General features: G+C 36.8%; 3 protein-coding genes across 5 annotated transcripts; all 3 read left to right on the top strand.

Annotated features, from left to right (window-relative positions):
- The first annotated feature begins 3,425 nt into the window (after positions 1-3,425).
- Positions 3,426-9,751, top strand: LOC102805920 (mpv17-like protein). The gene is made up of 4 exons (XM_006824629.3): positions 3,426-3,857; positions 8,306-8,406; positions 8,633-8,731; positions 9,321-9,751. Exons 1-4 carry the CDS (start codon positions 3,566-3,568, stop codon positions 9,345-9,347), a joined length of 519 nt encoding a protein of 172 aa, XP_006824692.1. The 5' UTR covers positions 3,426-3,565; the 3' UTR covers positions 9,348-9,751.
- A 4,671-nt stretch (positions 9,752-14,422) lies between these two features.
- LOC102805712 (mpv17-like protein) lies at positions 14,423-27,812 on the top strand. Of its 3 annotated transcripts, none has more exons than XM_006824627.3 (5): positions 14,423-14,773; positions 22,723-23,105; positions 23,447-23,547; positions 24,827-24,925; positions 25,239-27,812. In XM_006824627.3, the coding sequence occupies exons 2-5, from the start codon at positions 22,817-22,819 to the stop codon at positions 25,365-25,367; spliced, it is 618 nt and encodes a 205-aa protein (XP_006824690.1). In that variant the 5' UTR covers positions 14,423-14,773; positions 22,723-22,816; the 3' UTR covers positions 25,368-27,812. The 3 variants fall into 3 exon arrangements, with proteins under 3 accessions (XP_006824690.1, XP_085358339.1, XP_085358338.1); XM_085502213.1 differs by lacking the exon at positions 14,423-14,773 and adding an exon at positions 18,018-18,100; XM_085502212.1 differs by lacking the exon at positions 14,423-14,773 and adding an exon at positions 18,025-18,119.
- A 31,133-nt stretch (positions 27,813-58,945) lies between these two features.
- LOC102810161 (mpv17-like protein) lies at positions 58,946-61,581 on the top strand. The gene is made up of 5 exons (XM_085502698.1): positions 58,946-58,974; positions 59,149-59,429; positions 60,132-60,232; positions 60,890-60,988; positions 61,282-61,581. Exons 1-5 carry the CDS (start codon positions 58,946-58,948, stop codon positions 61,321-61,323), a joined length of 552 nt encoding a protein of 183 aa, XP_085358824.1. The 3' UTR covers positions 61,324-61,581.
- Positions 61,582-63,927: the final 2,346 nt, after the last annotated feature.

Genomic DNA, 63,927 nt, shown 5'->3' with positions numbered 1-63,927 from the left:
TGTAGTGTAAACACATGTGATAGCGCCCTCACTCCAACTGGACAGTCGCGACTAATTGTTTTATGATACTTACAGTTTACTAATATTCAGGACACCTCCACATTACACTATTGCAGAAATTCAAAATTAAACCATTACCAGATGCGAATCAAGTTTTTTGGCTTCATGATCATTATCTAATAATAGAATTTTAAGTTTTTTTTTTATTTATTTGTAGTATTTAAAACATCTGGAAACGTCACGGTGATAACTATTTCATGTTAGTAATCAATAGGAAGGAGAATCAACCTCACAAATGGGAGAGATTTAAGTCATCTTTTAAATGAAGTGGAATATTTTAAATCCAAATAAATAACACGATTATGATTTTGACTGGATGATGATGATGGGTATTGGGATGCCATAGGTAATGTTCACCAATGCTACACTGTATGTCCATGTGTATTGAAATTAAAAGAAATATATTTTTAAATATTTTATAATTAGACATACAACGTGAGGTAAAACATATAAAGTGATTATAATTGTGTCCCCAAATAAAAACAAAACAAACAAAAACAAATAGAAAATGTATACGATGAAATTACTTTGTGTCAGTATTTTGATAACAACGTTTTGTGAGTGTTATTGTATATAACACGGCAATTATCTCAATTAATCCTAATCACCTGATTCTATATAAAAATGAGTCGTCGTCACGTAGTGGAGCTATTATCACGAATATCGTCCCGGTCATATCCGGTTCCTTGGAAAATAAAAACGATAGATTAACATTTAACCGAACATAAAACGTCAAACAAAACAAATCTATGATGCCCGTAACTCGAAGTTTGGTTATATATTAATTAAAGTTCGAGTTACTAAATGTGGACGTTCAACAAAACAAAAATGTATGTTGCCGTAACGGAAGAGACGTTGTACAGATTTGTAATTGTTAAATGTAATTTAAAATAAAATGAAAAATGTACATTGATGTCGCCTGGAATACATGTAATACATGTAATAGAGACCAGTGTCAGTAATAAAGGTTTGACGATTGATGGCGGTAAAGGCTAACTAAATTATGTACATGCATGAACTGAACACTTTCATTCACATGACAAAAAATAAATTACATACAAAATCCATGAGGCGATTTATTGTGATATACTTCCGGTCAACAGAATTGTACAATTGGTTTGTAAAGTCCTTCCTTTCTTTCGCGGGCGCGTTTAGTAACGCAATAAAAGGAAAAGGTTTGAGCTTACTACTGAAAATATGAAAAGTTATTCATTTGAAACAAACATGGTCGGTATAATGATGTTGAATTACCGGTAGTAAAAGGGACCACCAGCATATCTTTCGAGGAAATTATGGTTATATTTTGGTGAAAGGCAGGTTATATATAAGTAGCGTTCACGCACAGCTTCTTAGCACAGGCAAAGAGATCGAATATCTTAACCCGTGCTAAGAACGCGTGCATGAACGCTTAGCACGGTACGGATTAAATCTAGCCCGTTTTAAAGACCAGGTTTTGCTCCTTAGAACAGGGTAACGAAGTGTAAGTGCTCAAAATGTATTTAATGTTCATTTGGACGTTTTAGTATTACAATGTAATTATTCATTTCGGCATGCTATTTCCGACATGACAATCAACGGCAGCACAACCAGGGACAATCTAAGTTGTTTAAATAGACGATTAGGATATGTGCTACTTCCTGTTATTCTGCAGTCTGCAGTTTCTGAATTTGCTTTGGTGTTGTTTTAGAACCGAGGAACTAACTTGTATACCTTACTGGTGACTGTACTGAATATTCCTTGTTAAAATGACTGAAAATTGTTGAATATTCTTACAAAGTTTGGGCGTTCCTTAGCCAATACTAACCACTGTTTCCCGCGTGCGTGAACGGGTCTATCCGTTTATCTTCATTAACTGTCATTTTCCACAAATTACAAAATTTGTTGGTAATGCTTAGCATTTTTCGGGCGTTCCTTAGCCCGTGCAAACTATTAACCCTAACTACTATCCGATATGCAAACATATGAGATTAGCTTATATTTAAGCCCGTATATATATATATATATATATATATATATATATATACATAATTTATCAGTCTTTGGCTGCCATCTGACTGATTTGACACTGCCCCATCACGATGACGGTTGTTTGGGTGATTGTGGGGCGTAGGAAAACGATCTGATTCATTCATTATTCCAATGATAGTTAATTTCACACCCAGAGCAATGTCAGGATTTAATGAGTTTCTAAATGGTTCTCATGCGTCTTAATTGTTTTACGCGTATATTGGTCGTACTATTCCTTGGAACACTCGTTAGGTTAGAACGCCACGTAAATAAAATTACACTAAACTAACATAAATGGGACGTAGCACATCAGAAATGGGCTCAGTAAGATGAGATCCAATAATAGTAAACGCGCGCTAACCTTCAAACAGCGCCATCAGTATTTCAAATTGAAATCCGTTATTTAATTACAACATGACTATGCGATGGTCAGTATGTTTGTCTCAATATTGGATTATTTATTTATCGCGTATTGACAAAACCCTATTTGCTCTTGTTAAGTAGGAATTGTCCGTTCTCAAGGAAACCACTGATAATTCCCATTATATGGTCGATAACGAAGCGACAAAGCTGTGAAGTGTTTTTGTGTTTTAACACAAATGCAGATTGCGATCAGTCTGTCACCAAAACAATATTTACACCGCGTTGTACATTTCTAGTGATGCCCACGTACCAGTCGCACGATTTGTCCTTCACTCTTCTTGACCTTTAGGGCAGGAACAGACATTCAACCAATCCCTGACGAAGGATCACGTCCGACCTTGCGCTGATTGTGCCTACCAGGTTCGTTATGGCAGCAAGCCACGCATGGAATCAGCCAGGGTCCCGCTCTTCCTGACAGCATTACACATACGGCACATGTCCTACAAAATCATAGTATGCGCCATATTAAACCGCGTACATTTATCAAATATTATGAATATATATCTGTAATATCAATTCACGGCTTTACACTTTCTTTCACAAATAAGTCATCATCCATTTATTTTATTTAAGCTTTGTTAGCATTCATTTTTCATTTCACCATTATTTCCCAGAGATTCGGAAAAATTATAATTTGTATCAAACTGAAGAGTTGGAATATTCAAATCAACGCAGAACTGAAGTAACAAATGTACATTATAGATGTTGACACCCCCGCGAAAAAATGGTTCGTTCCCAATGTATATTCGCATCTGTCTGTTTCGACTAGAAAATCAATGAATCTACATTCACGCAATACCTATAAATAAACTCAGCTCATATTTTCGTCAACACGAGTGGGAACTACACATGAAATATATTAGAAAGGGAACAAGATATTCGTTGTGTGTTTATTATGTTAATGCTGGTCGCGTCGATAATTACGTCACAGACATACACAAAGGCCGGAAGTTAAGGGTGTTGTATGTTTAGGTTGCGCAGCTGATTTATTCAATGATCTGTGCGGGGATTGTTTACGAAGACGAATTTTAATTTCAGTCCATTCTTTTCTGCCGTGTTCAAGTTCACAACTACCATGTCATTACTGCGTAGAATAGTGAGAAGCAGCGCGACGAAAAACATCGGCGTTCTTGTTGGAATGTACTCAGCAGCTGAGCTGACGCAGCAGACGACAACACAACGATACGATATAAGCAAAATTTCACGCGTTGGAACAACATGTGTGCTATGGAACGGACCAATCAACCATATGTGGTACAAATTTCTGGACGGTGCATTTAAAGGTGTTACAACACGGATTGTGTTAACTAAAACAGCTCTGGATATTCTCGTGTTCACGCCTGTTAGTATTGCTGGATTTTATTTAGGTGAGTACATGAAATTAGGGGGGTGTCATTTGAATATTTTGATGGCTGCATTTTTAGTAACAAAAACGTATACCATAGCAAAGAGCAGTGTAACACTATGAAGGGATGAGAAGAAATAAATTGTTTTTTATACAAATGTGAAAACGAAATGTAGACATCCAATTTCCACTCCCAGTTTTCAAATGGGAAACCCTAACAGCCTGAGACAGTCAGATACATGTATGACTGGGGGCTTTTTGCTGCATTCAACTTTAAACCCTACGAATACCCGGTGCGCACTTTTAAGTGACCTGAACCATGGAGGTATAAACCTCCATGCCTGAACCGAGTTTCATTGTGGTGAATATTAGGTAATAATATGTATATCAGATTGTTGTGTGATGCAGGTCATGACAAGTGCGTGAATCATGAAGCTGTTTGTGCAAAATGTTCTGTTTATGACGACGTAGTGTCCAAGTATTACTCAGTGTGTTTTATCACATCTATAGTTAAACGTTTCCCCTCAGAGCTTAGTGTCCCCGCAATTCGTTCAATATAAACTGTCGTTGCAAAATCGCAACGCGGGGAGTCACTTAAATATAATACAATAGCCTAAAGGATTTATTTTTTTAAATTATTCATTTAAAAATATGTCTACGGCTCAGATACACGGATTTTGTTTCAGAACCGATGTTTGAAACTTATGGTTACCTGATATCGAAAAAATGTATAATTGATAATTTACAGACTTAAGAAATGTGATAATTCCAATTTTAATATGAAATTAATCTTATAATAACCAATTATAGAGCGGTAGTATAATATTTCAAAAATAACATTAACAAATTATATCGATCCGTGTGTAAACCTTGAACCTGTTCAGCCCGACACACTTGCTTGTACAAGTTCCTCCATTACTCTAACCTGATTATATTTTTTTATTTTTTTTCAACTTTATTTTATATGATTTACTATTTTATTTGTTAGTTGTTTTTCAGTTAAGATAATAGGCAAGATTACAAAACAAAAATAAAAATTACAGTACATTCGATTTTATAAAGATTGGTAGATGTGGCAATGACCGGTCACAGGTAGCATAGTAGTTGTTGCATCAGACACATGATCGGTAGATCGTCCCTACCCTGGATGAGTGTGTCACAATGGAAGACCAATTTCATTGGCCGAGATTCAATCTCTAATGATTGCGACTTTGGCGAACCTTGGTTAAGGTCCGCAGTTGCTTGTGTTCGACCGGACTTGGATAATGCCTGGATATCGCATTTAGTTGCACAACCCTGTCATGTTGTCCCAAACCTGAATATGGCTTCTCAAAAATGCACGCTGTGTCAGCACAACAATGGCATTCAATGTCTGGAACTGTCGACTGGCACAAACAACATTTAAAAAAAGAACTCAATTCAAGTTGTTTTTAAAAATACATCGAGACAAGAAGATCTAGCAGGTTTATAAATATTGTGCATTATTGCCATACCAACAATAATATATCATGTACTATTGCGTAAACAAACATTGTGGTGATTAGTGTATTTTTGCATAAACTGTCACAACCTATTAACAGTTCCCAGTAAGTTTATATGGTATTTTTTGTTGTAGTGCGTTTTAGTCACCCAGGCAAAACATGCAGTGAATCATGCATTCGCTGCGTATACCGGTATACTATAGGTTACGAAGCTTGTCAGTGACTGCACTCACCACGGGCTCATTGTTCATAACATTCAGCTGAGCTGATTCATGCGGGGTGGCGGGGCACAGGGTCTTGTAACGTTTCTAACTTGAAAACGTTACAAGACCCTGTGGGGTGTGGTTGGTGCTTCAATTGAAAACATTCACAAGGGTGTGCCGCTTAGTTTTCGACTATTCATACTTCAATATTGGCGAGAATCTAGGTTTCAGCAACCGAAAATAACCATTGAAAATCAAGAAAAAGCTTTCTTTTTTAAGAATAATCAATTGTTATTTTTTAGCTCGAAAACGTCTTAATACTACATAAAATAATGCATGGAAACTGGAAATATGACCAGCTTATCGAGTTGAAAAATGTGACGCCAAACGCCATTTATATAAAAAAAAATTATTAATCTCCTTCAGAATCATATTTTTAAGAAATAGCACTACTTATTTCAAAGAATTTCCAAAAATGTACCAAAGTACTTAGTTTCATGTTCTTTTACGTTCTGAATGTTTGTGACAATATTCAAACCACTTTATAGAAGAAATGTCTATGTAATCCGAGCTATCCCAGTCCCACTGTAGTTCGCTCTAAATGGGTTTTGAGAGATCACGGTATATTATATATTATTACATGTCCAGTCTCATGTCAGGTAGGCGCATGCTCATAAGAAGGTCTGTCTGCACATTGACGATTCGAAGCACATGTGCAACCGACACAACCTAACAAATGGGTGTCTTGAATACTACGCGATCACTATGAATATGAGGTCAACTTTTTCTTTTCGACCTCGCCAGGCGACACTCAATTCAATCGAATTTCCGGTGTACAGCCAACCATGGAGGTAAAAAGAGATATCCTTTTTTACCTCCATGAGCCAACACACCAACCGTGAATTTGTAATCACTGTGCTCATAAAATTTGCATAAAGAAATTGTGGAAGGTGGACCCTTTTCGCAAGATCTGCATAATGGTCAATTTATGAATATTCATGATCCAAGTCCAAAATATAACGCCCAAAAGCCAATAACCGATATTATGTTCCAGCTTAATAGCAGCGTGTTCGTCATGTTTGACTTATGGGATCAAACCCAGACTGTGGTTTCCTCTTAACTCAGTGTTTCATCTTTGTGGATGATAGATCTATATAAAAGTTCGAGAACAATTTATGAGGAAAATTATGTTTAAAAGCCTAGTGCGACTGGATTTATGGGAACAAAGAAATTTGACTTAGGGAAACTCTGAAAAAGGACATTTAGTTTATATAAAGTTCTGCAATGAAGCAGTTTGATTGACTAAAAAGGATTAGGCGGGTTTTATTTATATATGCCACGTCGTATTAGAACCTAACACGAATGAGCTCAGTCGGAACCCTGTGTGTAACAAACTCGCCCACAAATGATATTAATTCGTTGAACATAGTGATACACACTGAATCTGAGATAACAATTTACGATAAAGGAGTAGACAATTATTACCAAAATACCCATGTGAATATAAATTCTAGGATTGGCGTGAAACGAGTAGTGATCTCAAAGTGTGTCATAAAATTTTACTAAGTGCCGATCCTTCAGATTACCCAGAAATAATTACTAGTAAAGGGTCGAGATGAGTGTTGGAATTTCTTGTAAACAGACATAGGTCTGTACCCCTAGACCTTTTCCATTCTTTTCAAAATGTAGTTCCGGATACATAGTTTTATTATCCCAAATTTTGTTCTAAAGATTTGTACTCCATAAGGCGCGTCGTCGATGTTTGTCTCAAAAGTTTGATCCGTGACCCCATTTTATTTTTTCACGTATGACCTTGTATAGCAATGAGCAATCTGTTCGATATACATGTATAATCCAAAGACTTTCATGAAACTGCACTGAACATTCTTAAGAATATTGGCACACAAAATAATTGAGATGTTGATCTCATCTCATAAAGATTAACACATGCACGAATGTTAGTCGTCTGAATCTTTCGAGTCGTTCCATCCCGAGAGCTCAAGGGGTGTGTTGTTGATTCTCTTCGACCACATCTATTTAATCATTATGGGCACGTATGCACCCCACAGTGGCTCAAAGAATCAGACTCTGTACACGTGCTGAGAATAAAAATATTCCAACCATTTTTGTGTGTTTTGATTAGAGTTAATGCGGCGGAAAGGAAGCCGATTTGTTAAAGTTCAACTATTATGGCAACGCAGTTATTATATATGCATGATTCGCTCTAGCCGTAGATTTAGTTGGAATGTAGCTTGACCAAAAGGTACAGCGGTTTTATGGAGGTTAGCTAAGTATCGATGTGGCTTTTCAGTTCTTGAGCTCCTAATCGAATGACCATTTCAAGTTAAAGGGAGGTGGTCGCCGAGCCGCGTCGTGTTTGATATCGGACACATAGCGAAGTATACAATAGGTGTAAGATACATTGTTTACATGAAATTCGAATACACGCTGCGACCACCGCCCTTTAAGTTACTTCAATATCACGTGACAACTTTGTCTCTGCAAGTCATCAAATCTATAGCTAGTTGTCACGTGATATAATCCCAAGGATAGTTATTCAAATATATGTTACACCCCAAATTGGCAGGTCGATTTGAAGTACCTTGAAAAATAAAGACATAAAGATTGTACAACGTGTACACCCTCCGTAACTGTAAATGACCCAACCCTGAGTTTGTCAAAAGGACCCATTCCCGGGACCCATTACGACCTCAGTACATCCATGCAACAAATGAACCAGCGTTTGAAGATTGTTTCTAGTAGTGTCTTTTCGTGTTTTGTTTAAGGAATGAGTATAGTGGAACGACAGAAGAATATCTTTTCCGAAGTTCGACTCAAATTCTGGCCAACTTATTCCATTGGGTTCGCTTTCTGGGCGACGGCGCAGGTAAGTTGCCGCCGTATGATGGCGCTCTACACCAACATTCGCTCAATGTCGGTTCAGTGATCCGCGTCCCATGTGTGTCTGACAATTGAATAAAGCAATAGATGCGTTCAGATCACCGGAGTAATTTAAAATATGCAGTGAAAGTGAAATACCAATGTGCTTCATAATAGTATATGATTGACATCGCAGATGTTACTGGGACAATATACTTTTCATGTTTGCACAGGCTGTAAATTTTCACGTGGTACCACCCAAGTACAGAGTCGTTTATGTCAGCATAGTTGCATTCGTCTGGGCCAATATTATTTGCCACATGAAGCAAAAGGTGAGTCTGATTTACTTCCCAATTATTATTCCCGAATTATTTAATTTAGTACAAATGTTCTGACTAAGTATATCAGGCCATACTTTGTACAATAATGCCATACACTAACAGTAAGATCGCTGTTTTCGTGGATATTTGACCCATTTCACCATGACCCCATCTTTGTGTATCCAAGATTTGCGAGCAGCATTATAAAAAAATAAAAAAGGCGCAGTAAACGTCGCTGAAATCCTGTTTTATGGCAGTCAATTACACACCATCGCTGCCATCTACGAAAATACCTCGGTTTTCGGTCTGAAGTGTTTTAATGGATCGACAGTGTACTAATAATATTGACAACAATGTGTACCATTCAGTGACCTATATGTATAGCCCAACCCCGTATTAGTCATTTCCCACCTACTACAAACACACCCATGGTAACAGTCAGGATGTTGATAATTATCACACCCATGCGAAATAGATGAGACATTATGATATGGAATTATATGGACCATAAATGTGACAAAGTGCTTGTCGTGTTTCACAATAAATCAATGATGCAATTTTGTGTAATATAACTTGATAATATACGCATTTAATTTTATAGAACGAGCCTCTGCCATCTACCACGTGACCTGACTATATTGAGTGTACAACCTGAGAGACGTGCGTTGTTTTGCAATGAACCTAGTGGATACATAGAAGAAAGCACGGTTTGAATAAACATACATTGCAACCACCCCAACACGTTGCCATGCGCCTGTTACGTATTTTGATTCCAACACCGTCGTCCGGCGTCAGTTTCAGCCGATCTATATATATAAATGGGCTATCATTTCATGTGTTTATGTAATAATATTTACAAACAAAGTGATGTTATGTCCGGTATCTATTTATAAATACAGATTTTTCATATGTAAATGTTTCTGTTAGGCTCATATGGAAAAGACATTTTATAGGTCCTTTGTAAGAAGAATATGGACAAAAGTTTTATTATATCAAATAAAACTTACATCCTGATAACGCACAGCTTATAAACAGGTATTTTTTATGCCACATGACACCTTTTATGTTGGTTGACTGAAGCCATTGATCCAATGTACTGACAGAAACTCACTCTAGTTAACAGTTTCAATGGTCGCAATGGGATAAACCGAAAAGTTTGCCAACTCGCTTGACAATGTATGTGTCTAATATTAAAGACATTGTATATCGCTATTCAGGAGTATTCCTGGGGGCATCTGCCCACCCCATGGACGTGATCCCCATGAAGGGACTCCCGCAACCTAATCCCGCGATTCTAGGAGTCCCCATACGGTTCAGACCATTACAACTCACAAGCAAACCATAGAATACTTGAGTAGTTATACATCGAAGTTAATTATTAACAAAATTGCCTGCGTTATACAAACTACGTTTCCTTGTTGCATAGAACACAAATTTCGAAAGATGTAAAATCAGAGATGCAATATTTGTGCTCATGAGTGAATTTGTCTCTTGTTGATGGTGAGGTCATAGCTCGGGTATATGTATATATTGACATCCTAACTCTCTATCCAATGAACATATCAGATAGAAATAACATTCATCTGTACTTGTACCTGTACAGAATATTCGAATCAGTATCAGTTCTGTTATTGGATTGTCTGTTTTAAAGGGCGGCAGTCGTCGTGCCGCGCCCTGTTCGATATGGGACTCATAGCGACGTATACAACGCGTGTAATACATTGTTTATGTACATGAAATTCGAACACGCGCTGCGCGACGACCACCGCGCTTTAATTCTCAAATTTCATGGACAAATTGTTAACTTCTGTAAGGTACTTCTTATGTTCATATAAGTTTCCCATATGTTGAGAACTTTGGGATGGTTGGCAAAATATTTTTTTTTATTTTTTATTTTCAATTATCGATCATCAGCTTTCATTCAAATTCAAATATTTAATAATGATTGGCTCCAGAGCTCCACATTGTCTACGCCTATAATTCTACAGGTCATTTTTATTGAAAACATTCCCTACTTTATGCCTTTCACATAATTTAAAAATTGAGTGACAAAATGTGATTTGCACGGGTTCAATTTTGGCCCTACTATGGAATTCCCATACGTCACTTCCATATATCAAGACTGGCAAATATAGTTATTGTTCAACACGCGTATATCTCTCCGGCTGGCTGCCCAACATCGCCTGTTTACCCGAACAAGAGAAAACTATTCCGATAATTATAACTGAGGATCTCAAATTTAGTAACATGCTAGTGAACTTCACTTTTTGTAACTCTAAGTCCGCAACTCGAACAATTCAGCATCTCGACATCTTGTTATACACGTATATTGTCTAGCATTGCTGTTGGAATTCTGCCTCGGGTGCGCGCCAAGCGCACCTAACCTAGAACAGTACGATACGCACTACTTATCACACACGTAGACCAAGGGCACTAGGCAACAACTGTCAGAAATTCAAAACGATTGCCACAAATAAAATTTGCGTACAACTTAAAGGGTAACTGACTGTAACAATAAAAAGCTAACTTTTCTCTCAATTTTACATGAATATTACATTGACAGTAATTAATGAATTGTACGGTCTATTGTTTACATGAATATTACATTGACAGTAATTAATGAATTGTACGGTCTATTGTTCACATGAATATTACATTGACAGTAATTAATGAATTGTACGGTCTATTGTTTATATTGTCCTGTTGGGTGTGCTAAAATTACAATAACCATAAATTTACGGCTCTAAATGTATTTATTCATTCAGTGATATATTAAGTCCCAGAAAGTTGTTGCCTTCTGATATTATTGCAGTATTATAGGGAACCTAAAAGCAGCTAATGTATTACATCCATCATTTTACTACAATAAAATGACCTCCCACAAAAATACAATTGTTCATATTTACGTTTTCATAGAAAAGTAAGCCAGACAATAATTTATAGTTCAGCTGTCACATACATACAAAACCTGTCAAGAAATAAAGTAAAGGAAATAAAAAAATAAGTAAAAAGAAAATGGGAAATATAAGCAACATAAAATAAAATGAATAAAATAAAATACAAATATAATCAAATAAGAAAACACAATGAGAAACCTTGCAAAAACGGAAACTAAAAAAAACGGTGAACATCGTTTGCGAAAAAAAGAGGACAAAAAGAACCTGTTACATACACAGTTTGAATATATTTTTTCCTGGACTATTGGAAATGGATAAAGAGTGGGATTCAAACCACAGCATCAAGCACAACAGGTAGAGTAGACTGACTTTTAGTCACTTTCCAATGCATTTTTCCACATTACAAGATGGGTGGCACTTTACAATGTATTTCCCCACATCACAAGATTGGTGATACTTTCCGATGTATTTCCCCATATTATAAGTTGGATGACACTTTACAATGTATTTCTCCACATTACAAGATGGGTGACACTTTCCAATGCATTTTTCCCACATTGCAAGATTGGTGACACTTTACAATGTATTTCTCCACATTACAAGATGGGTGACACTTTTCAATATATTTCCCCACATTACAAGATGGATGACACTTTACAATATATTTCCCCACATTACAAGATGGATGACACTTTACAATGTATTTCTCCACATTACAAGATGGATGACAATTTACAATATATTTCCCCACATTACAAGATGGGTGATACTTTCCGATGTATTTCCCCATATTATAAGTTGGATGACACTTTACAGTGTATTTCTCCACATTACAAGATGGGTGACACTTTACAATGTATTTTTCCACATTACAAGATTGGTGACACTTTCCAATGTATTTTTCCACATTACAAGATGGGTGACACTTTACAATGTATTTCTCCACATTACAAGATGGATGACACTTTACAATGTATTTCTCCACATTACATGATTGGTGACACTTTTCAATGTATTTCTCCACATTACAAGATGGGTGACACTTTACAATGTATTTTTCCACATTACAAGATGGGTAACACTTTACAATATATTTCCCCACATTACAAGATGGGTGACACTTTTCAATGTATTTTTCCACATTACAAGATGGGTGACACTTTTCAATGTATTTTTCCACATTACAAGATGGGTAACACTTTACAATGTATTTCTCCACATTACAAGATGGGTGACACTTTTCAATGTATTTCTCCACATTACAAGATGGGTGACACTTTACAATGTATTTTTCCACATTACAAGATGGGTGACACTTTTCAATGTATTTTTCCACATTACAAGATGGGTGACACTTTACAATATATTTCCCCACATTACAAGATGGGCGACACTTTTCAATATATTTTTCCACATTACAAGATGGGTGACACTTTCCAATATATTTCTCCACATTAAAAGATGGGCGACACTTTTCAATATATTTTTCCACATTACAAGATTGGTGACACTTTACAATATATTTCCCCACATTACAAGATGGGTGACACTTTACAATGTATTTCTCGACATTACAAGATGGGTGACACTTTCCAATGTATTTTTCCACATTACAAGATGGGTGACACTTTTCAACGTATTTTTCCACATTACAAGATGGGTGACACTTTTCAATATATTTTTCCACATTACAAGATGGGTGACACTTTTCAATGTATTTTTCCACATTACAAGATGGGTGACACTTTACAATATATTTTCCCACATTACAAGATGGGTGACACTTTCCAATGTATTTCTCCACATTACAAGATGGGTGACACTTTCCAATGTATTTCTCCACATTACAAGATGGGTGACACTTTCCAATGTTTTTCTCCACATTACAAGATGGGTGACACTTTCCAATGTATTTCTCCACGTTACAAGATGGATGTCATTTTCCTTCAATCCCGAAAGTTTGCGTTTTGGTTAACAGTTTCACTTTTGTACACTGTCTAATTCTTCTTCGGGATAGTACAAAAGTTATCGACGTTGACTGGCCGTAATAAAGATTGATCGCTTCTCAAGTGGCTGTTAATTGACCTCGGCTTCGGCCAATAGCATTTAAAATTATTGATAATGGTTATCGGCACCAGGTGAGGTCGATAACTGTATATTATTTCACAAACATTTTTTCTTTAACGTAAAAGAAATATTAATTTTGAATCATTTTTATTGAAATTGCATATACACGTTTTAAATTAATAATATTCATACCGAAACGTGTATTACACGTTATTACAATTATTACAATTCCTCGGGAAAGCATTGATCATTAGTTTCCTAAAAACTTTTTGTTTATATTTGCGAATAGATTGTGAAAAATAGGGACACGGACCTTATTTTTGAGATAAACACGATAGTACCTGATGCAGATTATGAGACTCTATTGGGATGATACATGACACATTCGATTAGAAAAATAATCTTTGCGATTTTTAAAAAATTTGTCTGTAACTACATTTAGAAAAACACACAGTAATGTCAATATATGGGCGATAGAACGCGTTCGCACGTGAAAACTTTTGCGCGTCCACTTCGAACCCACCCTGACCCACATCCGGGTAACTAGTGATCAATCTTAAAGAACTTGTCATTTCGATATGTTACATTTTCCTGGAACTTAATCGAGAGAGTTTTATATATAGTTCCGGTGTGAAATGCGCTGCCTGATAGGTTTACGGCAGATAACAGAAATTCTAAAACTAAACGGCAATAAATCACAGCCACCCAACACTCGCTCTCTTGTGTCAGTGATCGGAACAAAAATTTGCATATGACTTGCCTCTTACCAAAAGTCGTGGACTATTCATGCACTGGTGCAACCACTTTTCATAACAGCAACAAACATACACACAATTCGTGCATGATCGGCCCTCATCGCTCTCTCGTGGCGCGTGCACTCATGTGGATGACACACATTGAACATGCTGAAACCGTCCTCGTGTGTTATTCGATCATTCCATTTGAGCTCTCTGCTGCGCTCTGTTGAAATGTTCGCATATATTTGAGGGAGTTCCATTCTGGGTTCAACTTACAAAGACGTTGTGTTGTCAACGTGTCTACTACGTACATACCGATAATCACGCACAGTTTTAAGCGAGTATTTCATATGGTGAGTAATAAGGTCATTTTAAATTAACATCCACTGTCTATATATATAGTAATAGCAATCGCCAGTGTAAAATCAACGTGCCGCAGCTGTCGAACTGCTGTGAAACTGAAACGTGGAATGGCCGTCGTGTTGTTGTTGTTCAATTCTGACCCGTATTATGGTCTACGTGTATTCACTTGTACGATTATGAATACCCCGTTTTTGTCTCTATCGTGAGTAAGAGTTCATTTAGGGTAAGCAAGGTTGCGATGTATTGAGAACTCGTTGAGAGGCCATTTATATATATAGTTAACAGCCGTGTATATGTCAGCGAGGAATCCACGTTACTTAGCCACGCGTGTCACGTGGTCGCGCCGTCTTACTCTGCTGTATACGCCTCTGTTTCGACGTGTAATTGGATGCAAGAACAATAGATGTGACCTTACATACCCTCTCCATTGCCGCCATTTTATACTATCCCTTTTAGACTGGCTCGGCCACGAAACACCATAGAGATAGAATAACAGATACATGATTCTGATTCGTGGCGTTGAGCGGGATCGGCGTTGTTCACTCTATGAAGCTAAGCTATGAAGCGATGTACATTTTCAGGCGTGGCAGCTGAGCAACAATCTGGGGTACTTCGCCAGCCAACTTGAAGCAATTGGCGGACTTGTTATATTAATAATAATATAATATGCAATTTTGAATCTACTGTCACAAATCGTAACAAACAAGTATTAAGGAAATTCACTTTTCTGTAAAAAGGGGCCCGGGATTTTGAATAATAATAAACACAAAAACAATCATATTAAAAGTCACATTTTGTCAAATTTTCTTTAAAATGTGTCACCAAAATCAGATAAGACCACGAGAAAATCGGTCCACATAAGTTATTGATAGTCGTGATTTATCCCTCTGGTGGAATACTTTAGGATCTAAAACCAAACATCGACAGAGTGTATTTGTCACGATTGATACGTCACAATTCAATCTGCACACAGACAGGGTGCAAATTAAACATGGAAAGTTTGCCAAAATTTGACGATTCCACAGACAATATAATTGCAAGTTTTTACTCAAACGTTTGACGTTACCAATTATTCGGAATGCAAGAAAACAAAGGCATATCGGTTCAAGTTTTTTTCTGCATTAGGCAAAAAAACAAAACAATTTATGTTGTCCTCAAGTCGGAAAATTGAAAAATTGGGTCGGTCGGTCGGATTTTTTTGTTAAACTCGTGAAAACTAAGGGTTTCGTAAATAGCCGAGGTATATGGGAAAAAACGCGACCCGTTAATTCATATTTTTCGGTTGGTCGCTGAGGGCAACAAAACAATTTTTGGTTTTGGCCTTATAGAGTGTTATCGAGTTCGTCGAATCGGAAAATTTGATATGAAACAAGTTTCCTTACGATTTGCATGATGAACAACCGCCGCTTGTGTTTTTCCGTGCTATTCATGATTCTAACTTTAACTCATAACATCCGTTGCTACTGCGATCAAACGAACGGCGAACATCAGGGCTATGCTACTTGTGTTTCGCGGGTTCAATTTTCCCGACAGCCCTTGCAAACGTATGACGTACAACCACAGTCCTGTTGTACAACAGAGTGATTTGATTAAAATAGTTTATGGGATATATTATGTTTGTAGTCACTGAAGTAGTACGTGACACGTACCAAGCATTTATGTAGACTGAGACTGGTGCGCGGGAACTACTGTGTAAATCTTACTGCAAGTATTACTGTGGTGTGACAGAATCGCCAAACGTAACACACAATGACAACAGCCGAAATAAAGTAACATCACCGATCTTGTGGGTGTTTTTTTTCCCCAAATCCTCAATAGGAAAGATAAAAGTGTTCATCCACCATAATGCCAGGGTAGAACTTGAGAAGAGAACGTACACGCCTGTAACGAGCATGTACCCACCCTCAAAAAAGACAAGTTAGTGTGGTCAATGTAATACTGTAGAAAATTTTATTTTCGCTTGGAATTAATTTTCGCTGAAGGAATGTTTCAGTGAAAATAAAATCCAGCGAATATACCTTTTTTTTTTCATATATATTTTACATTCAACTCATTAAAATTCAGAGTGAAAACATATTCCATACAAAATACCTGAAAAGTGTTTTTAGCGAAAATTAATTCCAGTGAAATAAAGTATTTTACAGTATTTAATATTATACAATAATATCAAATGTTTTTTGTTTCATCTTGATAATAGTTGACTATTAAAGATTAAAGTAATACTTTCCACGCATAAACACCTTCAAATAACCCTCAGGCTGGTTAATACCCCCCCCAAATAACTAAATAATACGTAAATAGAAGTGAATAACGTTTTGTCGCTCGCAGATCGTTTACACCACTTTACACTTCCCAGTAACGGAGAACGTAATAATGTAGAAAAAAACGAGGTCATAGACTACTTTGCTTGTTAGTTTAACCATGGAACTATAAGTTTATAGTTCCATGGTTTAACCTAGTTCCGTGTGACGATGTCCGTTGTATACCACAATTTAATCACTGGATGTTGGTTTGAAAAAAATCCATGCCTATTCATTTTGTCGAGGTAACAGTTTGACAAACTGATGAATAAGGTACAAGCTTAGTACAGGCGGAGACTCTGTATCTTCACTATGTAGAATACTAGAGCTGATAGAATTGCGTACCATGGGATTTCCTCGCAAAATCATCATGAGCTTGCCACATACATTTCTAGATATTAGCTGTGACAGGCAGTATGGAGAATATCCCAGAGTGACCAAGTTAATCCATTCAGAAAAGTTTCATTTTCTAATTGGTTAGTCACTCCAATTAAACTCTATCAAACACAAACAGCGCTATCCATGTCTAATACCAAACTATACCTTTCCGCTGGGGGCAAAATATACACTGACACAGTTCAAGGTAAGTGACCGCAAAATGACCCTGTACTAACAACATGCACGTGGTATGCACATTTCAGTTCATAAGTATTAATAAATAGCAACCCGAATTTCGCGAGGGACAAAAGTCGTTTGTTTTTTAGCCAATTTTATCGCATTATTTTTTTTCTCAAAAAAAACAACAACGTAAGTGATTTTATACTGGATTCGGATGATTTAATATATATGACATTCCATAGTGTTCATGCTTTTTTCAACGAATTGTAAATTATTAACTTTATTAGTCTGCCAGGTCCTGCGTGTTTACAAAAAAACATAGACCGTTTATTGTGTACACTTAAAGTAGTTTTATTGCCGTATTCACGATATCACCTGGGCAGTGGGGATATTTTAAATAAATCATAAACCGCGGTTACTTATACCAGTATGGTTTAACAAGAACCACGGTTTGTCAAGGTATGTGAATAAGATTCAGGTGAGTTTGTCTTTTATTTAAAATAATTATAACCACGCCAAGCTGAAATATGCACAATACAACAGGATCCTACATATATACTAAAAATATAGTGCGTCTGAGAGTAATGTTTTTTGTTGTTATCATTTCATAGTGTATTTAGCTCAGTTTTGCCACAGCGGCCTTCACGGTAATATATAACCAATGGTCATATCTAAGGATCCGCCTTTGGATCCGAATTATCAAGTTTGCAAATTGTGAATGCACACACGTTGAACTACTACCTAGAGGCGTTCAACCAAGGAAGACTGACATGTTTAAAAATGAAGACGTTTGGCGTATGCTATGAACAAATTGTAGTGACCAGACAATTTGGGAGTCCGAACACACAAGGCTTGGAGTTGTATAACTGTCGTTCAGATTATTTGTTTACGCCTTATTTGTCAGCTTTGAAAAAAAAACCACTGAATGAATTCATCTTAAACTATATATAAGGGAAATGAAGTGGGGCAACGTGTGTAGGTATGTGTGTCTCAATCTCTGTTGACGTTTTCGCCGACGTCCATATCATGATGGAGCCATTTTTTTTGGGGGGGGGGGCAAATTTTTTGTCATACAGAGATATACAAAAAAAACACAGAAAACTGTCAGAAAATAATAATAATAATCACACTAGTTAAAACAAAAAGAAAAGAAGACAATAAATGAAGTAAAAAAATGTTAATGAGCAATGAATGCAATAGAGAAGAAGTATTATAGCAAATGAATCGAAACTAAAAAGTCATGCACACACATAAAGAAAGACGCGTGCGCATCGTACATAGCATGTTTTGATTTTAAAAGAGATCGCGGTACCAGTCGGGATATCAGGCTTTATACGCGTCTTGGGAGAAATATTTTCACGGCAGAGTAGTTAGTGTCTACTAACATAGTTCCGAGGTGTGTGCCCCACCCAGTTTCCCGATTCTTATCGTGATTTCAAAACAGTTTATTGAACTTGTTTTTTGTTTGTATTCAAAAGATGTCTTTGTTTGTTGTTCTTTGGTTAGATTTATTTATCAGGGCTCTAAATACTTACTACCATGCAAAATATAGCACTTTGTTTAGCTCTGCTGTCGACTTTGTCGAGCGGAGCTTATCATATGAGTGATTGTCCGTCGTCGTCCGTGTCAATGTTTTACTTTTTTGACTTCTTCTTGAAAACTACAAGCCTGAATGCTTTGATACTTGGTGTATATGTACCTTGGGTAGACCTCTCTTAGGTTTGTTCATTTCGTGATGATATCTTCAATTCTCTAATTTTGGTAAATATTTTTGTCATTTTTGGTAAAAAGTGATATTTTCGACTTCTAGTTAAAAACCGCAAGTCCGATTGCTTTGATATTACATATATAGGTACTACATGTGGACCTCTCTCAGATTTGTTCATTTTGTGATGATATCTTCAATTCTCTAATTTTACCTTGGGTAGACCTCTTTTAGGTTTGTTCATTTCATGTTGATATCTTCAATTCTCTAATTTTGGTGAATATTTTTGTCATTTTTGGTAAAAAGTGATATTTTCGACTTCTTGTTAAAAACCGCAAGTGCAATTGCTTTGATATTACATATATAGGTACTACATGTGGACCTTTCTCAGATTTGTTCATTTTGTAATGATATCTTTAATTCTCTAATTTTGGTGAATATTTTTGTCATTTTTGGTAAAAAGTGATATTTTCGACTTCTTGTTAAAAACCGCAAGTGCAATTGCTTTGATATTACATATATAGGTACTACATGTGGACCTTTCTCAGATTTGTTCATTTTGTAATGATATCTTTAATTCTCTAATTTTGGTGAATATTTTTGTCATTTTTGGTAAAAAGTGATATTTTCGACTTCTTGTTAAAAACCGCAAGTGCAATTGCTTTGATATTACATATATAGGTACTACATGTGGACCTCTCTCAGATTTGTTCATTTTGTGATGATATCTTCAATTCTCTAATTTTGGTGAATATTTTTGTCATTTTTGGTAAAAAGTGATATTTTCGACTTGTTAAAAACCAATAGTTCAATTGCTTTGATATTACATATATATATATACTACATGTAGACAATTCTCAGATTTGTTCATTTCGTGATGATATCTTCAATTCTCTAATTTTAGTGAATATTTTTGTCATTTTTGGTAGAAAGTGATATTTTCGACTTTTTGTTAAAAACTGTAAGTCCGATTGCTTTGATACTATACATATTGTTCATTTTCTAATGATGTCTTCAGTTCTTTAATTGAAATGTGCATTGCTAACATCGGAGCTATCTCAGCCGATTGGCTGCTTGTATGAAAATAATGATACTGTAATGAACTCATATATAGTCACCTGCATAAGCGGCCTTCCTGAAAATACTTTTGAGCACACGGGCATTGCTTGCAGCAAGGAACTACAAGAGGTTAGTTCCGGTGCTGTAAATTGTATGATAACTTAAAGGGATGCAGTCGTCTCGCTGCGCATGTGCGACATTTGTGTTGATAAAGATTGATTTACCCACAATCCAACGCGCTCTTTCAATGGAAATCACAAGTATGAGGTTTGACATCCCAAGTATGAGGTTTGACACTTAACTAAAACGTATCAAATCGTATTAAATCTGAGGATAAAAGGGCTTCACTTAACTTTGAACTGAGACTGAGACTGAAGATTCTCTGCCAACTGCTTACTCACCAAAACCTAGCTTTTTACTTTCTCTGTATTCTTTCTTGCACGAGACTTAAGTTTGCAGATTTGCTAGCCAACTATAAACTCCTAGCTTCATATAATGGCTAGTGAAGACGTCTGAGTCTGCCAAAAAATCCATTGGCGGATTTAGATGGGGGCCGCGGCCTCCCTATTTTTGACAACCAACAGGGCTTCTCCACAGAGCATGGCGGCCAGGCTGCTATCTCACTAGGTCAAATGTTCGAACATGGTTGTTTTTAACGGTTCATAAAGAGGCTGATGCGCAACCTATGGGCCCTTTAGAAGGCCACTTAGTTGCTGTTTCGAATTAAATTTGAACGATGCTATCTGTGGAATGGTCTCTAGGTCTATACGGGCGCATGCATGGAATCCTCTAGTTGTTGTAGGTGAAAGGTCTTTTATATGAAACAAATAATTGAAAAATATCTACTTGAGGGACACATGGCTTCAAAGGACCAGTCTGTCGATCATCAAACTGCTCACGAATGCGCCGCACTCTTTATTCATAAAAGCAGAGCATGGTGTCATGCTGGAATGCAGTTATAGTGTCAGACACTCGGCTAAACATGTGTTAGAGAAAGCCTCTATGTATGTAATTGAAACAGAATCAGACTGGAGAGTGTTCTCCGTGATCTTGCATCAGTAGAGACGGGTCGTTCGATAAGCGTACTGGCTTTGCTATGGGGACTGACAGGAGTAGTGTAAATCATGGTTTGTTGGCCAATTCGAAATAATCACTGCCATAGTTGAAATTCGGTGTTGCCAGTACTTTCCCTAGTACAAGATGAATCATTAGAATTGGTGGGGATGCTTAAACATCTATGACGTTGACTATACAGTTTCTGACCCCAGCAAAGTGATGGGCTTCTGACTCTTCTCTTCTCGTCACATTAGAGCACCGTCTACTCCACCAGCTGGCTTAGCACAGTAGAGTCGTCACATTGGACAAGAATTTTCTTGTTCTGATTCTTGTTTATGTGACGTCTCGCTTTCTGTAGCCCCCAGACCTTCAGGTTTGTACTACAAATACAGAGCATTTTGTGCAGAGGCGATCATGATCGTCACACCAACTCCCGCACCCCAATTACAGTTGCTTACACATCAACTAGATGCATGTTATATGTTATCCACCAATAGCTGCAAGCAATTGACGGGTGACGTAGTGACTCTAGTGCTTGCTGTTCATCGTGGGAAAGCAACATGTACGTGATTCTTTATCAATATGGTGAAACTCACACCGTGAGAATCTGTCAGTGAGGGCGCTCACCACGACCGTGTTCTGAGTTTTGAAGTACATGTACTTGGACGTGCCTACAACTGAATAAACTAACCCGACTGACTACATGCTGTGAATGTGTTAGTGCCAAGTGAACAGTGCTATGAGCTAAATGACATACATTTAAAACGTGTACTTAAACGTAAATGATCAACATAGGTGTCGTGAGGCACTTGTCTAGCTTTGGTGTAGGAGGGTTTCCAGAAGTCTAATATTAATGAAGATTTTACCATCGTTTATTTGGGAAATTTATACAATGATAATTACATAAGGCAAATAATAAATTGAATAATCTAAGAATGACATTTAGTGGAATAGTGTTACAATAGATTCTGTCTGTTTTATCCCCTCATAAAACGTTTTACACTTCAATTTCAACATTGCCCACATTTTCATAAACAAGACAATGTATTTGTTCACCTTGCTTCAGCGCCCGTAAGTATTAGAGAATTAGAGAAATCACATTGTACATTTTGTACCTATGTCCACTTCTCATCTTTCATTGTTATTCATTTCTTCTTGTTTTGTAGTTTCTAGTGACTTTACTGCTTTGCTTATCAAAATCAGTGTTGTCTCAATAAATAAATAAATATAAATATGATAATTATATATTTTCTACCCGTAGGTACGCACTGACTGGTTTTCTTCGCAATCGTGAAATGGGGAGGCGCTGTCATCGTGTGACGTAGAATTAAACGGACACAGTTGAATCGCTTGTTATGAATGTGTTCATACGCAGCCCTCTGATAAGAAATGCTGTTTTTGCCGGCACAATCTACGGGGCATCCGAATTCACTCAACAGACGCTACGCGGAGATGACAAGTATGACTATGGACACATTGGTCGTGTTGCATTGACGGGGCTGTTGTTCTATGGGCCACTCTGTCATTACTTTTATCGCGCGTTGGACAATGCATGGAAGGGAACCACAACGCGTGTGATAATGAAGAAATTGGTGCTAGATCAGACCATAGCTGGACCAGTCAGTGTTGGTGGTTTTTATATAGGTAATACATCACACGACTTTATATTGACATGACGGACACAATGAAATATGTATATTTCCGGCCTCGTAACTAGCATACATTATTCCGTGGTAATATTGGTCACGGAGTGGTTCTAACAACGAAATGATTGGCTGGTCACGAGGCTGGTACATGTAATGTGATTATACTGATATAGCGTGTTCAAATCCCAGGTGTCAGACGTGCCTTTGAAACAAACGCATCTGCATTCATTTCACATGTCTGCATACCACCTGATAATTATTAAAAGAAAACGTCTCATCCCGCCATGTCATGTGCTGTGTACCAGTTGTATTGCATTATTCTCCCCTTTATATTAACAGTGCTAGACGTTCTTGAAGGAAAGAAAGATATTTTTGCTGAAGCGAAGGTTAAAACACTACCAAGCTGGGGAGCTTGTTTACTGTTCTGGCCTCCGGTTCAGGTAATGATAATTTTTTTTTTCAACTCAGGTTATATTATTTAAGAGTTTTATAATTATTGAAATAACCACACTGTGTCCGCCACACTATTGTAATGATAAATGTTACACTCTTTGCTTACGTAATTCTATTATGACGTGCAAAAAAAGCTCAACCAATTTATTTCGGCAGATATATATAAACTTGACATCTCTGACCTTAACTAAGATTTGAAGAGGATGTAATTTGGGTTTCAGCCTATGATAGGACAGAGGTAGTTTGTCTATTAAAACTTATTCTGCAAAACCAGTTGTTCACACGATAATATTAAATATGAGTATAAATTAATGTTTTCGATAATTGACGATGGACAGATTTTTTATACGTTCAGAAAAACAAATTTGAAAGCTAAATTGTCTATCATGTACAGTCTTTACGATGGTGTGATTAAATTATGACGACGTACACAAGTCGTACACTGATGCCTGGATGTTACATCTGTCAGATATGCTGCGACAATTAATTTAAACGGGAAGTGAGAAAATGATCTGATCAACTATACTGCGTTTAGTACCACGTTGCATGAAAATGCTCATCTTCGGCAGCCAAGGCCATCGCTCGACACTACCATTACCTTGGCAAAGTGTTCAACGAGTATGAATTAAAATGTGCGCTCTTTGGCAAATCGACATCCAGCCATTTTGTTTAACCCATTCTAATATTGTAGTTTTGAATGTGCGCATACCGATGTCAACACACGGAGTCGGTAGAGTGGCATACAGCGAAGGGGGGGGGGGGTTAGCTTGCATCAAATTCCTGTTGTACTCATTACGTCCCACAATCCCATTTTCACTGGAAGGTTTTGTTTGATCAGTTTAACAGTTTTAGTTTAATTTTTATTTGCATTTTTGATGGATGTCTGCAATTACTTTAGTAAGTTCTATTCTATTGTATTTCATTCTGTCCTATTCTTTCTGAAAATCAAATCATTCGGTTTTTCATTCAGCATTGTGTTAATATACTAAATACTATCCCAATATTTAAACATAATCTGATTATGCTTTGCATTGTTTGGCAAATTCACTAAAACATGACGTGGACTATGTCATTGACAATGACTTGTTTTATTTAATTTGATGTGACGTCACACATCGTGAACCAACTTCGAGGGCGCAAGTTTTGATGGAACATACCGATGATGTAACCAAACGCAATATCATTGTCACGAGACACCCCAAGACAGTGCAATATGGAATATGCAATGTATGCATAACATGTACTTTATGTGTTGCTTCCTTTTAGATAATAAACTTTAAGTACGTCGCACCCAAGCACAGAGTAGTCTACGTCAGTATATTGACTTACATATGGGCCAATTTTCTCTGCTTTATGAAAAGCAAGGTATGTATATGTATGTGATCCTTATCGGAAGACGACATGTCCCGACGACTGTGTCGCTTCAAGCAATGGTGTGCTTGATATTGAACGAACAGACACACACACACATTGCAAACAAAGTTAATCGTGTTTTCACCAATACTCCAAACATTCTCAGAGATCATGGATCATAGTCAAAACAACTATTCAAAAAGTCTAATTCTCACCCGAATAATGACTGTTTTTAAATTCTTCCACTATATGATACAGAAATAATGGGTGTATTATTAGCTTATGACGTCACTTTAGCATTCTATCTGTTTGCCTATTTTCACAGAGAGAATCGACGCAGATTGTTCCACACACGTCTGCTGCGTTAATGGAGTCTGCGGCTGTGGTCAAAATGTCTCCGGAAATCAAGAAACGTTTGGCTAATCCAATAGCTAAATTGGAATCAGCTGAATAATCACTAATCTATACAGTGCATCTATATATATGATATACTGTGCTATGTATGCTAGGTTAAAGTTGCACTCTAAGATGAGCTTTATCAGGGTATTGGGACTGGTACGCAATTTATAACTTCGTATTTCACATATTAGTTTCAAAACCCCAATAAGGCTTTATAAATGAGCTCAGAGTGCAATTTATATCGAATATAATCAAAATGATTTTTTCTTTAATTTGTACAATGTTTTCCGGGAAAACACGCGGCATTTATAGTATATACATCCATTGTATTTGTAGTCACATGCTTTTATCAGTTATAAGGTGGCTCAATACAGTTTCACGAAAGTCTTTCAATTATCTGGTTCCGTCCCCCGTCGCATTATGTCAGAAGTCCAAGTTTCCCTCTGAACTTGATTGGTACATGATTGATACATGGTTTTTCTGTTCTCCAAGTTATGCTGGCCCATTCTGTTCAAACTTAGGATATGGGTAATACCTTTTGGCAGCGATTTTTTGCTTATAATTTGAGAATACAATTACCATGTTTATTCAGATTTGGTACAGATACAGTATATTACTTCACGAAGATTTAAACAGCCATTTTGTTTGATGAAAATAGTTAATATTATTTTTTGCACAATTCTGCTTATACCTCAAGTTCAAATAGAATAAATCTTTGAGTTTTTTTTACAATATGTGATGGGAACTACATTTTGAAAAAAAATGGGGGTACGTAATTATTTCTAAATATAGGACAGTTTAAGTAGTTTGCCATATGCTATCACATGGGCGATAGAATGTTTTCTCATGAGAAAACGCCTGCGAACTTTGAACCTCCGACATTCGGGAAACTGTATAGAGCAACCTTGATAGGTAGAAGCCTACTCATAATGTTTGAGAAAATTGACCATGAATCGCATGACAATGTTCTTGATTGTGTTAGTATGTACAATCATGGAGCTATTGTCCCATAGGTCAATAAAATACCATTATTTTGTGTGTTGCAGTTACAAGGTTTTTGAGAAACCTGTCCCAATATTTTTCAAAAATTGCTATCTTAGAATAATTCAACAGAACACAAAAATTGCATTTTTGGACGCTTTTTTAAACCCAGATTTTAAAAATAACAACAAAATGTTAATATCAACAAAAATGTACCCCGTACTTAGCAATATATGATTTTTTCAGCCTATATGTTTGTCAACAGCCTACAATTTGAGATACAGCATAATATCTGCAATAGAAGCCGTTGGTAAGAGCTTTCTAATAATACCAAATGGCAACTAAATCAATTTCTCAAAAATTAAGCCGGTGACCTCAACTATTTTAAGTCAATATCCATATATTGCCCGGAAGTTATTGCAAAATGAATAAATTCTGCGTATTTTTATTTATGAGTAGGCGTCTACCTTATTAAAGGCTCCGCTAGCATTTAATGAATCTATGAGTTGTACGCTCTAGTGAGAAAAAAAAATACCTATATGCTGTAAATGAATGATAGTGGGATCTAATAAGGTTATGTTATACAGGGCGGTGGTCGTCGCACAACGCGTGTTCGAATTTCGTGTAAACAAATGTATTTACACGCACTGTACACGTCGCTATGTATCTCGTATGGAACGGTACGCGACGGCCACCACCCTTTAAACGATTGCACTATATTCCAAATGACGAACGGCTTTGCAACCAAACACTGCTTCCGTGCACGCTGTCACTAGAGGGCGCGACTCATAGGAATGACATATTGTGGACATTGGTATATATGGCTTTTAATTCTACCTAATTCATTATATATATATATATCTTGTGTTCGATACTTCTGTAGCAATGCATCACATTGGTGCGTGTGCGTTTTTTTAATTGTCACGATTTACTCAAATTGGGTTTTGGTATACTCATTTCAGGTGTTTTAAACTTATTCTACATTAGGGTTTTACAATCTATTTTATCTATAAATGCCACAGTGAAAAAAAAAAATAATCGCCTTACGTTTTGGAACTAACCCGGTGTTTGGATCAGTGTAAATTCTATTCATATAAAAAGTATACATGCATATTTAACTGTGTACAAACTGAACCATATCATTCTACCTACTACAATGCACGTCTTCCAGTAGTATTTACACACATATCGACATATAGTAAGATGTCCAACGTCGTCACATTATTCAGTAGAATGGAATTTCTTGGATTCAGTGCCTTCATTCTCAGCATTACCTTGATTGATAATTTTTCTTTGAAATTGTTACGATATTATTTTTGTAGTATTTTTCTGAAATGTATGAATCTTATTGTTATCTGCATATTTTAAGTTAAAGCAATTTTAGCAAGAAAAGTGGTTGCAATGAGACTGTTTATCTTACAAGCCACTAAAACAGCGTTTTTTTTAAACTCGAATAGTTTTGATTATGGTCATTTGAGAATAAAGTGGCGCAAAATCTGTCAACAATGCACAGACAGAATGCAGTCAGCTTGGACCTTCAGTTGCAATAAGTATAGTTAGCATGGACCTTCTGTTGCAATGACAAAGTATAGTTAGCATAGACCTTCAGTTGCAATGACAAAGTATAGTTAGCATGGACCTTCAGTTGCAATGACAAAGAATAGTTAGCATGGACTTTCAGTTGCAATGACAAAGTATAGTTAGCATAGACCTTCAGTTGCAATGACAAAGTATAGTTAGCATGGACCTTCAGTTGCAATGACAAAGTATAGTTAGCATGGACCATCAGTTGCAATGACAAAGTATAGTTAGCATAGACCTTCAGTTGCAATGACAAAGTATAGTTAGCATGGACCTTCAGTTGCAATGACAAAGTATAGTTAGCATGGATTTTCAGTTGCAATGACAAAGTATAGTTAGCATAGACCTTCAGTTGCAATGACAGAGTATAGTTAGCATGGACCTTCAGTTGCAATGACAAAGTATAGTTAGCATAGACCTTCAGTTGCAATGACAAAGTATAGTTAGCATAGACCTTCAGTTGCAATGACAAAGTATAGTTAGCATGGACTTTCAGTTGCAATGACAAAGTATAGTTAGCATGGACCTTCAGTTGCAATGACAAAGTATAGTTAGCATAGACCTTCAGTTGCAATGACAAAGTATAGTTAGCATAGACCTTCAGTTGCAATGAAAAAGTATAGTTAGCATAGACCTTCAGTTGCAATGAAAAAGTATAGTTAGCATAGACCTTCAGTTGCAATGACAAAGTACAGTTAGCATAGACCTTCAGTTGCAATGACAAAGTATAGTTAGCATGGACTTTCAGTTGCAATGACAAAGTATAGTTAGCATAGACCTTCAGTTGCAATGACAAAGTATAGTTAGCATGGACTTTCAGTTGCAATGACAAAGTATAGTTAGCATGGACTTTCAGCTGCAATGACAAAGTATAGTTAGCATGGACTTTCAGTTGAAATGACAAAGTATAGGTAGCATGGACTTTCAGTTGCAATGACAAAGTATAGTTAGCATGGACCTTCAGTTGCAATGACAAAGTATAGTTAGCATGGATTTTCAGTTGCAATGACAAAGTATAGTTAGCATAGACCTTCAGTTGCAATGACAAAGTATAGTTAGCATAGACCTTCAGTTGCAAGGACAAAGTATAGTTAGCATAGACCTTCAGTTGCAATGACAAAGTATAGTTAGCATAGACCTTCAGTTGCAATGACAAAGTATAATTAGCATGGACCTTCAGTTGCAATGACAAAGTATAGTTAGCATAGACCTTCAGTTGCAATGACAAAGTATAGTTAGCATAGACCTTCAGTTGCAATGACAAAGTATAGTTAGCATAGACCTTCAATTGCAATGACAAAGTATAGTTAGCATAGACCTTCAGTTGCAATGACAAAGTATAGTTAGCATGGACTTTCAGTTGCAATGACAAAGTATAGTTAGCATGGACCTTCAGTTGCAATGACAAAGTATAGTTAGCATGGACCTTCAGTTGCAATGACAAAGTATAGTTAGCATGGACCTTCAGTTGCAATGACAAAGTATAGTTAGCATAGACCTTCAGTTGCAATGACAAAGTATAGTTAGCATAGACCTTCAGTTGCAATGACAAAGTATAGTTAGCATGGACTTTCAGTTGCAATGACAAAGTATAGTTAGCATGGACCTTCAGTTGCAATGACAATGTATAGTTAGCATAGACCTTCAGTTGCAATGACAAAGTATAGTTAGAATAGACCTTCAGTTGCAATGACAAAGTATAGTTAGCATAGACCTTCAGTTGCAATGACAAAGTATAGTTAGCATGGACTTTCAGTTGCAATGACAAAGTATAGTTAGCATAGACCTTCAGTTGCAATGACAAAGTATAGTTAGCATAGACCTTCAGTTGCAATGACAAAGTATAGTTAGCATAGACCTTCAGTTGCAATGACAAAGTATAGTTAGCATAGACCTTCAGTTGCAATGACAAAGTATAATTAGCATGGACCTTCAGTTGCAATGACAAAGTATAGTTAGCATGGACTTTCAGTTGCAATGACAAAGTATAGTTAGCATAGACCTTCAGTTGCAATGACAAAGTATAGTTAGCATGGACTTTCAGTTGCAATGACAAAGTATAGTTAGCATGGACTTTCAGCTGCAATGACAAAGTATAGTTAGCATGGACTTTCAGTTGCAATGACAAAGTATAGTTAGCATGGACTTTCAGTTGAAATGACAAAGTATAGGTAGCATGGACTTTCAGTTGCAATGACAAAGTATAGTTAGCATGGACCTTCAGTTGCAATGACAAAGTATAGTTAGCATGGATTTTCAGTTGCAATAACAAAGTATAGTTAGCATAGACCTTCAGTTGCAATGACAAAGTATAGTTAGCATGGATTTTCAGTTGCAATAACAAAGTATAGTTAGCATAGACCTTCAGTTGCAATGACAAAGTATAGATAGCATAGACCTTCAGTTGCAATGACAAAGTATAGTTAGCATAGACCTTCAGTTGCAATGACAAAGTATAGTTAGCATAGACCTTCAGTTGCAATGACAAAGTATAGTTAGCATGGACCTTCAGTTGCAATGACAAAGTATAATTAGCATGGACTTTCAGTTGCAATGACAAAGTATAGTTAGCATGGACTTTCAGCTGCAATGACAAAGTATAGTTAGCATGGACTTTCAGTTGCAATGACAAAGTATAGTTAGCATAGACCTTCAGTTGCAATGACAAAGTATAGTTAGCATGGACCTTCAGTTGCAATGACAAAGTATAATTAGCATGGACTTTCAGTTGCAATGACAAAGTATAGTTAGCATGGACTTTCAGCTGCAATGACAAAGTATAGTTAGCATGGACTTTCAGTTGCAATGACGAAGTATAGTTAGCATGGACTTTCAGTTGAAATGACAAAGTATAGTTAGCATGGATTTTCAGTTGCAATGACAAAGTATAGTTAGCATAGACCTTCAGTTGCAATGACAAAGTATAGTTAGCATAGACCTTCAGTTGCAATGACAAAGTATAGTTAGCATAGACCTTCAGTTGCAATGACAAAGTATAGTTAGCATAGACCTTCAGTTGCAATGACAAAGTATAATTAGCATGGACCTTCAGTTGCAATGACAAAGTATAGTTAGCATAGACCTTCAGTTGCAATGACAAAGTATAGTTAGCATGGACTTACAGTTGCAATGACAAAGTATAGTTAGCATGGACCTTCAGTTGCAATGACAAAGTATAGTTAGCATAGACCTTCAGTTGCAATGACAAAGTATAGTTAGCATAGACCTTCAATTGCAATGACAAAGTATAGTTAGCATAGACCTTCAGTTGCAATGACAAAGTATAGTTAGCATGGACTTTCAGTTGCAATGACAAAGTATAGTTAGCATGGACCTTCAGTTGCAATGACAAAGTATAGTTAGCATGGACCTTCAGTTGCAATGACAAAGTATAGTTAGCATGGACCTTCAGTTGCAATGACAAAGTATAGTTAGCATGGACCTTCAGTTGCAATGACAAAGTATAGTTAGCATAGACCTTCAGTTGCAATGGCAAAGTATAGTTAGCATAGACCTTCAGTTGCAATGACAAAGTATAGTTAGCATGGACTTTCAGTTGCAATGACAATGTATAGTTAGCATAGACCTTCAGTTGCAATGACAAAGTATAGTTAGCATAGACCTTCAGTTGCAATGACAAAGTATAGTTAGCATAGACCTTCAGTTGCAATGACAAAGTATAGTTAGCATAGACCTTCAGTTGCAATGACAAAGTATAGTTAGCATAGACCTTCTGTTGCAATGACAAAGTATAGTTAGCATGGACTTTCAGTTGCAATGACAAAGTATAGTTAGCATGGACCTTCAGTTGCAATGACAAAGTATAGTTAGCATGGACCTTCAGTTGCAATGACAAAGTATAGTTAGCATGGACCTTCAGTTGCAATGACAAAGTATAGTTAGCATAGACCTTCAGTTGCAATGACAAAGTATAGTTAGCATAGACCTTCAGTTGCAATGACAAAGTATAGTTAGCATAGACCTTCAGTTGCAATGACAAAGTATAGTTAGCATGGACCTTCAGTTGCAATGACAAAGTATAGTTAGCTTAGACCTTCAGTTGCAATGACAAAGTATAGTTAGCATAGACCTTCAGTTGCAATGACAAAGTATAGTTAGCATGGACTTTCAGTTGCAATGACAAAGTATAGTTAGCATGGACCTTCAGTTGCAATGACAAAGTATAGTTAGCATAGACCTTCAGTTGCAATGACAAAGTATAGTTAGCATAGACCTTCAGTTGCAATGACAAAGTATAGTTAGCATAGACCTTCAGTTGCAATGACAAAGTATAGTTAGCATGGACTTTCAGTTGCAATGACAAAGTATAGTTAGCATGGACTTTCAGCTGCAATGACAAAGTATAGTTAGCATGGACTTTCAGTTGCAATGACAAAGTATAGTTAGCATGGACTTTCAGTTGAAATGACAAAGTATAGGTAGCATGGACTTTCAGTTGCAATGACAAAGTATAGTTAGCATGGACCTTCAGTTGCAATGACAAAGTATAGTTAGCATGGATTTTCAGTTGCAATGACAAAGTATAGTTAGCATAGACCTTCAGTTGCAATGACCAAGTATAGTTAGCATAGACCTCCAGTTGCAATGACAAAGTATAGTTAGCATAGACCTTCAGTTGCAATGACAAAGTATAGTTAGCATAGACCTTCAGTTGCAATGACAAAGTATAATTAGCATGGACCTTCAGTTGCAATGACAAAGTATAGTTAGCATAGACCTTCAGTTGCAATGACAAAGTATAGTTAGCATAGACCTTCAGTTGCAATGACAAAGTATAGTTAGCATAGACCTTCAATTGCAATGACAAAGTATAGTTAGCATAGACCTTCAGTTGCAATGACAAAGTATAGTTAGCATGGACTTTCAGTTGCAATGACAAAGTATAGTTAGCATGGACCTTCAGTTGCAATGACAAAGTATAGTTAGCATGGACCTTCAGTTGCAATGACAAAGTATAGTTAGCATGGACCTTCAGTTGCAATGACAATGTATAGTTAGCATAGACCTTCAGTTGCAATGACAAAGTATAGTTAGCATAGACCTTCAGTTGCAATGACAAAGTATAGTTAGCATAGACATTCAGTTGCAATGACAAAGTATAGTTAGCATGGACTTTCAGTTGCAATGACAATGTATAGTTAGCATAGACCTTCAGTTGCAATGACAAAGTATAGTTAGCATGGACCTTCAGTTGCAATGACAAAGTATAGTTAGCATAGACCTTCAGTTGCAATGACAAAGTATAGTTAGCATAGACCTTCAGTTGCAATGACAAAGTATAGTTAGCATGGACTTTCAGTTGCAATGACAAAGTATAGTTAGCATGGACCTTCAGTTGCAATGACAATGTATAGTTAGCATAGACCTTCAGTTGCAATGACAAAGTATAGTTAGAATAGACCTTCAGTTGCAATGACAAAGTATAGTTAGCATAGACCTTCAGTTGCAATGACAAAGTATAGTTAGCATGGACTTTCAGTTGCAATGACAAAGTATAGTTAGCATAGACCTTCAGTTGCAATGACAAAGTATAGTTAGCATAGACCTTCAGTTGCAATGACAAAGTATAGTTAGCATAGACCTTCAGTTGCAATGACAAAGTATAGTTAGCATAGACCTTCAGTTGCAATGACAAAGTATAATTAGCATGGACCTTCAGTTGCAATGACAAAGTATAGTTAGCATGGACTTTCAGTTGCAATGACAAAGTATAGTTAGCATAGACCTTCAGTTGCAATGACAAAGTATAGGTAGCATGGACTTTCAGTTGCAATGACAAAGTATAGTTAGCATGGACTTTCAGCTGCAATGACAAAGTATAGTTAGCATGGACTTTCAGTTGCAATGACAAAGTATAGTTAGCATGGACTTTCAGTTGAAATGACAAAGTATAGGTAGCATGGACTTTCAGTTGCAATGACAAAGTATAGTTAGCATGGACCTTCAGTTGCAATGACAAAGTATCGTTAGCATGGATTTTCAGTTGCAATAACAAAGTATAGTTAGCATAGACCTTCAGTTGCAATGACAAAGTATAGTTAGCATAGACCTTCAGTTGCAATGACAAAGTATAGTTAGCATAGACCTTCAGTTGCAATGACAAAGTATAGTTAGCATAGGCCTTCAGTTGCAATGACAAAGTATAATTAGCATGGACCATCAGTTGCAATGACAAAGTATAGTTAGCATAGACCTTCAGTTGCAATGACAAAGTATAGTTAGCATGGACTTTCAGTTGCAATGACAAAGTATAGTTAGCATGGACCTTCAGTTGCAATGACAAAGTATAGTTAGCATGGACCTTCAGTTGCAATGACAAAGTATAGTTAGCATGGACCTTCAGTTGCAATGACAAAGTATAGTTAGCATAGACCTTCAGTTGCAATGACAAAGTATAGTTAGCATAGACCTTCAGTTGCAATGACAAAGTATAGTTAGCATAGACCTTCAGTTGCAATGACAAAGTATAGTTAGCATGGACCTTCAGTTGCAATGACAAAGTATAGTTAGCTTAGACCTTCAGTTGCAATGACAAAGTATAGTTAGCATAGACCTTCAGTTGCAATGACAAAGTATAGTTAGCATGGACTTTCAGTTGCAATGACAAAGTATAGTTAGCATGGACCTTCAGTTGCAATGACAAAGTATAGTTAGCATAGACCTTCAGTTGCAATGACAAAGTATAGTTAGCATAGACCTTCAGTTGCAATGACAAAGTATAGTTAGCATAGACCTTCAGTTGCAATGACAAAGTATAGTTAGCATGGACTTTCAGTTGCAATGACAAAGTATAGTTAGCATGGACTTTCAGCTGCAATGACAAAGTATAGTTAGCATGGACTTTCAGTTGCAATGACAAAGTATAGTTAGCATGGACTTTCAGTTGAAATGACAAAGTATAGGTAGCATGGACTTTCAGTTGCAATGACAAAGTATAGTTAGCATGGACCTTCAGTTGCAATGACAAAGTATAGTTAGCATGGATTTTCAGTTGCAATGACAAAGTATAGTTAGCATAGACCTTCAGTTGCAATGACCAAGTATAGTTAGCATAGACCTCCAGTTGCAATGACAAAGTATAGTTAGCATAGACCTTCAGTTGCAATGACAAGGTATAGTTAGCATAGACCTTCAGTTGCAATGACAAAGTATAATTAGCATGGACCTTCAGTTGCAATGACAAAGTATAGTTAGCATAGACCTTCAGTTGCAATGACAAAGTATAGTTAGCATAGACCTTCAGTTGCAATGACAAAGTATAGTTAGCATAGACCTTCAATTGCAATGACAAAGTATAGTTAGCATAGACCTTCAGTTGCAATGACAAAGTATAGTTAGCATGGACTTTCAGTTGCAATGACAAAGTATAGTTAGCATGGACCTTCAGTTGCAATGACAAAGTATAGTTAGCATGGACCTTCAGTTGCAATGACAAAGTATAGTTAGCATGGACCTTCAGTTGCAATGACAATGTATAGTTAGCATAGACCTTCAGTTGCAATGACAAAGTATAGTTAGCATAGACCTTCAGTTGCAATGACAAAGTATAGTTAGCATAGACATTCAGTTGCAATGACAAAGTATAGTTAGCATGGACTTTCAGTTGCAATGACAATGTATAGTTAGCATAGACCTTCAGTTGCAATGACAAAGTATAGTTAGCATGGACCTTCAGTTGCAATGACAAAGTATAGTTAGCATAGACCTTCAGTTGCAATGACAAAGTATAGTTAGCATAGACCTTCAGTTGCAATGACAAAGTATAGTTAGCATGGACTTTCAGTTGCAATGACAAAGTATAGTTAGCATGGACCTTCAGTTGCAATGACAATGTATAGTTAGCATAGACCTTCAGTTGCAATGACAAAGTATAGTTAGAATAGACCTTCAGTTGCAATGACAAAGTATAGTTAGCATAGACCTTCAGTTGCAATGACAAAGTATAGTTAGCATGGACTTTCAGTTGCAATGACAAAGTATAGTTAGCATAGACCTTCAGTTGCAATGACAAAGTATAGTTAGCATAGACCTTCAGTTGCAATGACAAAGTATAGTTAGCATAGACCTTCAGTTGCAATGACAAAGTATAGTTAGCATAGACCTTCAGTTGCAATGACAAAGTATAATTAGCATGGACCTTCAGTTGCAATGACAAAGTATAGTTAGCATGGACTTTCAGTTGCAATGACAAAGTATAGTTAGCATAGACCTTCAGTTGCAATGACAAAGTATAGGTAGCATGGACTTTCAGTTGCAATGACAAAGTATAGTTAGCATGGACTTTCAGCTGCAATGACAAAGTATAGTTAGCATGGACTTTCAGTTGCAATGACAAAGTATAGTTAGCATGGACTTTCAGTTGAAATGACAAAGTATAGGTAGCATGGACTTTCAGTTGCAATGACAAAGTATAGTTAGCATGGACCTTCAGTTGCAATGACAAAGTATCGTTAGCATGGATTTTCAGTTGCAATAACAAAGTATAGTTAGCATAGACCTTCAGTTGCAATGACAAAGTATAGTTAGCATAGACCTTCAGTTGCAATGACAAAGTATAGTTAGCATAGACCTTCAGTTGCAATGACAAAGTATAGTTAGCATAGGCCTTCAGTTGCAATGACAAAGTATAATTAGCATGGACCATCAGTTGCAATGACAAAGTATAGTTAGCATAGACCTTCAGTTGCAATGACAAAGTATAGTTAGCATGGACTTTCAGTTGCAATGACAAAGTATAGTTAGCATGGACCTTCAGTTGCAATGACAAAGTATAGTTACCATAGACCTTCAGTTGCAATGACAAAGTATAGTTAGCATAGACCTTCAATTGCAATGACAAAGTATAGTTAGCATAGACCTTCAGTTGCAATGACAAAGTATAGTTAGCATGGACTTTCAGTTGCAATGACAAAGTATAGTTAGCATGGACCTTCAGTTGCAATGACAAAGTATAGTTAGCATGGACCTTCAGTTGCAATGACAAAGTATAGTTAGCATGGACCTTCAGTTGCAATGACAAAGTATAGTTAGCATGGACCTTCAGTTGCAATGACAAAGTATAGTTAGCATAGACCTTCTGTTGCAATGACAAAGTATAGTTAGCATAGACCATCAGTTGCAATGACAAAGTACAGTTAGCATGGACTTTCAGTTGCAATGACAAAGTATAGTTAGCATGGACCTTCAGTTGCAATGACAATGTATAGTTAGCATAGACCTTCAGTTGCAATGACAAAGTATAGTTAGAATAGACCTTCAGTTGCAATGACAAAGTATAGTTAGCATAGACCTTCAGTTGCAATGACAAAGTATAGTTAGCATGGACTTTCAGTTGCAATGACAAAGTATAGTTAGCATAGACCTTCAGTTGCAATGACAAAGTATAGTTAGCATAGACCTTCAGTTGCAATGACAAAGTATAGTTAGCATAGACCTTCAGTTGCAATGACAAAGTATAGTTAGCATGGACCTTCAGTTGCAATGACAAAGTATAATTAGCATGGACCTTCAGTTGCAATGACAAAGTATAGTTAGCATAGACCTTCAGTTGCAATGACAAAGTATAGTTAGCATGGACTTTCAGTTGCAATGACAAAGTATAGTTAGCATGGACTTTCAGCTGCAATGACAAAGTATAGTTAGCATGGACTTTCAGTTGCAATGACGAAGTATAGTTAGCATGGACTTTCAGTTGAAATGACAAAGTATAGGTAGCATGGACTTTCAGTTGCAATGACAAAGTATAGTTAGCATGGACCTTCAGTTGCAATGACAAAGTATAGTTAGCATGGATTTTCAGTTGCAATGACAAAGTATAGTTAGCATAGACCTTCAGTTGCAATGACAAAGTATAGTTAGCATAGACCTTCAGTTGCAATGACAAAGTATAGTTAGCATAGACCTTCAGTTGCAATGACAAAGTATAGTTAGCATAGACCTTCAGTTGCAATGACAAAGTATAATTAGCATGGACCTTCAGTTGCAATGACAAAGTATAGTTAGCATAGACCTTCAGTTGCAATGACAAAGTATAGTTAGCATGGACTTTCAGTTGCAATGACAAAGTATAGTTAGCATGGATCTTCAGTTGCAATGACAAAGTATAGTTAGCATAGACCTTCAGTTGCAATGACAAAGTATAGTTAGCATAGACCTTCAATTGCAATGACAAAGTATAGTTAGCATAGACCTTCAGTTGCAATGACAAAGTATAGTTAGCATGGACTTTCAGTTGCAATGACAAAGTATAGTTAGCATGGACCTTCAGTTGCAATGACAAAGTATAGTTAGCATGGACCTTCAGTTGCAATGACAAAGTATAGTTAGCATGGACCTTCAGTTGCAATGACAAAGTATAGTTAGCATGGACCTTCAGTTGCAATGACAAAGTATAGTTAGCATAGACCTTCAGTTGCAATGGCAAAGTATAGTTAGCATAGACCTTCAGTTGCAATGACAAAGTATAGTTAGCATGGACTTTCAGTTGCAATGACAATGTATAGTTAGCATAGACCTTCAGTTGCAATGACAAAGTATAGTTAGCATAGACCTTCAGTTGCAATGACAAAGTATAGTTAGCATAGACCTTCAGTTGCAATGACAAAGTATAGTTAGCATAGACCTTCAGTTGCAATGACAAAGTATAGTTAGCATAGACCTTCAGTTGCAATGACAAAGTATAGTTAGCATGGACTTTCAGTTGCAATGACAAAGTATAGTTAGCATGGACCTTCAGTTGCAATGACAAAGTATAGTTAGCATGGACCTTCAGTTGCAATGACAAAGTATAGTTAGCATGGACCTTCAGTTGCAATGACAAAGTATAGTTAGCATAGACCTTCAGTTGCAATGACAAAGTATAGTTAGCATAGACCTTCAGTTGCAATGACAAAGTATAGTTAGCATAGACCTTCAGTTGCAATGACAAAGTATAGTTAGCATGGACCTTCAGTTACAATGACAAAGTATAGTTAGCATAGACCTTCAGTTGCAATGACAAAGTATAGTTAGCATAGACCTTCAGTTGCAATGACAAAGTATAGTTAGCATAGACCTTCAGTTGCAATGACAAAGTATAGTTAGCATGGACTTTCAGTTGCAATGACAAAGTATAGTTAGCATGGACTTTCAGCTGCAATGACAAACTATAGTTAGCATGGACTTTCAGTTGAAATGACAAAGTATAGTTAGCATGGACTTTCAGTTGAAATGACAAAGTATAGGTAGCATGGACTTTCAGTTGCAATGACAAAGTATAGTTAGCGTGGACCTTCAGTTGCAATGACAAAGTATAGTTAGCATGGATTTTCAGTTGCAATGACAAAGTATAGTTAGCATAGACCTCCAGTTGCAATGACAAAGTATAGTTAGCATAGACCTTCAGTTGCAATGACAAAGTATAGTTAGCATAGACCTTCAGTTGCAATGACAAAGTATAATTAGCATGGACCTTCAGTTGCAATGACAAAGTATAGTTAGCATAGACCTTCAGTTGCAATGACAAAGTATAGTTAGCATAGACCTTCAGTTGCAATGACAAAGTATAGTTAGCATAGACCTTCAATTGCAATGACAAAGTATAGTTAGCATAGACCTTCAGTTGCAATGACAAAGTATAGTTAGCATGGACTTTCAGTTGCAATGACAAAGTATAGTTAGCATGGACCTTCAGTTGCAATGACAAAGTATAGTTAGCATGGACCTTCAGTTGCAATGACAAAGTATAGTTAGCATGGACCTTCAGTTGCAATGACAAAGTATAGTTAGCATGGACCTTCAGTTGCAATGACAAAGTATAGTTAGCATAGACCTTCAGTTGCAATGACAAAGTATAGTTAGCATAGACCTTCAATTGCAATGACAAAGTATAGTTAGCATAGACCTTCAGTTGCAATGACAAAGTATAGTTAGCATGGACTTTCAGTTGCAATGACAAAGTATAGTTAGCATGGACCTTCAGTTGCAATGACAAAGTATAGTTAGCATGGACCTTCAGTTGCAATGACAAAGTATAGTTAGCATGGACCTTCAGTTGCAATGACAAAGTATAGTTAGCATGGACCTTCAGTTGCAATGACAAAGTATAGTTAGCATGGACCTTCAGTTGCAATGACAAAGTATAGTTAGCATAGACCTTCTGTTGCAATGACAAAGTATAGTTAGCATAGACCTTCAGTTGCAATGACAAAGTACAGTTAGCATGGACTTTCAGTTGCAATGACAAAGTATAGTTAGCATGGACCTTCAGTTGCAATGACAATGTATAGTTAGCATAGACCTTCAGTTGCAATGACAAAGTATAGTTAGAATAGACCTTCAGTTGCAATGACAAAGTATAGTTAGCATAGACCTTCAGTTGCAATGACAAAGTATAGTTAGCATGGACTTTCAGTTGCAATGACAAAGTATAGTTAGCATAGACCTTCAGTTGCAATGACAAAGTATAGTTAGCATAGACCTTCAGTTGCAATGACAAAGTATAGTTAGCATAGACCTTCAGTTGCAATGACAAAGTATAGTTAGCATGGACCTTCAGTTGCAATGACAAAGTATAATTAGCATGGACCTTCAGTTGCAATGACAAAGTATAGTTAGCATAGACCTTCAGTTGCAATGACAAAGTATAGTTAGCATGGACTTTCAGTTGCAATGACAAAGTATAGTTAGCATGGACTTTCAGCTGCAATGACAAAGTATAGTTAGCATGGACTTTCAGTTGCAATGACGAAGTATAGTTAGCATGGACTTTCAGTTGAAATGACAAAGTATAGGTAGCATGGACTTTCAGTTGCAATGACAAAGTATAGTTAGCATGGACCTTCAGTTGCAATGACAAAGTATAGTTAGCATGGATTTTCAGTTGCAATGACAAAGTATAGTTAGCATAGACCTTCAGTTGCAATGACAAAGTATAGTTAGCATAGACCTTCAGTTGCAATGACAAAGTATAGTTAGCATAGACCTTCAGTTGCAATGACAAAGTATAGTTAGCATAGACCTTCAGTTGCAATGACAAAGTATAATTAGCATGGACCTTCAGTTGCAATGACAAAGTATAGTTAGCATAGACCTTCAGTTGCAATGACAAAGTATAGTTAGCATGGACTTTCAGTTGCAATGACAAAGTATAGTTAGCATGGATCTTCAGTTGCAATGACAAAGTATAGTTAGCATAGACCTTCAGTTGCAATGACAAAGTATAGTTAGCATAGACCTTCAATTGCAATGACAAAGTATAGTTAGCATAGACCTTCAGTTGCAATGACAAAGTATAGTTAGCATGGACTTTCAGTTGCAATGACAAAGTATAGTTAGCATGGACCTTCAGTTGCAATGACAAAGTATAGTTAGCATGGACCTTCAGTTGCAATGACAAAGTATAGTTAGCATGGACCTTCAGTTGCAATGACAAAGTATAGTTAGCATGGACCTTCAGTTGCAATGACAAAGTATAGTTAGCATAGACCTTCAGTTGCAATGGCAAAGTATAGTTAGCATAGACCTTCAGTTGCAATGACAAAGTATAGTTAGCATGGACTTTCAGTTGCAATGACAATGTATAGTTAGCATAGACCTTCAGTTGCAATGACAAAGTATAGTTAGCATAGACCTTCAGTTGCAATGACAAAGTATAGTTAGCATAGACCTTCAGTTGCAATGACAAAGTATAGTTAGCATAGACCTTCAGTTGCAATGACAAAGTATAGTTAGCATAGACCTTCAGTTGCAATGACAAAGTATAGTTAGCATGGACTTTCAGTTGCAATGACAAAGTATAGTTAGCATGGACCTTCAGTTGCAATGACAAAGTATAGTTAGCATGGACCTTCAGTTGCAATGACAAAGTATAGTTAGCATGGACCTTCAGTTGCAATGACAAAGTATAGTTAGCATAGACCTTCAGTTGCAATGACAAAGTATAGTTAGCATAGACCTTCAGTTGCAATGACAAAGTATAGTTAGCATAGACCTTCAGTTGCAATGACAAAGTATAGTTAGCATGGACCTTCAGTTACAATGACAAAGTATAGTTAGCATAGACCTTCAGTTGCAATGACAAAGTATAGTTAGCATAGACCTTCAGTTGCAATGACAAAGTATAGTTAGCATAGACCTTCAGTTGCAATGACAAAGTATAGTTAGCATGGACTTTCAGTTGCAATGACAAAGTATAGTTAGCATGGACTTTCAGCTGCAATGACAAACTATAGTTAGCATGGACTTTCAGTTGAAATGACAAAGTATAGTTAGCATGGACTTTCAGTTGAAATGACAAAGTATAGGTAGCATGGACTTTCAGTTGCAATGACAAAGTATAGTTAGCGTGGACCTTCAGTTGCAATGACAAAGTATAGTTAGCATGGATTTTCAGTTGCAATGACAAAGTATAGTTAGCATAGACCTTCAGTTGCAATGACAAAGTATAGTTAGCATAGACCTCCAGTTGCAATGACAAAGTATAGTTAGCATAGACCTTCAGTTGCAATGACAAAGTATAGTTAGCATAGACCTTCAGTTGCAATGACAAAGTATAATTAGCATGGACCTTCAGTTGCAATGACAAAGTATAGTTAGCATAGACCTTCAGTTGCAATGACAAAGTATAGTTAGCATAGACCTTCAGTTGCAATGACAAAGTATAGTTAGCATAGACCTTCAATTGCAATGACAAAGTATAGTTAGCATAGACCTTCAGTTGCAATGACAAAGTATAGTTAGCATGGACTTTCAGTTGCAATGACAAAGTATAGTTAGCATGGACCTTCAGTTGCAATGACAAAGTATAGTTAGCATGGACCTTCAGTTGCAATGACAAAGTATAGTTAGCATGGACCTTCAGTTGCAATGACAAAGTATAGTTAGCATGGACCTTCAGTTGCAATGACAAAGTATAGTTAGCATGGACCTTCAGTTGCAATGACAATGTATAGTTAGCATAGACCTTCAGATGCAATGACAAAGTATAGTTAGCATAGACCTTCAGTTGCAATGACAAAGTATAGTTAGCATAGACATTCAGTTGCAATGACAAAGTATAGTTAGCATGGACTTTCAGTTGCAATGACAATGTATAGTTAGCATAGACCTTCAGTTGCAATGACAAAGTATAGTTAGCATAGACCTTCAGTTGCAATGACAAAGTATAGTTAGCATAGACCTTCAGTTGCAATGACAAAGTATAGTTAGCATAGACCTTCAGTTGCAATGACAAAGTATAATTAGCATGGACCTTCAGTTGCAATGACAAAGTATAGTTAGCATAGACCTTCAGTTGCAATGACAAAGTATAGTTAGCATGGACTTTCAGTTGCAATGACAAAGTATAGTTAGCATGGACTTTCAGCTGCAATGACAAAGTATAGTTAGCATGGACCTTCAGTTGCAATGACAAAGTATAGTTAGCATAGACCTTCAGTTGCAATGGCAAAGTATAGTTAGCATAGACCTTCAGTTGCAATGACAAAGTATAGTTAGCATGGACTTTCAGTTGCAATGACAATGTATAGTTAGCATAGACCTTCAGTTGCAATGACAAAGTATAGTTAGCATAGACCTTCAGTTGCAATGACAAAGTATAGTTAGCATGGACTTTCAGTTGCAATGACAAAGTATAGTTAGCATGGACCTTCAGTTGCAATGACAAAGTATAGTTAGCATGGACCTTCAGTTGCAATGACAAAGTATAGTTAGCATGGACCTTCAGTTGCAATGACAAAGTATAGTTAGCATAGACCTTCAGTTGCAATGACAAAGTATAGTTAGCATAGACCTTCAGTTGCAATGACAAAGTATAGTTAGCATAGACCTTCAGTTGCAATGACAAAGTATAGTTAGCATGGACCTTCAGTTACAATGACAAAGTATAGTTAGCATAGACCTTCAGTTGCAATGACAAAGTATAGTTAGCATAGACCTTCAGTTGCAATGACAAATTATAGTTAGCATAGACCTTCAGTTGCAATGACAAAGTATAGTTAGCATGGACTTTCAGTTGCAATGACAAAGTATAGTTAGCATGGACTTTCAGCTGCAATGACAAACTATAGTTAGCATGGACTTTCAGTTGAAATGACAAAGTATAGTTAGCATGGACTTTCAGTTGAAATGACAAAGTATAGGTAGCATGGACTTTCAGTTGCAATGACAAAGTATAGTTAGCGTGGACCTTCAGTTGCAATGACAAAGTATAGTTAGCATGGATTTTCAGTTGCAATGACAAAGTATAGTTAGCATAGACCTTCAGTTGCAATGACAAAGTATAGTTAGCATAGACCTCCAGTTGCAATGACAAAGTATAGTTAGCATAGACCTTCAGTTGCAATGACAAAGTATAGTTAGCATAGACCTTCAGTTGCAATGACAAAGTATAATTAGCATGGACCTTCAGTTGCAATGACAAAGTATAGTTAGCATAGACCTTCAGTTGCAATGACAAAGTATAGTTAGCATAGACCTTCAGTTGCAATGACAAAGTATAGTTAGCATAGACCTTCAATTGCAATGACAAAGTATAGTTAGCATAGACCTTCAGTTGCAATGACAAAGTATAGTTAGCATGGACTTTCAGTTGCAATGACAAAGTATAGTTAGCATGGACCTTCAGTTGCAATGACAAAGTATAGTTAGCATGGACCTTCAGTTGCAATGACAAAGTATAGTTAGCATGGACCTTCAGTTGCAATGACAAAGTATAGTTAGCATGGACCTTCAGTTGCAATGACAATGTATAGTTAGCATAGACCTTCAGTTGCAATGACAAAGTATAGTTAGCATAGACCTTCAGTTGCAATGACAAAGTATAGTTAGCATAGACATTCAGTTGCAATGACAAAGTATAGTTAGCATGGACTTTCAGTTGCAATGACAATGTATAGTTAGCATAGACCTTCAGTTGCAATGACAAAGTATAGTTAGCATAGACCTTCAGTTGCAATGACAAAGTATAGTTAGCATAGACCTTCAGTTGCAATGACAAAGTATAGTTAGCATAGACCTTCAGTTGCAATGACAAAGTATAATTAGCATGGACCTTCAGTTGCAATGACAAAGTATAGTTAGCATAGACCTTCAGTTGCAATGACAAAGTATAGTTAGCATGGACTTTCAGTTGCAATGACAAAGTATAGTTAGCATGGACTTTCAGCTGCAATGACAAAGTATAGTTAGCATGGACTTTCAGTTGCAATGACAAAGTATAGTTAGCATGGACTTTCAGTTGAAATGACAAAGTATAGGTAGCATGGACTTTCAGTTGCAATGACAAAGTATAGTTAGCATGGACCTTCAGTTGCAATGACAAAGTATAGTTAGCATGGATTTTCAGTTGCAATGACAAAGTATAGTTAGCATAGACCTTCAGTTGCAATGACAAAGTATAGTTAGCATAGACCTTCAGTTGCAATGACAAAGTATAGTTAGCATAGACCTTCAGTTGCAATGACAAAGTATAGTTAGCATGGACCTTCAGTTGCAATGACAAAGTATAATTAGCATGGACCTTCAGTTGCAATGACAAAGTATAGTTAGCATAGACCTTCAGTTGCAATGACAAAGTATAGTTAGCATAGACCTTCAGTTGCAATGACAAAGTATAGTTAGCATAGACCTTCAGTTGCAATGACAAAGTATAGTTAGCATGGACTTTCAGTTGCAATGACAAAGTATAGTTAGCATGGACTTTCAGCTGCAATGACAAACTATAGTTAGCATGGACTTTCAGTTGAAATGACAAAGTATAGTTAGCATGGACTTTCAGTTGAAATGACAAAGTATAGGTAGCATGGACTTTCAGTTGCAATGACAAAGTATAGTTAGCATAGACCTTCAGTTGCAATGACAAAGTATAGTTAGCATGGACTTTCAGTTGCAATGACAAAGTATAGTTAGCATAGACCTTCAGTTGCAATGACAAAGTATAGTTAGCATGGACCTCCAGTTGCAATGACAAAGTATAGTTAGCATAGACCTTCAGTTGCAATGACAAAGTATAGTTAGCATAGACCTTCAGTTGCAATGACAAAGTATAATTAGCATGGACCTTCAGTTGCAATGACAAAGTATAGTTAGCATAGACCTTCAGTTGCAATGACAAAGTATAGTTAGCATAGACCTTCAGTTGCAATGACAAAGTATAGTTAGCATAGACCTTCAATTGCAATGACAAAGTATAGTTAGCATAGACCTTCAGTTGCAATGACAAAGTATAGTTAGCATGGACTTTCAGTTGCAATGACAAAGTATAGTTAGCATGGACCTTCAGTTGCAATGACAAAGTATAGTTAGCATGGACCTTCAGTTGCAATGACAAAGTATAGTTAGCATGGACCTTCAGTTGCAATGACAAAGTATAGTTAGCATAGACCTTCAGTTGCAATGACAAAGTATAGTTAGCATAGACCTTCAGTTGCAATGACAAAGTATAATTAGCATGGACCTTCAGTTGCAATGACAAAGTATAGTTAGCATAGACCTTCAGTTGCAATGACAAAGTATAGTTAGCATAGACCTTCAGTTGCAATGACAAAGTATAGTTAGCATAGACCTTCAGTTGCAATGACAAAGTATAGTTAGCATGGACTTTCAGTTGCAATGACAAAGTATAGTTAGCATGGACTTTCAGCTGCAATGACAAACTATAGTTAGCATGGACTTTCAGTTGAAATGACAAAGTATAGTTAGCATGGACTTTCAGTTGAAATGACAAAGTATAGGTAGCATGGACTTTCAGTTGCAATGACAAAGTATAGTTAGCGTGGACCTTCAGTTGCAATGACAAAGTATAGTTAGCATGGATTTTCAGTTGCAATGACAAAGTATAGTTAGCATAGACCTTCAGTTGCAATGACAAAGTATAGTTAGCATAGACCTCCAGTTGCAATGACAAAGTATAGTTAGCATAGACCTTCAGTTGCAATGACAAAGTATAGTTAGCATAGACCTTCAGTTGCAATGACAAAGTATAGTTAGCATGGACTTTCAGTTGCAATGACAAAGTATAGTTAGCATGGACCTTCAGTTGCAATGACAAAGTATAGTTAGCATGGACCTTCAGTTGCAATGACAAAGTATAGTTAGCATGGACCTTCAGTTGCAATGACAAAGTATAGTTAGCATGGACCTTCAGTTGCAATGACAAAGTATAGTTAGCATGGACCTTCAGTTGCAATGACAATGTATAGTTAGCATAGACCTTCAGTTGCAATGACAAAGTATAGTTAGCATAGACCTTCAGTTGCAATGACAAAGTATAGTTAGCATAGACATTCAGTTGCAATGACAAAGTATAGTTAGCATGGACTTTCAGTTGCAATGACAAAGTATAGTTAGCATAGACCTTCAGTTGCAATGACAAAGTATAGTTAGCATAGACCTTCAGTTGCAATGACAAAGTATAGTTAGCATAGACCTTCAGTTGCAATGACAAAGTATAATTAGCATGGACCTTCAGTTGCAATGACAAAGTATAGTTAGCATAGACCTTCAGTTGCAATGACAAAGTATAGTTAGCATGGACCTTCAGTTGCAATGACAAAGTATAGTTAGCATAGACCTTCAGTTGCAATGACAAAGTATAATTAGCATGGACCTTCAGTTGCAATGACAAAGTATAGTTAGCATAGACCTTCAGTTGCAATGACAAAGTATAGTTAGCATAGACCTTCAGTTGCAATGACAAAGTATAGTTAGCATGGACTTTCAGTTGCAATGACAAAGTATAGTTAGCATGGACCTTCAGTTGCAATGACAAAGTATAGTTAGCATGGACCTTTAGTTGCAATGACAAAGTATAGTTAGCATGGACCTTCAGTTGCAATGACAAAGTATAGTTAGCATGGACCTTCAGTTGCAATGACAAAGTATAGTTAGCATGGACCTTCAGTTGCAATGGCAAAGTATAGTTAGCATAGACCTTCAGTTGCAATGACAAAGTATAGTTAGCATGGACTTTCAGTTGCAATGACAATGTATAGTTAGCATAGACCTTCAGTTGCAATGACAAAGTATAGTTAGCATAGACCTTCAGTTGCAATGACAAAGTATAGTTAGCATAGACCTTCAGTTGCAATGACAAAGTATAGTTAGCATAGACCTTCAGTTGCAATGACAAAGTATAGTTAGCATAGACCTTCAGTTGCAATGACAAAGTATAGTTAGCATGGACTTTCAGTTGCATGACAAAGTATAGTTAGCATGGACCTTCAGTTGCAATGACAAAGTATAGTTAGCATGGACCTTCAGTTGCAATGACAAAGTATAGTTAGCATAGACCTTCAGTTGCAATGACAAAGTATAGTTAGCATAGACCTTCAGTTGCAATGACAAAGTATAGTTAGCATAGACCTTCAATTGCAATGACAAAGTATAGTTAGCATAGACCTTCAGTTGCAATGACAAAGTATAGTTAGCATGGACTTTCAGTTGCAATGACAAAGTATAGTTAGCATGGACCTTCAGTTGCAATGACAAAGTATAGTTAGCATGGACCTTCAGTTGCAATGACAAAGTATAGTTAGCATGGACCTTCAGTTGCAATGACAAAGTATAGTTAGCATAGACCTTCAGTTGCAATGACAAAGTATAGTTAGCATAGACCTTCAGTTGCAATGACAAAGTATAGTTAGCATAGACCTTCAGTTGCAATGACAAAGTATAGTTAGCATGGACTTTCAGTTGCAATGACAGTATAGTTAGCATGGACCTTCAGTTGCAATGACAAAGTATAGTTAGCATAGACCTTCAGTTGCAATGACAAAGTATAGTTAGCATAGACCTTCAGTTGCAATGACAAAGTATAGTTAGCATAGACCTTCAGTTGCAATGAAAAAGTATAGTTAGCATAGACCTTCAGTTGCAATGACAAAGTACAGTTAGCATAGACCTTCAGTTGCAATGACAATGTATAGTTAGCATGGACTTTCAGTTGCAATGACAAAGTATAGTTAGCATGGACCTTCAGTTGCAATGACAAAGTATAGTTAGCATAGACCTTCAGTTGCAATGACAAAGTATAGTTAGCATAGACCTTCAGTTGCAATGACAAAGTATAGTTAGCATAGACCTTCAGTTGCAATGACAAAGTATAGTTAGCATGGACTTTCAGTTGCAATGACAAAGTATAGTTAGCATAGACTTTCAGCTGCAATGACAAAGTATAGTTAGCATGGACTTTCAGTTGCAATGACAAAGTATAGTTACATTGGACTTTCAGTTGAAATGACAAAGTATAGGTAGCATGGACTTTCAGTTGCAATGACAAAGTATAGTTAGCATAGACCTTCAGTTGCAATGACAAAGTATAGTTAGCATGGACCTTCAGTTGCAATGACAAAGTATAGTTAGCATGGACCTTCAGTTGCAATGACAAAGTATAGTTAGCATGGACTTTCAGTTGCAATGACAAAGTATAGTTAGCATAGACCTTCAGTTGCAATGACAAAGTATAATTAGCATGGACCTTCAGTTGCAATGACAAAGTATAGTTAGCATAGACCTTCAGTTGCAATGACAAAGTATAGTTAGCATGGACCTTCAGTTGCAATGACAAAGTATAGTTAGCATGGACCTTCAGTTGCAAAAGTATAGGTAGCATGGACTTTCAGTTGCAATGACAAAGTATAGTTAGCATGGACTTTCAGTTGCAATGACAAAGTATAGTTAGCATGGACTTTCAGCTGCAATGACAAACTATAGTTAGCATGGACTTTCAGTTGAAATGACAAAGTATAGTTAGCATGGACTTTCAGTTGAAATGACAAAGTATAGGTAGCATGGACTTTCAGTTGCAATGACAAAGTATAGTTAGCATAGACCTTCAGTTGCAATGACAAAGTATAGTTAGCATGGACTTTCAGTTGCAATGACAAAGTATAGTTAGCATAGACCTTCAGTTGCAATGACAAAGTATAGTTAGCATGGACCTCCAGTTGCAATGACAAAGTATAGTTAGCATAGACCTTCAGTTGCAATGACAAAGTATAGTTAGCATAGACCTTCAGTTGCAATGACAAAGTATAATTAGCATGGACCTTCAGTTGCAATGACAAAGTATAGTTAGCATAGACCTTCAGTTGCAATGACAAAGTATAGTTAGCATAGACCTTCAGTTGCAATGACAAAGTATAGTTAGCATAGACCTTCAATTGCAATGACAAAGTATAGTTAGCATAGACCTTCAGTTGCAATGACAAAGTATAGTTAGCATGGACTTTCAGTTGCAATGACAAAGTATAGTTAGCATGGACCTTCAGTTGCAATGACAAAGTATAGTTAGCATGGACCTTCAGTTGCAATGACAAAGTATAGTTAGCATGGACCTTCAGTTGCAATGACAAAGTATAGTTAGCATAGACCTTCAGTTGCAATGACAAAGTATAGTTAGCATAGACCTTCAGTTGCAATGACAAAGTATAATTAGCATGGACCTTCAGTTGCAATGACAAAGTATAGTTAGCATAGACCTTCAGTTGCAATGACAAAGTATAGTTAGCATAGACCTTCAGTTGCAATGACAAAGTATAGTTAGCATAGACCTTCAGTTGCAATGACAAAGTATAGTTAGCATGGACTTTCAGTTGCAATGACAAAGTATAGTTAGCATGGACTTTCAGCTGCAATGACAAACTATAGTTAGCATGGACTTTCAGTTGAAATGACAAAGTATAGTTAGCATGGACTTTCAGTTGAAATGACAAAGTATAGGTAGCATGGACTTTCAGTTGCAATGACAAAGTATAGTTAGCGTGGACCTTCAGTTGCAATGACAAAGTATAGTTAGCATGGATTTTCAGTTGCAATGACAAAGTATAGTTAGCATAGACCTTCAGTTGCAATGACAAAGTATAGTTAGCATAGACCTCCAGTTGCAATGACAAAGTATAGTTAGCATAGACCTTCAGTTGCAATGACAAAGTATAGTTAGCATAGACCTTCAGTTGCAATGACAAAGTATAATTAGCATGGACCTTCAGTTGCAATGACAAAGTATAGTTAGCATAGACCTTCAGTTGCAATGACAAAGTATAGTTAGCATAGACCTTCAGTTGCAATGACAAAGTATAGTTAGCATAGACCTTCAATTGCAATGACAAAGTATAGTTAGCATAGACCTTCAGTTGCAATGACAAAGTATAGTTAGCATGGACTTTCAGTTGCAATGACAAAGTATAGTTAGCATGGACCTTCAGTTGCAATGACAAAGTATAGTTAGCATGGACCTTCAGTTGCAATGACAAAGTATAGTTAGCATGGACCTTCAGTTGCAATGACAAAGTATAGTTAGCATGGACCTTCAGTTGCAATGACAAAGTATAGTTAGCATGGACCTTCAGTTGCAATGACAATGTATAGTTAGCATAGACCTTCAGTTGCAATGACAAAGTATAGTTAGCATAGACCTTCAGTTGCAATGACAAAGTATAGTTAGCATAGACATTCAGTTGCAATGACAAAGTATAGTTAGCATGGACTTTCAGTTGCAATGACAAAGTATAGTTAGCATAGACCTTCAGTTGCAATGACAAAGTATAGTTAGCATAGACCTTCAGTTGCAATGACAAAGTATAGTTAGCATAGACCTTCAGTTGCAATGACAAAGTATAATTAGCATGGACCTTCAGTTGCAATGACAAAGTATAGTTAGCATAGACCTTCAGTTGCAATGACAAAGTATAGTTAGCATGGACCTTCAGTTGCAATGACAAAGTATAGTTAGCATAGACCTTCAGTTGCAATGACAAAGTATAATTAGCATGGACCTTCAGTTGCAATGACAAAGTATAGTTAGCATAGACCTTCAGTTGCAATGACAAAGTATAGTTAGCATAGACCTTCAGTTGCAATGACAAAGTATAGTTAGCATGGACTTTCAGTTGCAATGACAAAGTATAGTTAGCATGGACCTTCAGTTGCAATGACAAAGTATAGTTAGCATGGACCTTTAGTTGCAATGACAAAGTATAGTTAGCATGGACCTTCAGTTGCAATGACAAAGTATAGTTAGCATGGACCTTCAGTTGCAATGACAAAGTATAGTTAGCATGGACCTTCAGTTGCAATGGCAAAGTATAGTTAGCATAGACCTTCAGTTGCAATGACAAAGTATAGTTAGCATGGACTTTCAGTTGCAATGACAATGTATAGTTAGCATAGACCTTCAGTTGCAATGACAAAGTATAGTTAGCATAGACCTTCAGTTGCAATGACAAAGTATAGTTAGCATAGACCTTCAGTTGCAATGACAAAGTATAGTTAGCATAGACCTTCAGTTGCAATGACAAAGTATAGTTAGCATAGACCTTCAGTTGCAATGACAAAGTATAGTTAGCATGGACTTTCAGTTGCATGACAAAGTATAGTTAGCATGGACCTTCAGTTGCAATGACAAAGTATAGTTAGCATGGACCTTCAGTTGCAATGACAAAGTATAGTTAGCATAGACCTTCAGTTGCAATGACAAAGTATAGTTAGCATAGACCTTCAGTTGCAATGACAAAGTATAGTTAGCATAGACCTTCAATTGCAATGACAAAGTATAGTTAGCATAGACCTTCAGTTGCAATGACAAAGTATAGTTAGCATGGACTTTCAGTTGCAATGACAAAGTATAGTTAGCATGGACCTTCAGTTGCAATGACAAAGTATAGTTAGCATGGACCTTCAGTTGCAATGACAAAGTATAGTTAGCATGGACCTTCAGTTGCAATGACAAAGTATAGTTAGCATAGACCTTCAGTTGCAATGACAAAGTATAGTTAGCATAGACCTTCAGTTGCAATGACAAAGTATAGTTAGCATAGACCTTCAGTTGCAATGACAAAGTATAGTTAGCATGGACTTTCAGTTGCAATGACAGTATAGTTAGCATGGACCTTCAGTTGCAATGACAAAGTATAGTTAGCATAGACCTTCAGTTGCAATGACAAAGTATAGTTAGCATAGACCTTCAGTTGCAATGACAAAGTATAGTTAGCATAGACCTTCAGTTGCAATGAAAAAGTATAGTTAGCATAGACCTTCAGTTGCAATGACAAAGTACAGTTAGCATAGACCTTCAGTTGCAATGACAATGTATAGTTAGCATGGACTTTCAGTTGCAATGACAAAGTATAGTTAGCATGGACCTTCAGTTGCAATGACAAAGTATAGTTAGCATAGACCTTCAGTTGCAATGACAAAGTATAGTTAGCATAGACCTTCAGTTGCAATGACAAAGTATAGTTAGCATAGACCTTCAGTTGCAATGACAAAGTATAGTTAGCATGGACTTTCAGTTGCAATGACAAAGTATAGTTAGCATAGACTTTCAGCTGCAATGACAAAGTATAGTTAGCATGGACTTTCAGTTGCAATGACAAAGTATAGTTACATTGGACTTTCAGTTGAAATGACAAAGTATAGGTAGCATGGACTTTCAGTTGCAATGACAAAGTATAGTTAGCATAGACCTTCAGTTGCAATGACAAAGTATAGTTAGCATGGACCTTCAGTTGCAATGACAAAGTATAGTTAGCATGGACCTTCAGTTGCAATGACAAAGTATAGTTAGCATGGACTTTCAGTTGCAATGACAAAGTATAGTTAGCATAGACCTTCAGTTGCAATGACAAAGTATAATTAGCATGGACCTTCAGTTGCAATGACAAAGTATAGTTAGCATAGACCTTCAGTTGCAATGACAAAGTATAGTTAGCATGGACCTTCAGTTGCAATGACAAAGTATAGTTAGCATGGACCTTCAGTTGCAAAAGTATAGGTAGCATGGACTTTCAGTTGCAATGACAAAGTATAGTTAGCATGGACCTTCAGTTGCAATGACAAAGTATAGTTAGCATGGATTTTCAGTTGCAATGACAAAGTATAGTTAGCATAGACCTTCAGTTGCAATGACAAAGTATAGTTAGCATAGACCTTCAGTTGCAATGACAAAGTATAGTTAGCATGGACCTTCAGTTGCAATGACAAAGTATAGTTAGCATGGACCTTCAGTTGCAATGACAAAATATAATTAGCATGGACTTTCAGTTGCAATGACACAGTATAGTTAGCATGGACCTTCAGTTGCAATGATAAAGTATAGTTAGCATAGACCTTCAGTTGCAATGACAAAGTATAGTTAGCATAGACCTTCAGTTGCAATGACAAAGTATAGTTAGCATGGACCTTCAGTTGCAATGACAAAGTATAGTTAGCATGGACCTTCAGTTGCAATGACAAAGTATAGTTAGCATGGATTTTCAGTTGCAATGACAAAGTATAGTTAGCATGGACCTGTGCAATGCCCACCCTCACGTTTCCCATTTCAGATATGTGTCCCACTGAAATGGGCAGTTATTGATATTTTTGCTGAAAATGATTACTTGTATCCAAGTAAATTTGGGATATTTCTCGTGTTGTAGCCACGCCCACCTATCCCGAAACGGTCGACTGTTTCCGGATTTCCGACTCTCGCCGAAAGTGTGCCACCAAATGGCAAAAATGTGAGAGGAAGTCATACCCCCGAGCCGTAATAACACTGGTCATTCAGTATAGTTTTAAACGATATACATTTTTCGGTCGGCGTTTTTTTTTTTTGTCTATTTTATTTTTGAGAGAGAGTTTTTAGATGTTGTGTTGTGGGCAGTTGAGTTGCAGTGAAACGTATAGTCATAGTGTATGTATTCACATGTTTCTAATCGATCCGAAGGTGCGACATCAGTGGGTGAAAGCTACTTAAGCAGACAACTTTTGAAAGAAAGCGATTTCGGACCAGCCCATGATCACCGAGGCGGATTTCAGAAGAGAGAGAGACGTCCGGCAAGTGTTTCAAATGAGTTGACTTTTTTTTGCGATCGTGATTATCATTTTATAGAGACCATTTAGTCCATGTTAAGTAAAATGTAGCAATAATTTTGACAGTGACACGAAAACGAAGCGTCGGACAAACAGGAAATTACACAGCCCTTACACACTGCTAATTGTTTTCATTTTCGAAGGCTAAAAGTTTCTGAATTGTTTGGTGATTGGTGTTGAATGTCGAATTCACACCTTCGTTCTTTTTTCACCTCCATGCTTGCAGCTTGATCTGCGTAATAATTTATGAAATAAGAATCCGGGCTTGGTCAATGTGTTTCCACCAAAGTTTTAATATGATATTATAATTATGACAATCACGCCATGGATCACGCTAACTCGAATCCACTCTGAATTTATCTGTATGTGTGTCGATCTCGATTATTTTTGTTATCCAAATAAACGCCGCTTTTAACGCACTTCCCTCGTCGTGACCCGACGCGTTCACCTATTTCAACAAAATGTCAATTTATTTCCACGCAACTGTCATTTATTTAGTAACTGTGATTTGTCGTTTTTTTTTAATTATTTTATAGTGATCACTATAGTCTAATGTTTAGAATGTCAAAATATGTTCTCTTTTATTTTAACTTTGAAAGTTTTACTCAGACGATCGATGAAATAAAACAGCGTAGTGACGTGCCTAGTAACCTGCTAAATAACGAGATAATTCCGACGTCAAATTCTATTTTGTTCAGCGACAGTGTACAAACGTGCGCCGGTGTCGGTGACGATCACGGTGACCAGCTACACCAAAACGAACATATTTCGCATCTAACTCAACCCCATGCAACAAAAATTGATACTATGTGTTCATAATGGTCCATTCTTCCTCGACGAACAAGTACATAAGTGACAATTTAGTCAAAGGCGAGAAAAGTGCACAAGAAATTTGTCTTATTTACACGTATCGGCAATGCCAGCTGCCATGCGACTTCCCCCTTCTGACGTCCCAAGGGGAATTACTGTATGCAAATGAGAAGCTAATGAGGAGCCTCGTTTTAAAATACACAAAAATATAGTTGCCGTAGACTTAGCTTAAAACAAATTTTTTCACTTAAAAAAATAATTCATGCTTAGAAACATAAAAATGAATAATATTTATGTATCAATGGACAATTTTAGGCGTGAAAATAGCAGCCATTTCACAGGCACTTTCAGTTGCAATGACAAAGTATAGTTAGCATGGACCTTCAGTTGCAATGACGAAGTATAGTTAGCATGGACTTTTAGATGCAATGGCAAAGTATAGTTAGCATGGACTTTCAGTTGCAATGACATAACTAAATATCATCAGAATGTATCTTCAGTTACAAGGTACCACAAAACATAATCATCGTGGACAGACATGACAAAAAATAGTCAGCATGCACCTTCAGTTGCAAACACCCAACATATAATCAGCGTTGACCTCCATAAGTCATACTCACCTTATCATTATCCAATTGTGGCCACTGGATAAACTCAATAGACTAACCGCATCTTAGTCAGGCCTTATTTCTCAGTGCAAATAAACTTGATGACTTGAGCCATATTTCTCCAACGCAATTTCAAAATTTACGACCACTAATAAATGTGTAGGGATCGTAGTGATTACAGACGGGTGGGAGTAATGTAAGTATGACTTTACTGTGTAAAATATCCCTAGGGCAATACTTGTAATTTATTTATTACTTTCAGACATTGGATAAACGCAGTAAGCAGAATACAAAGCAAACCAAGGCTGTTGTGATCTCCTCGAGTTCTGAGCCAAAAGTGGCCATTCTGTGACAGAAAAGTAGTTTTTGGAGGCATAACCACATAATTAATTAAACTAGCTAACTCTTAATAAGACATAAAACATAACAAACAACATTATTGTTGAATCGGTATTGTCTCTCCCTAGAATCTGAGTTTTAGATGAATTTAGGGTCGAAACGTTAATATTATAGTTACGACTTCTACTAAAAATAACTCTAGAAAGCTGGGGGGAATAGCTTATTTCACAATTATAGTAGCAATAAAAACACATAGCGAAAACTGTTAACTGAGAAATTTGGACCTAAAACTCAACTTTCCAAATAGGCAGCCTTCCTACTCTAGTTTTTTTTCTTTCTATGTTTTGGCCACACAGACTGACTTGCTGACCAGTGATCAATGGGCCCTGATGAATCTGTGCAATTGTCAGAAAACAAGATGGCTGATAGGCGAGAGTCCCTTTGTGTGAAACAAATGATAGCAACACATCCACTTCTATTGGCACATAAAGTTCCGGATGGTCTGCTTGCGTCTCACTACACCTATCATGGAATGTTTTCATCCATACTAGTAAAATCAAATGATTTTGGGTCTAGTGATATTGTCAAACGCTCGGTGTGTAACATACTCATGAGGAGCTCCCTGTGATTTTGTGCCAGGAGTAACAGGTCATCTGGAAGACTCACTGGCTTTGCTACTAACTAGGGACCTGAGTATTAAAAACCGAAGTCTCGCTGGCCAATTCTAAATAATGGCTGGTGAACATTATAGTTGATAGCAGCTTCGGTTGGACCCGCTAAATTGCAAGCCACCAAGACAGCAGTGGTCCTAACAAATGCGCACGCATTCACGCACAAGATCTCAGGTTAGTACTCTCTTGCTCAGTGAATGGGAAGCGGCATCTCCTCATAGCAAAGTGGTTTGCATCCTACTGGGCCGGTCACCGGTAATCAAGTAGTGTGAATCCCATCTGAACACAGTCTCTAAAAGCGAAAATGCTACATAATTTTAGCTCAAAATCAAGATAACCTAGGAACAAAATCCAATTGTTGCTGATAAAATATATCTAAATCACAACTATGGCACAACATAATGATAAGCAATGATGGTAAAACCTCGAAAAAGTAAGTTATTTATGATATATATACGTCATCATTAATAGATGATATTTTATTGTGGTATTCTCATTATAACCTAACTTAGTGTTAATTCCGGGTTATTAAAGTAATGTAAAGAATTGAATATTAAAAACAATGGGCGGGATTCTAGAAGGTTTAACAGCAAATAAACACATTAAATTATCCACGCACATTTTATTTTATTTTGTTATTTAACTTTTTTATTACATTTGATGGATGAAAGTAAAACATGAAATTAAATACACTATGCGCAAACAAGCATTATTACAAAAACAAAAAAGCTAACTAAGTGAAGGAAACAAATAATTTGCACGGTTTTTTTACATCTCAAATTTGTTCATGTCAGCATGGAGCTCCGGGAAGTTGTTTTGTTCTTGGCTTTGCTTTATTCTCCTCAGTTATCATAGCTTACATTAATATTAATTTTAATATATTAAGTCGAGCAGAAACGGTCAAGAGACTGCACACAGAACCCATGTTTCTGGGTGTGAATTCTAAATATAGGCATGCAGCTTGTGTAAACGCATGAATGACACTAGTCAAAAAGAGTTGCATCTCTAAGTTTTCTAATAATCCAGTATCATGACGTGGTCAAGCGAGTTACCCCACCCTCTCTGAAAGCCTCACCCGAGAGAGTCCGCCGTTAAGGCGCAATAAGTCACCACGACCAAGTTCTGAATCTTGGAGTACATGTAGTTGAACTGGTCCGCAACCGAATAACTGAATGTGTTTGTTGTTTATTTCGGTTTTCACTAACATCCTAGAAACATTTGTTTACAATAAGAAAAGAATTACTTGATATCTTACTGCTATACTGCTATATTCTCCCTTTGCTCAACAAGAAACTGGCATGAGCACTGAACTCGGCCTAAACTGTACATGCAGCTTAAAGGAAACATCAATCCAAACAACATAATGACCCCTAAAGAAAAAGCTCCACAAATGTAGGAGAATGCAATTCACAGTTTTTTTTCCCCAATTTCTGACAACAGATTCCATGGTGTCATACTTTACCCATAATCCTTTGCTTGAACATCAAGTTAGCTGACTACATAATACTAATGAAAAGTTGAATATCTGGAGAATGAAAAGTGATATAAAAACTGTAAATTGCATTCTCCTACATTTGTGGAGCTTTTTCTTTAGAGGTCATTATGTTGTTTGGATTGATGTTTCCTTGAAAAATGACAAAACACTTTAATATGAATAAACTGTTAAAATTACTGGTATAGGCAAGTCCATTTCCCGGATGTAAATGGGTGATGTACAAAAATAATGATTATAGGTGTGTGCGTGCATATAACTGTATATAACTGAATTTGTTTCATCGCAGTGACTGAGCAATGCTATGATTGTTATAACGGGCAGTGGACCTGGGTGAGTGCTCCCTCCCAATCGGCTTTATTCCACGTGAGTGCGACTAATATATGTATTATTTTTTTTGCCGGTATTCGTTCTACTGGTTGTACTATAAATCGTGAAATGGGTATCTGTTGCCATCGTGTGACGTTAAAAGGACATACTTAAATCGCTTGTTATGAATGTGTTCAGATTCATACTTAGCCCTCTGGTGAAAAATGCTGTTTTTGCCGGCACAGTCTTCGGGGCATCCGAATTCACTCAACAGACGCTACGCGGAGATGACAAGTATGACTATGGCTACATTGGTCGTGTTGCATTGACGGGGCTGTTGTTCTATGGGCCATTTTGTCACTATTTTTATCGCGCGTTGGACAACGCATGGAAGGGAACCACAACGCGTATGATAATAAAGAAATTGGTGCTAGATCAGACCATAGCTGGACCAGTCAGTATCGGTGGTTTTTATATAGGTAATATATCACACGACCTTATATTGACATGACGGATACAATGAAACATGTATATATTTTTAGTCTATGCCGTGATTAGCTGTCTTGTACAATATTGGAGTGGTACTAACAGCGAAATGATTGGCTGGTCAGGAGTCTGGTTTATTTCACAATAGGTGATTTTCCGAACAATTGCGAGATCTCGCGAGATGCATGAAAGACGCGCGTCGAACGTCTGCCGCAAAAATCGAACGATTTGATTTTGCACTAGAATTTCTTTATTTCGCAGCTTACATTGACCGGCCGATCTTCGACAGAGGAATATTGCTTCCGAATACCCTCACTTAATCGAAATTGCCTATCATCAAATGTGGACAGCACATTATTAAGCATGGAAATGTCCCCGAAATACTTTCGCGTTTGTCGAATCCCACGCGATGTTTGACGCGACTACGACGCTATGACCTTTGTTTGTCCTGTTTTTACGTTCGATTTCACGCATAACGCGTGATTCTCGCAGTGTACGGAAAATGGTTTATTACTTAGATACTGTACTGATGCACTGGGTATGGAAAATCCCAGGGGACAAACTTTCTTGCGAAACACATCTGCATTTATTACTGCTATTACCCAAATATTATTAAAACAGAACGTCGTCTCATCCCGCCATGTCATGTGCTGTGTATCAGTTGTATTGCATTATTCTCTCCTTTATATTTACAGTGCTAGACGTTCTTGAAGGAAAGAAAGATATTTTTGCTGAAGCAAAGGTTAAAACACTACCAAGCTGGGGAGCTTGTTTACTGTTCTGGCCACCGGTCCAGGTAACATAATTTTTTTTCAACCACGACTCCACTGTGCCCGCCACACCATTGTGGTCACAAATGCCGTTCCCATTTGCACACAAATCAAAACCAATTTGGAATTAGGGGTGATATTTAGATAAATTTCGTCGGAGCATGTGTATTTAGGAGCTCAGACAATATGGTGCCTATTATCGGACAGACCACGATGCATGAAAATGCGCATCTTCGCCATCTAAGGTCCGTTTATTACTTGTAGATCATCGCCTAGACACTACTATTTCCTTGATAACTTGAGTGAGTGTGTATTAAATGGCGGTGGTCGTCGCGCAGCGATTGTTCGAATTTCATGTAAACAAACAATGTATTTTACACACATTGTATACGTCGCTATGAGTTCCATATCGAACAGGACGCGGTGCGACGACCACCGCCCTTTAAAGTGTGCTCTTTTTTGCAAATCGACATCTCGCCATCTTGTTTAATCCATTCCCATATCGTATTCTATTCTATTCTATTCTATTCTATTCTATTCTATTCTATTCTATTCTATTCTATTCTATTCTATTCTATTCTATTCTATTCTATTCTATTCTATTCTATCACACGTGACACCTCAAGACAGTGCAATCTGAAATACGTAATATATGCATAACTGTATGTGTTGCTTTCTTTTAGATAATTAACTTCAAGTACATCGCACCCAAGCACAGAGTGATCTATGTCAGTATATTCACTTACATATGGGCCAATTTTCTCTGCTTTATGAAAAGCAAGGTATGTATATCTATTTATATTTATGACTGTTAGTCAACATTGGTAACTCATACAATATGTCCGCGAATATTTTGTTTACTCTTACAGTATTGTGATACATCGTTATTCGCGCATGGATATTAGATAACAAAAATCAGATTCTTATCCGAGTCATGACAGTGAATTCTTCTAATAAATTATAAAGAAATGGTGTACACATGTCGCACCGCCTTTACATATTCTTTTATTTTTAGCTTACGGCGTTATTTTGTGCCTATCTTTAGCATTCAATCCTCATTTGTCTATTTTTACAGAAAGAATCGACGCAGATTGATTCACACACGCGGCTGTGGTGAAAATGTCTCCGGAAATCAGCTGACTAACCCTAAATCGACACAGTACATATAAAGTATATATTTTGCTACGTGTGCTAATTTAAAGTTGCACTCTAAGATCACATATTAGTTTCAAACCCCCAATAAATGAATTTTCTTTAATTTAATCCGGGAAAACACGCGGCATTTATATAGTATATACGTTGATTGTATTTGTATGTCTCAGGGGCTATACTTTCACGGATTTGTTCAAATGCAGCTTAATACAGGGGCTATATTTTCATGGATTTGTGCAAATGCAGCTTAATACAGGGGCTATATTTTATGGATTTGTGCAAATGCAGTTTAATACAGGGGCTATACTTTCATGGATTTGTTCAAATGCAGCTTAATACAGGGGCTATATTTTCATGGATTTGTGCAAATGCAGCTTAATACAGGGCTATATTTTCATGGATTTGTGCAAATGCAGCTTAATACAGGGGCTATATTTTCACGGATTTGTTCAAATGCAGCTTAATACAGGGGCTATACTTTCATGGATTTGTGCAAATGCAGCTTAATACAGGGGCTATATTTTCATGGATTTGTTCAAATGCAGCCTAATACAGGGGCTATATTTTCACGGATTTGTTCAAATGCAGCTTAATACAGGGGCTATATTTTCGTGGATTTGTTCAACTGCAGCTTAATGCAGGGGATATATTTTCATGGATTTGTGCAAATGCAGCTTAATACAGGGGCTATATTTTCACGGATTTGTTCAAATGCAGCTTAATACAGGGGCTATACTTTAATGGATTTGTGCAAATGCAGCCTAATACAGGGGCTATATTTTCACGGATTTGTTCAACTGCAGCTTAATGCAGGGGCTATATTTTCATGGATTTGTGCAAATGCAGCTTAATACAGGGGCTATATTTTCACGGATTTGTTCAAATGCAGCTTAATGCAGGGGCTATATTTTCATGGATTTGTGCAAATGCAGCTTAATACAGGGGCTATATTTTATGGATTTGTGCAAATGCAGTTTAATACAGGGGCTATACTTTCATGGATTTGTTCAAATGCAGCTTAATACAGGGGCTATATTTTCATGGATTTGTGCAAATGCAGCTTAATACAGGGCTATATTTTCATGGATTTGTGCAAATGCAGCTTAATACAGGGGCTATATTTTCACGGATTTGTTCAAATGCAGCTTAATACAGGGGCTATACTTTCATGGATTTGTGCAAATGCAGCTTAATACAGGGGCTATATTTTCATGGATTTGTTCAAATGCAGCCTAATACAGGGGCTATATTTTCACGGATTTGTTCAAATGCAGCTTAATACAGGGGCTATATTTTCGTGGATTTGTTCAACTGCAGCTTAATGCAGGGGATATATTTTCATGGATTTGTGCAAATGCAGCTTAATACAGGGGCTATATTTTCACGGATTTGTTCAAATGCAGCTTAATACAGGGGCTATACTTTAATGGATTTGTGCAAATGCAGCTTAATACAGGGGCTATATTTTCATGGATTTGTGCAAATGCAGCTTAATACAGGGGCTATATTTTATGGATTTGTGCAAATGCAGTTTAATACAGGGGCTATACTTTCATGGATTTGTTCAAATGCAGCTTAATACAGGGGCTATATTTTCATGGATTTGTGCAAATGCAGCTTAATACAGGGGCTATATTTTATGGATTTGTGCAAATGCAGTTTAATACAGGGGCTATACTTTCATGGATTTGTTCAAATGCAGCTTAATACAGGGGCTATATTTTCATGGATTTGTGCAAATGCAGCTTAATACAGGGCTATATTTTCATGGATTTGTGCAAATGCAGCTTAATACAGGGGCTATATTTTCACGGATTTGTTCAAATGCAGCTTAATACAGGGGCTATACTTTCATGGATTTGTGCAAATGCAGCTTAATACAGGGGCTATATTTTCATGGATTTGTTCAAATGCAGCCTAATACAGGGGCTATATTTTCACGGATTTGTTCAAATGCAGCTTAATACAGGGGCTATATTTTCGTGGATTTGTTCAACTGCAGCTTAATGCAGGGGATATATTTTCATGGATTTGTGCAAATGCAGCTTAATACAGGGGCTATATTTTCACGGATTTGTTCAAATGCAGCTTAATACAGGGGCTATACTTTAATGGATTTGTGCAAATGCAGCCTAATACAGGGGCTATATTTTCACGGATTTGTTCAACTGCAGCTTAATGCAGGGGCTATATTTTCATGGATTTGTGCAAATGCAGCTTAATACAGGGGCTATATTTTCACGGATTTGTTCAAATGCAGCTTAATGCAGGGGCTATATTTTCATGGATTTGTGCAAATGCAGCTTAATACAGGGGCTATATTTTATGGATTTGTGCAAATGCAGTTTAATACAGGGGCTATACTTTCATGGATTTGTTCAAATGCAGCTTAATACAGGGGCTATATTTTCATGGATTTGTGCAAATGCAGCTTAATACAGGGCTATATTTTCATGGATTTGTGCAAATGCAGCTTAATACAGGGGCTATATTTTCACGGATTTGTTCAAATGCAGCTTAATACAGGGGCTATACTTTCATGGATTTGTGCAAATGCAGCTTAATACAG

This window comes from Saccoglossus kowalevskii, chromosome 8 (genome assembly GCF_978046115.1).
Source record: "Saccoglossus kowalevskii chromosome 8, keSacKowa6.1, whole genome shotgun sequence".
NCBI lineage: Eukaryota > Metazoa > Hemichordata > Enteropneusta > Harrimaniidae > Saccoglossus > Saccoglossus kowalevskii.
This window is presented reverse-complemented; position numbering and strand designations above follow the sequence as displayed.

Coding starts and splice junctions, on each gene's coding strand:
- LOC102805920 (XM_006824629.3), top strand. CDS start 3,566: ATGTCATTACTGCGTAGAATAGTGAGAAGCAGCGCGACGAAAAACATC. Junction 8,407..8,632: donor CTTTCTGGGCGACGGCGCAG/GTAAGTTGCCGC, acceptor ATGTTTGCACAG/GCTGTAAATTTTCACGTGGT. Junction 8,732..9,320: donor TTTGCCACATGAAGCAAAAG/GTGAGTCTGATT, acceptor TTAATTTTATAG/AACGAGCCTCTGCCATCTAC.
- LOC102805712 (XM_006824627.3), top strand. CDS start 22,817: ATGAATGTGTTCATACGCAGCCCTCTGATAAGAAATGCTGTTTTTGCC. Junction 23,106..23,446: donor TGTTGGTGGTTTTTATATAG/GTAATACATCAC, acceptor TTATATTAACAG/TGCTAGACGTTCTTGAAGGA. Junction 23,548..24,826: donor TGTTCTGGCCTCCGGTTCAG/GTAATGATAATT, acceptor GCTTCCTTTTAG/ATAATAAACTTTAAGTACGT.
- LOC102810161 (XM_085502698.1), top strand. CDS start 58,946: ATGATTGTTATAACGGGCAGTGGACCTGG. Junction 59,430..60,131: donor TATCGGTGGTTTTTATATAG/GTAATATATCAC, acceptor TTATATTTACAG/TGCTAGACGTTCTTGAAGGA. Junction 60,989..61,281: donor TCTGCTTTATGAAAAGCAAG/GTATGTATATCT, acceptor CTATTTTTACAG/AAAGAATCGACGCAGATTGA.